At 31.5% G+C, this 60,948-nt stretch overlaps 6 protein-coding genes and 1 long non-coding RNA gene across 8 annotated transcripts; all 7 read left to right on the top strand.

The window, feature by feature from the left end:
• The first annotated feature begins 334 nt into the window (after window positions 1-334).
• On the top strand, window positions 335-13,063 carry LOC132719287 (putative ammonium transporter 1). The gene is made up of 11 exons (XM_060703042.1): window positions 335-563; window positions 3,213-3,302; window positions 3,746-3,973; window positions 4,546-4,652; window positions 6,798-6,935; window positions 8,128-8,361; window positions 8,674-8,827; window positions 9,268-9,347; window positions 11,265-11,391; window positions 11,878-12,015; window positions 12,439-13,063. Exons 1-11 carry the CDS (start codon window positions 434-436, stop codon window positions 12,555-12,557), a joined length of 1,545 nt encoding a protein of 514 aa, XP_060559025.1. The 5' UTR covers window positions 335-433; the 3' UTR covers window positions 12,558-13,063.
• Window positions 13,064-15,725: 2,662 nt separating this feature from the next.
• LOC132719286 (protein THEM6-like) lies at window positions 15,726-17,015 on the top strand. Its single transcript, XM_060703041.1, has 3 exons — window positions 15,726-15,762; window positions 16,146-16,357; window positions 16,776-17,015. The coding sequence occupies exons 1-3, from the start codon at window positions 15,726-15,728 to the stop codon at window positions 17,013-17,015; spliced, it is 489 nt and encodes a 162-aa protein (XP_060559024.1).
• A 1,410-nt stretch (window positions 17,016-18,425) lies between these two features.
• On the top strand, window positions 18,426-20,912 carry LOC132719283 (protein THEM6-like). Its single transcript, XM_060703039.1, has 3 exons — window positions 18,426-18,699; window positions 19,466-19,677; window positions 20,154-20,912. The coding sequence occupies exons 1-3, from the start codon at window positions 18,492-18,494 to the stop codon at window positions 20,376-20,378; spliced, it is 645 nt and encodes a 214-aa protein (XP_060559022.1). The 5' UTR covers window positions 18,426-18,491; the 3' UTR covers window positions 20,379-20,912.
• A 4,760-nt stretch (window positions 20,913-25,672) lies between these two features.
• LOC132719282 (protein THEM6-like) lies at window positions 25,673-27,109 on the top strand. The gene is made up of 3 exons (XM_060703038.1): window positions 25,673-25,893; window positions 26,217-26,428; window positions 26,854-27,109. The coding sequence occupies exons 1-3, from the start codon at window positions 25,686-25,688 to the stop codon at window positions 27,091-27,093; spliced, it is 660 nt and encodes a 219-aa protein (XP_060559021.1). The 5' UTR covers window positions 25,673-25,685; the 3' UTR covers window positions 27,094-27,109.
• A 736-nt stretch (window positions 27,110-27,845) lies between these two features.
• Window positions 27,846-29,106, top strand: LOC132719281 (uncharacterized). The gene is made up of 2 exons (XM_060703037.1): window positions 27,846-28,118; window positions 28,889-29,106. Exons 1-2 carry the CDS (start codon window positions 27,911-27,913, stop codon window positions 29,104-29,106), a joined length of 426 nt encoding a protein of 141 aa, XP_060559020.1. The 5' UTR covers window positions 27,846-27,910.
• Window positions 29,107-31,417: 2,311 nt separating this feature from the next.
• On the top strand, window positions 31,418-41,138 carry LOC132719289 (uncharacterized). 2 transcript variants are annotated; one of them, XR_009624198.1, is made up of 4 exons: window positions 31,418-32,200; window positions 32,726-32,911; window positions 39,645-39,774; window positions 41,086-41,138. It is a non-coding gene; the product is annotated as an uncharacterized LOC132719289 (long non-coding RNA). The 2 variants fall into 2 exon arrangements; XR_009624197.1 differs by lacking the exons at window positions 31,418-32,200; window positions 32,726-32,911 and adding an exon at window positions 34,455-35,119.
• A 954-nt stretch (window positions 41,139-42,092) lies between these two features.
• On the top strand, window positions 42,093-57,381 carry LOC132719288 (beta-hexosaminidase-like). Its single transcript, XM_060703044.1, has 10 exons — window positions 42,093-42,805; window positions 44,412-44,723; window positions 45,350-45,495; window positions 46,368-46,863; window positions 47,485-47,644; window positions 49,001-49,085; window positions 49,909-50,125; window positions 50,437-50,686; window positions 53,390-53,524; window positions 56,404-57,381. The coding sequence occupies exons 1-10, from the start codon at window positions 42,190-42,192 to the stop codon at window positions 56,579-56,581; spliced, it is 2,595 nt and encodes an 864-aa protein (XP_060559027.1). The 5' UTR covers window positions 42,093-42,189; the 3' UTR covers window positions 56,582-57,381.
• Window positions 57,382-60,948: the final 3,567 nt, after the last annotated feature.

The following is a 60,948-nucleotide window of genomic DNA, read 5'->3' as shown; positions in this document are numbered from 1 at the left end:
TAGACGTTTACTGTACAAGGAGGACAAGCCCTGTGATCGCTTACTTTTTTACGTTCATCTAGATATAGCAGTCAGTAAAATTTGTTTTGTGTTCGGATGGACAATTGATAGTGTGCAAATAAATCGATACGCAAATAATTAGGAAATTAATTCATTCTGCTGCTTTTCGTGATTAAAATAATTAAAATTTTCTTGGCTTGTAAATAAAAGGTTGCCCATATTTAATTTTACTTCATTCGGGTAGGTATCACAATGAGAATAAGACAAACAAATAATAATTCTGAATGAACATGAATTAAACCTGATAAACCATCTTGTGAATCAATAACTGAATGTATCTTTTATTAGATATTTGTATTCTCTTTTTCTAAGCTACCGACAAAGATCTGATCCTGAAACACAGAATTGTTTATTACTTTTGATACAAAGAAAAATGGAAAGCAATATGTCTGACACGTTGTTAAGACTAAACGAAAGCCTCGTACAAATGGAGAAAAGACGAGCTGTGGACGGTGAAAACATGGATCAATTCTTTCTGATTGTCATGGGATTTATAATTTACCGTAAGTTTACATTCTTTGCATTTTTGTTACAATTACCTCACCCTTGCCTTGTATATTCACGATTCTTCATAGAAATACTATACCTATGTCAAACTCAAGTTCATTTCTCTGTAATGATTATAGAGAGTTTCAACTCTAATTTTTTACATACATGTATCAGGAATACAAACTCTGTATTGTTTAAAAAGAATGCAATTTGTACTGTTTGAGATGAATACAATTTGTACTGTTTATGAATAATACAGTTTGTTTTGTTCATGAAGAATACAATATGTAGTGTTTATGAATAATACAATTTGTACTGTTCATAAGAATACACTTTATACTGTTTATGAAGAATACCAATTTGTACTGTTTATGAAGAATACAATTTCTACTGTTCATGAATTACTGGAAAAACAACTGTATATCTATATTTAAATTTGAATTCGTAGAGGAAGTCCACCAAGATGGCTAATTTCATGTTGATACTGAGTAGAAATAATGGCGACAATATTTATGAACGGCGGTATTGTTAAACTATGACCCAGTCGCAGTTACACGCAATCACTCTCATCTATACAATAATGTTGTTATTTATTGTTGTCTCTATTTAAATAATACAATATGTCACAGCTATTATACATGAATATTTATTCCTCTGAGCATCATTTTATTTTATGAGATATTTATTGAAACAATCGTTCATTTATATTATATCATTACATTGCAAGAACGCTATAGAGATGTGATTTGTTTTTCAGTATGTAGTGCTATATGTTCATGTGTGGTTGTGTTGAACTATTAATGAGGCTGTATATTAATGTATTTGATATATTGTAGAGATTTGTGTCGAGTTATTCTCTAGAGATGATTGCCTTCAAAATAAAAGATAGTTCCTTTAATGTGGAACTAATTAACTCATGAAGCTTATCATTGCGTGATACGTCGGCTTACTGTCATTTTTATATTTGAAAGACATGATTGAATTTATCAGGACATGTTAAAATCCGGAGCAATCTGTTTATGGAATTAATTTGCTTCACATTTTTTTCAGGATGGCATTTATCTAAGGAATAGTTTCTTTTAAAATATCAATTTTTCAAAACAAAAAGTCGTTTGGATTAGTAATTATGATAACAATATTTGATGTTAATAAAATGCTTGAGTGAATTTATTGCAGGAATATATTTGGTTATCTAAAATGCTACTATGTGTATCAAGAACAAATTCGAATGTGAATTTTGAAAATAATTGAAAATAATTTATTTACGTTTTGAGAAATGAATGTGACAAACATTTCGAAATTACTGGTTGTATTACAACAATTAGAAGTACAACAGGATATATTAGAGGGCAACATAGATACCCTGTTTCTTGTCGTCATGGGTGTAATCATTTACTGTACGTACCCGCCTTTTACTGAAAATAAATTGTTTTGATGTTTCATTCAGAAAGTCTTTTCACCATAAACAAAATTGTTTTTATTATAATTATGTAAATATCATTTGGAGCGATTGTCATTTTCCCCTCCGAATTGGCTGTCGATGTACTTGAATGTACTTCCATGACTCCTCCGCACCATATTTTTTCTTCTCGCGGCTGTTGTTTTATACCTCGCCAAAGACATTGAAATATTTTCTCCAGTCAGCTTACAAAAGGTCAATGGTTCAACTGACTAGAATATTTGCTCGAAGACATTAGATGTCTGTCTTCACCAGTAACTTTGGAAAAAAAACCAAACATATATTACCGATATGACTTTAAAACCTACCGAAAATTTGTATGTAGATTTAATTATAACCTGTTTCATGTTACATAAAACACTTCTTTTGCATCTGTGCTAAGCCACCCAGCTAGTTTGAGGAGGTGTTCATTACAAATAGTTGTCTTAATGTAAATGTTGATATAAAAAATAAACTAGCTTAAATTTACATTGAAAGTCTTTCAAAATTATATATTTTGACATACTGAGCTTAACAAATATTACACATGAATAGCTAGCTATTTGAAAGTTTTATATGATTATTTTTATGACCGCTCGTTCTGTCATTAATTAAAAACATCCGACTTATAAAAACTTGTTTGAGCAGGTATGAGGTATTATTTACAGTAAATAAATGCAGGAATCTTAATATTATGAATAGTGAATTTGTTGATAATGTATTAAAAGAATATATTAACACATATATAAAGATAACATCAACAACTGTACATTTAATGGTATATCAAAACGATATACACCTTACCATACAAATGATGGTTTACTAATTAAACTTACACAGATTTATTAGTGATATATTTGTTCTATTAAAACGAAATAAAAGCACGTTCTGAACTGCGTTAAATCAAGTAATAAATCATTAATAGCTGCTTTGTGATTTATTTGAGTTCATTAAGAACTTTGGAAACAATTTTGTTACTTTTTATTTTCATTCTCTTTTTACAGTAACAGAAATTATTTCATCAAAATTATTTCGCTCACGAATTACTATTTCAGTAGTTCTATCGCCCATGTTATATAGGTTATGACATATTTGTTACAGTTGTATTTTTCTAAAGCCTAGTCATTTATGTTACAGACACAATATTCTTTTGTAACATATACATTGTCCATATAACAATTATTACGTTATTGATATTACCGTAATTGCGTTATTCTCATTACAGTAATGCAGGCTGGGTTTGCGTTTTTAGAGGCAGGAGCAGTGAGGAGCAAGAATACGGTTAATATACTTATCAAGAATGCTCTCGACTCTTGTAAGTATACAATGTGTACGTCTACATCATATTGTACTCTTGGGTGTTAGTCTCATATAATGTGTACATATAACTTTGGCTTACCCCGATTGATTTAAAACATCGGCTGTGTGAATAATTGTGACAACATAAAATATTCCCGCTAGACTTCTTGAAATAAACGCACTTTAAGTAGGATTTGATGAAACAGCGCTCTTTAAGTCTTTAAGTACTGTATGAACGAAACGACGTCCTATAGCACCTGTGTGGATGATAAAGCGCTTTTTATGTTGTGTGTGGGTGAAAGGACGCCGGGGATAAAATCTATCTATCCTCATTTCTGACATTTCTTGTACATAGTAATGTGTATCATATGTTAAAATCATTATATGTTATTAGCTTCAACATAATTGTAGCACATAGTTTCATTTTTAAGTATTTTTTCATGTCATTTATGTTGGCAGTTTTTGGAGGAGTGTCATACTGGCTGATTGGCTACGCTCTTGCGTTTGGGAAGGGCAACTCGTTCCTAGGATACACCTACTTTGCTCATAGTGGCCTACCAGACAATATGTATGCTCATTGGTTCTTCCAGTTTGTATTTGCCGCCACGGCGGCTACCATTGTGTCAGGAGCTGTCGCAGAAAGATGTGATTTCACCGCCTACCTTATTTACAGTACCTTAGTTACCGGTAAATATTTCACAATGTTGATATAAAATATAGTGTAATGGTGCATTTATGCATGCATGTGTACCCCTTGTGGCTGACGGGTTGTCTTTAAGGGCTAAGGCATCAGAATTGCAGCCACCGTTTTCCCTGTGTGACCGTAAGAGGCGACTAAATGTGTTCGAATAACAGGAGTCAATGCCTCTTTTAGCTCAAGCTGGTGAGATTGTTTTGACCCTTGGTGTTGCTTTAAGTTTGTAACACCCGAGGGTAGCCAAAATTATTTTTCCTGTTTCTGCGCCATATGATACAAGTGTGTTGTTACGCCGTAAAACTAAACAAAACAAACTCACAAACAAACAAACTGCATGTTTTTCTTTTACGTAGACATTCTCAGTATCTGAATAACCTGTTACGAAATTTATAAAATCATCACTTCTTTTCAAAAGACAGAGATGTTGGTAAAGTGATTCTTATATAAAAGGTCATAACAAAGTTACACTTAGCAACAGGTATGAAATGTGTGAACTTGTCACCTTACAATATATTAAAAATAAATAAAAGCCAGAAATATACTAGATTTATTTTCTCTGCAGGTTTTATTTACCCAGTAGTAACACACTGGGCTTGGTCTGATGAGGGATGGCTTGTAAATGGAGACACATATGAGATAGACGGGGAAATTGTTACTATTGGATACAACGTAAGTATATAGTATATAAGAGATAGATAAATATATAACCATTATATAATATATATGTTATTATAAAATTTGGAATGAAGAAAGGTTTTGCATGAATGTCCAATTCCTCTATATATTTCAAGTATTTGAACTCAATACAGATGTTTAAAAAGTGCGTAAAAACTGTTGACTTCGTAAATTAAAATTTCTACAACGTGTTACAAATTATATTGTTAAACATTTCCGTCACATTCACGATATAAAACACGGTTGTTCTTATATGTTTCAATAATTCTCAACATGTGATGAAAATCATTGATTTGACACATAAAAAAATGATGTAACAAAATTATTAAGCACAGAGTTTTACAGTTCTGCTAAAAACCGGCACATACAATTACATTTGATAGCTATAAAAGTTGTATTTAATGTAACGTTTTAATGAAGAAGCTAACATGAACTTCTGCTGTTCTACTTGTATCATCTTTCCCAAGGGAAACATTTTTTTCAACATGTTTCTATCTTTTATTTTATCATGCTACCCTTTATCCTTACCTGAATCAATATTAATAATTCAGCCTCTAATGTATCTATGTTTTATTAATGTTGTACTATCTAGTCATGAGAAGATTATTTAACTAGAACATGTTGGTTATACAACTCTTAATATGCATGACTTGTTTATTGATTAAGCATTAAATGAGGAAAGTACTACATGTACATATGTATTCAAAGAATAGTGGAATAAAGAAATGTGGAATAAAGGCGCTATTCTACTCATTTCATCAAGGCGTCGGTGTCGGCGTATTGTTACACTTTGGTTAAAGAAGTTTGCTTGTAACTTCAAACCTGTCTGAAATTTTAATAGATCACTGTCAATCTTCAAAACTACGGTGTATTCGTTTGAAACTTTATGCATATCTTCGGGGCCATAATTGAAGAATACTACCAAAGCCACATGACCTTTGAGAACTTAGAAAATTCCTTGGTATTCTTTGAATAAAGCATCGATTTTTAAAAATCCTGATGGTATTTACTGGACACGCGATTCATGTCTTCGCTATTTCATAACTGAAGGTCACTGTCCTAGGTCAACAGCTCTTGCATGTTTTTTAAATGAATTACGGTCCTTTTAGACTTACGAAATTTTTGTCCATATTCAAGACTCATATAACTATGCACATGTAATGTATCTCGGATGAAATCTTCCTCATTTACCCAGGCTCTAGTTTTACTATCAAGCACTAAGAATAGTCGAGCTCGTTGTTCTACGGCAGCTCTTGTTATTGTATACAATTACCAATGAAATTATAAGAAATACTCTTAAGAAATATACATCAACACCAAATTCACTTTGTCAACTTCTAAGTTCAAAGGAAAAACATGTATCCTTCAATTGTACTCACATTATAGTGTTCATCTTAAATATAGTCAGCTATAAATAGGTTATGACAAAATACAATCAGCATTTTACGAAGGATAGCTTTGAGAATTTAAGGTATAAATTTTGCAGCTTGTGTGTTGACATTGATTTAGTCGGGATAGTGCTATCAGCATGTCCCATATGGTTATACCCATGGTGAATAATTCATCAGACTGTAAAAGGTTTTTGTATTAGACAGACCTTGTGTACTGGTGTAATGACCGTCGGAAACTAACATTTCATTGTGTGTATTTTTTTCGACGAGCCATCCGAGTATTTACGTTTAAAGTATTATGTTTTTGCTCGTTCGTGTTGGAAGCTAAATGCCTAATGAAACACTCTCGAATCCCACCCTCGGACAAACCAGTACTAAGCAATGAGTGTAAGGTTATTGCTCATAGAAACAACGACATGCCCTTACGGGGTTTGAACTCACGCGTCCAGTATAGTCCGACGGTATCCACAAATATGTGTACTTATAATTTGACGTGATTTAAAATTTGACGTTAGTATCAGGTTTACATTTTATATCTTAATATATATACGATCATATAGTCATAGAGCTTAACAATAAGCTGAAATTAACTGAAGAAACTTGTAAACAGGTCGTGGGGAAAGAACTTGAAAAGAGCTTGAAAGTTATGCTTTTGTTATATAAGTAACATGATATTGTCATGCTTACATGTACTAAAATGTTTAATACCTTAGGACAAGTGATTTCAATAAGACTTTGTATACTTCAGGATTTTGCAGGAAGCGGGGTTGTGCACATGGTAGGTGGTATTGTTGCATTTGTCGGGGCTTGGGCTCTTGGTCCACGTATAGGAAGGTTTGATAACCGTACTGGAGAACCCCTTGAAATCAGAGGACACTCAATTCCGGTAAACAGTGACAATTTTTACACCACTTAAACTTCCTCTGAATTTCCAAGAACCTGTTCTTAAATATCATTATACCGGAATGACAATTTTATGCATTATAAAATTGCAAGATAATTGTTTCCAAAAAAAAAAGAAGCACAACCCACTATCTACAATAATTCAAAGTGTTCTAAAGTGTTTCTTACAATAATTTTTGCATTTTTTTTCTTGTACATGTAGCATGGCGTTTTTGTGTTCATCTCTTTAACTTGACTCAGAACTGCGAACGGTCTACTTTTCAATGTTTTGTATTCTTCCGCAGTCAACCCACAAACGATCTACTTTTCACGCTTAATTATTCTTCGTTCATAATCAATCTCTGCAACATATCACAATGTTTCTGTGAAGCACACATCGTGATCTTGTAATTACAATTGAAATCAGGGCAGTAGATATATGTCTGATAATTTAACTCAAATCAATAGAATATTAACGAGTTTGATTTAACCTGCTTATTGAATATAGAACCATTCAAAATGGATACAAGTCAGTCATTGACACTGCTTATATTTGAAACTGTGAAATGTTGTGGTAATAGTTTACGTAATATTAATCAATTGTGGTCCATGGGGAAATTTAAATGCTTGTGAAATACAGAATAAGTTGTAATTGAGAATTCAATATGTTACATTTTCATATTGTTGTATCATAGTTTGGGGACCTTTCTGTTGAAAATGTGTCGGAGTTCAATCGTATACATATACATGCACAGTGCCTTAACTGGAGTGTAGGTATTAGTTACCCGCACTCCAGAGCATGCCCAATGATTGGTTCATTTTTGCTGGGGTTTACTTACTGTGATGGCAGAAAAAAGGAAAGCGACAGAAATATCATATTCAGATGCTCGTTTCTTGGTTCCTTTTTTCTGGGGTTTCATACTGTGACAGCAGGGAACGTGTTTTTATGTTTGACTATTATACAAAAGAGAAAGAACATCAAAACACTCGGCAATCTGATTAATACTCCCTCGTACAAATCAGATGGCCTCGTGTTTCGATGCTCTTTCTATTACTTGTATGTATGAAAACATTTAAAATGGCGACATATAATCGCCTCACATGTATTTCCCTCGTCCATATTCATTTCAATAAATTTCTTCTTTTTTCAAAGTAAATAAAGTATTGATGTTGTTATTATTATTTTATAATTTCAGTTTGCTTCTCTTGGTGGTTTTATCCTTGTATTTGGGTTCTTTGCTTTTAACGGATCTTCCCAGGGTTCAATCTCAGCGGAAGGAGATGGCGCTGCAATCGCCGTTGCTGTCGTGAACACAGTATTGGCAGCAAGTGGCGGTGCTTTTACAACATTGATTATGAATAAGATTAAATACTTCGGTGACAAGAAATGGAGTTTTCTGACAACGTTAAACGGTTGCCTTACTGGAATGGTATTCTGTCTAATTTTTTCACTGTTTCTTTACACATTTTATCAACAAATATCTTTCGTCATAGATATGTTGTTACAGATATTAACTCGATTTAGTTTAGTCGTTATTTATTGACTGCTTCAATTAAGTAATAATTTGGACGGCATTCGTTTATAAGATTATAAGAGAGAATATTACATAGCTTTATTATAAGACTTATCACCACTAGAACATTAAGAATAGACGAGTGCTTTCGTTTCCACACGTTAGATACTCAAAAAACATATATTTCACATAAACGTTACATCACATATTTAAGATTAATATTGGCAGGTAGCAATATGTGCAGGCTGTAACCAGTTTCAATCCTACATGGGTTTTGTTATTGGTATATTTGGCGGTGTTTCATACATGATATTTACATGGCTCGTTGTAAAACTGAAAGTTGATGATCCCCTTGATGCCACTGCCGGTAACTACATGTATCATTTATATTCTTAATAGAATTTGTTATGTAATTCACGTGTTATTTTTATCTCAACAAATGTGCTTGAATAGTCCATAAAATAGTGAAAATAGTGCAACACTTAAACTGTATAATTCTCAAAAATCAACAGCAATAAAATATGGTTCATATAAATGGTATTTGAGTAACGTTTTTTGAAACTATAAAGGAAACCAAAATTAAAAGCTTTTGAGAAATAAATATAAAAGCATTTTAAAGCTTAATTGACGTTTAAGACCCATTACATATTGTGCAATTTGCTGTTCTTCACCTTTTCTTTTTCAATTTTTTCAAAAAATAGTCCTGTCTTTTTTTCTCACATTTTTTCCCAAAACATAAATGTTTAAAATATATGTGAATATAAATTTTAAATGTTTTAAGATGAAACAAATTTTTTTTTTAAAAATTTCATTTTTTTGGAGGGGACTTTTTGGTGGTGTTGATGTCCATTTTTTCCAATGATTTGGGAAATTTTATACAAATGGGCCTGCGGTCTGCTTACGTAAGAAAAAAAATTTAAATTTTAGAACGGCAAAAACAATGTTTTTTGTAAAAAAAATATAACATATACACATATTGGGTACTTCTGCTTGTAAACTCCTTTTAAGCGTATCTTTTAAAAAATGATGTTACTGGTGATACAATGTTAAAGGCTCATATAAATAGCTCTGTTTTGCTGTAGAAACCTTCTAATAGAATTTATAATTCTGCACGTTTGTAACGTCGCTTTTCATTGGATAATCGCGCTGCTGTCAATTTATGATGAAGTCTCATTTTTTATTTGTTTGGGTCGTCAGACCAAACAAATAATGGTAGCAAAATTTCAGACTCTGATGCTGTTAATTGCAAATGCCGAAAGTAGTCCGCTTTTTTGAAGCGGTTACTTCCCTTTATATGTACACTAACGCCGAAAAATTCAGGGGAGATCACTGCGTAAAGATGGTCAAATGACAGGCGCATTAATTTTCAAGCAAAATAGTTCCCGAATGGTCGAAGATTTCTAATATTGTTTTATTCTTTATAGATATACATGCTTATAGTAAGCTCCATGATTATTTACATCTGTGTTAAACAACAGTTAGTTAATATGATTTTCTTCAGGACGTTAACATATAACTTCACAGTGGCCGAGGGGTTTGCGCGCTCGCTTAGGAAGCGAGAGATCTAGAGTTCAAATCCCAGCTAAGGCAACTTTTTTCAAATTGTTTAAGTCAAATAAACATTGAATTGAATATCAGTGTTGCAATTAGTCTTATAGCCAATTTACTACAATTAAAACGCTGAAAACCATTGGTGGCACTATACAAAAACAAATTGGTTTATATTATCTCACAACCTTCATACCTTTCTGACATTCTGAGACCCAAACAAATTCAGCGCCTTCCGTGCTTTAATTTTCTCTATGCTTGCTGTATAATAAATTTGTTATAAATATTTGTAATAGGATATATGGCCGTATATAAGCGGCTATTTGAAGTAAAACCCTCGCCTAGCGACGACTATTACTATTACAATGTAATTTGTTTTAATCTACAATGTTATACATGTATGTTGATAAGACAATTTATAAAGATGATACAATAGTAATTTATCATTATAATCATTGAGGTAAGATAATGTAAATGGAATTGATAAACACCAAAGTTTTTCTGTCATGTTAAGCTATAGCAACATGTAATGAACCAATGAATCATGTTTCAATATGGTATTAGAATATGAGATTTACCAGTTATCAGATAATTATTTTGTACTTTAATCTATTTTTATATCAATTAACGAAACATCATTCATTGCTGCAACTCGTTGATTCTGAATGCAAAAGCCTTAAATTATCAGAAAATTGTTTATTAATTATATTGAATCTGAGACTTTTTCTGTATTATAAGAAAGAAAATTGTGATAAATTCGTTGAAATAATCGCTGAAATATAATTCAGATATTTATTTCACAACTTATCAAACATACTTAATGACCTCCAGGCATTTGCGCGTCGTGATGTTCCAATATATAAAAAAATCTGGTTTAAGTTTTGTCTTTAAAATCTTCAAAACAACTGTTACTCATTCACTTGAATGTTAATAAATAACTAAGGATCATAATTGAATCTGACAAGTTATCATAAGAACTCCATCCTTCGTGTAACAGTTCCTCTTCCGTGATTATTCATGCTTTTTATTTTATTATTGAAGGTATCTTCCCAAATCCCATTACTCTGACATGGATTTCGACTGAATAATGATAAACTTAAAAAATTCCTTGTGCACTATCCAAAACTCTTAATGAATGTTCTCTGTTATTTCCTACAATATGCAGTGTCTTGTTTTTCGACATGTATCAATATTGACAGTAGTCGAGCGCGTTGACCAACCTACAACTCTTGTTTTATCATTATATTACACTTTCAATCGTTACTTTACAGCATTTAGGATGGCAGCTAGCCGGTCTTTGTGCGATATTTGTGTGGTCAGCCATTCTCAGTATCATCTTATTCTTCACTCTCAAGAAAACAAAAATGCTCCGTGTTTCTTTTGAATATGAGATGAAAGGTGTGTATTATGTTTTATAATTTGATGATGTTTGTAACATCGATTTGTTTTATGTTATTTATGTACCCCGCTGCTGCAAATATGTCTTTAATTTTCTTTTTAAGCCACCTGCAAAACAAACATGCTCCGTCCAACCAAATCTTGGCAAGTTACATAACTGTGGCTTCTATTTTCCACAGTTATTTTCCCATTTAGCTCTTAGTTATGCTACTACGGCAAATTGGACATATCTTAAGTTATAACTGTACTTTGTTGCTATTGCTGTTGGGTTTTAAGTAACACCGACACTGTAATGGTCATATGGCGAGGTTCCAGGCTTAATAGTGGCGGAAGACCTCATGTGCCTATCCGTACATTATTCCAGGCACGAACTTGCACCTAAGTAGAACCACTGACGTTTCGTAAGACAACATTCAGAGAATGTGTTATGTTATTATGTTTGATAGAAATTATGCGGGCAATCATAAGTATTGATTTGTGTATTAGGTTTGGACATACCAAAACACGGAGAAACCGCGTATCCAGCGGAGGCGTACGGTCATGGTTGGGGAGAAAAGGGCGACACTTTAGCTGGTCTGGCGAAAACAGCAATCGCATCTAGTACAGTAACAGCCATCAATGAAGGTTAGACTTTCATTTTCTGAAAATCATTGTATAATAATTCTGAAAAAAAATATTGGTTGTTATAATCTGTATTTAATACATGAAAGACATTCATAAGTATTCAAAGCCAAAAAAATCTAACTTAGACTTAAAACAAATCAAACAGTAAATTCGATCCTGGTTGACCTTAAAACAACAAACGAGCTCTTTAGAGAAATTATATATTCTGTGAAACCTTTAACACCTTTGAATGTTTTCGTAAATATTGTTTAATATAACATAGATTTGTTTCTTGTTCAACTAGGAAACATTGATTTTCGTTATTCTTAAAGAGCTCCACGAGTGTCACGTTGTAACAAGCAATTAAATGTCCATTAGATAGGTGTGGTGAATTACGTCTTTCCTGTCAATAAATCAAAAATAACATTTTGTTATAATATTTAGATGTTTCGATGAGATTACCACAAAAAGCAAGCCCTGGAGAGAGTCCTGAAGTTGATGCCATGAATAACAAAAATGGTCACGTGAACAAGTCATTTACTGGATCATCAACACAATTATAAATTGAAAATTCAGAAGTTGTATATATGTACATGAGTATTTCAAATACGAAGTAAATGACAAAAAGCCTTTAAATTCCTTATGGATGCCATTAAATAATCTTACAAATATTTTACTTACATTGTACACATGTATATTGAATATTGTTTTTATATAATATTTTTATCTTCAGTTATATTTTAATATTTGTTATATCACATTTTGATATCTTATACTTGAAGCTGATATTTTATATATGTTTTATAGATAGATTTTCAGCGTTTACTGTCATTCGAAAGCACATTTCTTTTCATCTGTTCAATATCTTTAAGTGATTGTCAAATATATACGCCACTAATCTGATACTGTCCTCATCTTTACTAAGTAACCCTTCACTTGCTTTTACTAAATTTGTCGATTATAAACATTGAAAGGGTCAATATTTTGTACAATGTATCATATATTTTAAAGAAAACATTCCTTGTATATCATATAATGTTTTCTCTCATTTTAGTCATATTTTGTGTATTTGGATAATTTTTTACACTAATAAAATTATTTATATAAATGTTTGCTTAGTTTTCTGTGTTACTCTGTATCGTGACAGTATAGCCATATTCTCTTGACTCTGGATAAAAATTGCAGAACTATATAAACAGTAAAAGTTTAGCACCTAACTTTGAATTCAATTGTATTAAACCATATCTTCTATCTTAAACTAACGTAAGGATGGTCTAACTAGCTGTTTCGGGACGCTTAAATAAACTCCAGTATTACACAGTACTCAGTATAGTGTACCGTTTTTTATTGACCAACACAGTTTAGGTCATATGGCGACTTTCCAACTTTACTAGTGGAAGAAGACCTCTGTATTTCAGGCACAAACGGGCACCTGAGTAAGCTAGCTGGAATGCATACTCATATGAAAAATACGAAGACGACTCGAACCTACAGCTTTGAGATGCAGGTGTTTTGAAGTCAAATACCTTAACCAATCTCTCACGGACACACCTTTTAATATAGTAAAAAATAAGCAGCTGTGATTAGTCTTGCCTCCCTTATAACAAAACAAATGGAAGTAACAACACACAATTATCTGGTATAGTGAAAAGTCCGAAACGTTCCGCGCTAGCCTGATGAATTATCATGAACAGACGACCGATAACTTTACTCATTGTTTGGAAACGTCCAAGATACAAATGTAAGTAGAAATGAGTCGGATAAAAAAGTAACCACTAAATGCTTTGATAATATTTGATACAATAAACTGATATATGCCGATGATACTGTACTTGTAAAAGCAGAAAATGAAAATTATCTTCAAAGTACATGTATGTTACATATTCTTAATAACTTGTGTGTTACTAGTTATAAAATCCAACATTCTACGCTTTCTAAACTATTTATTGTCTAGATTATGTGATTGTAGATGTACTATTACAAAATACATTTGCTAATCTTTTAAATATCATTTTATTAAATGTAACTTTTTATATTATTTTCTTTAATTTCTCGAGACAAGTCAAGTCAAGTATGGTTTACAGTTAACAAAACTGCTAAAAAACTTTAAGGATGCTTTTAATTTACTTAGCAAAGGCTGTTCACAAGTCTGTGATATTTTAAATTTACATACGTAAATAGTATTACATTTTTTGTCTCTTATCAACTTACGGATTGGCAGTGTACATATGTTATTGTATTGTATATGTAAACGCAAAGGCCGAACGTTAACAGTTGATGACTTCAATGACCATTTTAAAAATCGGTTTTGATTAAAAATATTAATTTTTAACTCGGTTGCGAATCAATTCTTGCAAATTATATCAATTACTCTCAGCTTCCTGGTACTAGCCAGAATCCGAGTAGCTCGGTCTATCCGAGCCTGCAACATTTTCAATTATTCTTACTATAGGGATTCCGTTTTTATCTATTTCATTTAATGAGCCATAACTATATTCGAAGAATATTTCATTTTCAAACTGAGAAGAAATATAAAATAGCTATGTCACGGTTTTGAACATCTTCAAATAACATTTACATATAATCTGGGAGACAAAATGATATTGCACGAGAACAGAGACTCCTGTCCATAAGTATTTCCATTTTATCCTGATTTTAGAAATCAATTTTAAACAATATTATTGTTGCTGGCCAGATATAAGTTAATTAGAAAAATTGTATATCGGTTCTACTGAGTTAAGTAGTTTCTTTTTATTTTGCAGTGAAAAAACTCGCATCTTATAAATAACAACCTTTGTCAGAAACATTATTCTAACATATCCAACTTTTATTCATTGTTGTATATTTGTAGAAAGGATATGTACTTTATTTACGTTGTTTAATTGTGACAATTGTTAAAGTAATTTGACTAACTTTCTCCAGACAATATTTCATTCGGCATTTCTGTCAATTATCATCTTTGTATTGGGCATAAATGTGTATGTTTAATGCTGAATAAAATTGTGTGTTGTATAAACATATATTATTGTATTAACATACAATGTTATTCTATAAACATATAATATTATTGTATAAACATATAATATCATTGTATGCTTAATGCAATAAAATAATTGAGTATTGTAAAGGAGTAGTGTAAATATCCAATACCTAAATTTAAACTTTCAGGTTTAAAATGTCATATAGATTTGTAAAATATATTTATAGACAATAGGGTACACAATTGATCAATTATATATGCTTTAATAAAAACGAATGTTATGTTTTGTGATTTAATAAATGCGTTTAAACATGGGAGCTACACTTTTATTTGTAATTTTCTGTGTAATCTTTGGTGTATTTTGGAGTTTTGAATCACTAATATGTTCATTGATTGCACTATTTCTGTGCATACTTTATGATATGTATCATTTAGTTAAAACTTTTATTTTCTCTTGCTTTTACAAAATAACGAGACGATTTAATTCAAGAAAGTTAATGGAAACGAACAGTTTTAAAGGTATTTAACCGTTTATGGTACATTTTATTACTCGAAAAACTAAATTTGTTATTCAAGAATTTATTTATTTTGTGCTTAATATTTAAAATATGTGTATCATTCATGAGTAATAATACAAAAATATTCAAAACATTTCCAGGCCAGTCTGTGTAGATGATTTCAAACTATTATAAGGCTTTCCTCGTGATTAACAATAGCTTATAATGGACAACTAACCACTTTTAAATAGAAGATGCATGGTTTTAGTGTTGGTGGGGAGCGAGAGGGATGTTACACTTTTTTTATTATCCCTCATGTACAGACTCATTCAAGCTGAGACTTCAGTTTTCATTATTATTATTACTAACAAGGGATCATCCTTTTTCCAGATTTTATAAATCCTGCTAACTGCAAAGATACCGTTGAACTCGACAACAAAAATTGAAAAGATACCATTTACCTTTTGTATTTATAATGCACAAGTCTGTATGAATATTTAAAATATAGATGAAACAACGTGGTAATTTGGTATCATCATTATCAATCGTCTCAGTATTGTAAGTTATTTTTTCATACTAAAATCCAAAATGGACTGATTCAAATCACAGATTCAGCATAGTTATTGTTAAAGTTGGTTGCCTTTTAAATGTCTTATAATCTTTTTTTATTGCAGTTTTGTGTCTCCCAACAGACACAGACTTTAATTTGCTTCTGACAGAAAGATGTCTGTTGAGAGAATGCGACTTTGCTCTGCTAAAGTTTTGGACAGAAAACTATGTGTATGATGCTTTAAGCTCACGAAAGGCGGAGCTACTTCAATCAGGGCGATATACATGCTTCAAATATCCAATCAGGGTGTTTGAAGGCTTTGATATTGTTACTAAAGTAAGTGTAATCACTACATGAATATAAGTTATAATATAAGAAGTGTAAGTTTGACGAAGAATACGTGAATTGCAAAATTAATACAAAAAATATTGATAAGAGTATGTGTTATCATAATGTCACAAGCGATACTTTTATTGAAACCATTAAATGAACAGTTTACCATAGCAAGTTGCTGTCAATCTCATTTATTTATTAAACACAATTATATGAATGAAAAAAGGGGTAAATTCCAATTAGCCACTAAAAGTATAAGAATAAACTTTATGTGATGTTAAATATTTCGGATGCTTGATGGTCTAATGGAGCAAAATTCGTTTGAAGTAATCATGAATACTGGTAAAGATCAAGACATTGTCGATTTATTCATTTATACATGTGATGTATTATGTCATTTACTGTGTTCTGTATATTTCAGATATCATTCATTGATGAAAAATCGTTTTATGTAACACAATCTATTCTAAGGAACGCCGATAAATGTCTGTGTGCCACCGTGTTATCTGTTCATCAAATTGTCGGGACAAAGATGTCTACATTATTGGGGAGCAAAAGTACCACCTTGAATAAATCCGAGTTTGAAAATGTAGTAATAACGTTCCAAGAATTCCATTCGGATTATTTCAAACAAGTGAAAGATTCCTGGAAAGGTGTTTGATGGTAGAAAATAATATATGAAACAAGTAGTGTCGTCTAATAAATTAATATAAAAATAATTTGTGTTTGAGTTTACCTTGTGGTTGCTTAATTGAGATTCATATACTTCTTTATGATCGGGACACAAATACTTTTTGCCCATATTCCAAGGAAACACTTGAAATAAATGTTTTTATGACAAGTTATGTACACAACATGTAATGTTTAAATGTTTCACTAATATAAGCGCCACTTTCTTTTTCATTGACACAGAATTGACATTGAAATAATAATCATGATATCAATAATAATAATAATAATAATAATAATAATAATAATAATAATAATAATAATAATAATAATAATGATGATGATGATGATGATGATGATGATGATGATGATGAAGATGATGATGATGATGAAGATTATTTAAAATATTTAAAGAGTTTATCGAAGTTGAAGAAAATTTACTGAAAGTGAGCACAATTTTGCGACAATTGGTTTCGTTTCCTCACAAATTGGAAAATTGTTCCTTCTTTATTCCTACTTAGTGACATTTATAAAGCTAACTTGTTGATACTAACCTTTATGCTTTTTAAGCAAAATATTATTTAAAATATCAGTTGTCATTAATGTTAGGCTTAAAATTCTCTGTATATATATGTATGTTCATGACATGGTCAATTAAATTTACAGAATTTGTAATTTCCGAAACGGTGGGTTTTTTTAAAAGGTGTTTACATGTTTAAAGTTATCAATGTAGGTCATTTATACTACATTAATACACTTGTTACTAAATATAGTAACAAAATTGCCTATGATTTCAACTGATTATGAGTGTCACGTGACCTATTATGAGTTTGCGGCCCGGGGCCGAGAACTAGTTATCAGCCCGCAGAACATGTGCACGTGCACAAACTGAAACAATGACGTCATATTTTACGTCATCAAACAGTTAACTGTAAAAGTGAAAGTAGGTTATCAGCACGAATCGCTTTATTTTATTATGAGAGCTTAAGCGTATTTCGTACAAACACATTTTTGTTACTATTGAAATTTGAAGAAATAATACGACAAATTCATTCCGAAAAAAAAAATGAAAATAAAACTTGCTTCTAGATTCTACTGCTTTGAACACACAAACAGTAAACATCTCTGTACAGAACAGTAGAAGTGTAGACAAGAATTTCAACGAAAGAACTTCAAAGTATTTGTTTTTTTTTTTAAACAAATGCTACTATTAGATCTACCAAGTGTATTAAAGACATTAATACACGGCAGAGTAGGGCCGGAAGGTGATAATCGGCCCTGAAATGAATAATGCCCTCGGGCTGAAGCCCTCGGGGCCATTATTCATTTTGCGGGCCGATTATCACCTTCCGGCCCTACTCTGCTGTGTATTAATCTCTTACTATTTATATATATAGTTTTTTAAAGTGACTGATTTTAAACGGGGAGTAGTTTACTTTTTTCATGATTAATATACAAGGACAGCAAAATGAATTATACAAATATATTTCTGGTATTAGTTTTAACATTTTGTGTGTTATGGATGTTCAGTTCATCCCTGTGTCTAGTGTTTGGATTATTTGTAAGTTTAAGTGTTGATATACATGCAATATGGAGAAATGTACTGGTCCTTTACTTCTGTAAGATGAGACGGAGATATCATCCGAAGAAAATAACTGATTCCAATATATTAAAAGGTAAACATTATTGTCTTTTTGACATGATATGAACGGTCAAAGCAGATTGGCAATGTTTTAATTATATTTATAAAAGCTACAGCTTGGAAATACGTGGTGTTGAAGTGAGTTTGTGTGTATACCCAAAATACTCAAAAATGTGATTATGAAATTAAATATATACAATATCATACACAGAATAACCATCTCTTCATGATCTTGAATTAATAGAATGTTTGTTTTTCGAAAGGCAATGTGATTACAAACAAAATATAATAGATATATAACAAAATCAGTTCCAATTTTCAGTGTAAAGTCAAAATAAAGATATATACCTCTAAACCGGAAGTTTTATTAAAATTGGTTTTGCATTGCATAAAATACTTATATCATAGATTTGCGCTCATCAGCATACAATACCATTATATAATTACTAGCTCTTGACGTTATTTTTCTACATTAGTTAGTCTATCCTTTATTGAGACTTACGCCCCCATGATTGTATTATGCACTTGGTTAAGTAGAACTCATTTTTGACTTTATGTAAATGAAGAAACTAATGAAATCAAAGGTACGACTTACTTGAATGATACTATTATCACTCATCTTTGTCGGTTGTGGATGTACTTATACCTTGTACCTATCAAGATACATGTAAATTGCATATTATACCACGTCTTTATACTATTAAAACTTATCACAAATAAATATACTTACATTTATATTTGTCAAGAATAACTTTCCTCTTGAATAACAGATATAAATATTGCGTTTTCTTTCAATACAGTAATATGTTTACCAACCGATGTAGACACCGACCTACAACTTACGAGTGGACGTCTTCTGAGAGAATGTGGATTTGGTCAAAGAGAATTCTGGGTAGAGAATTTCGTTGAAGATGCCGTGGAACGTTTAAATGGGAAGATGAAAGTTGAAGCATATCATCTGTCATATGATACTCCTATTGAAATGTTTGAAACATTCAAAATAATAGCTGTGGTATAAATGTTTATATCAACTCAAATATACTACTGGTAATATAGCACGTAATACATAGCATGCATTATCGTGTATCAAAGTTTCATTTAAGATATTTATATATCGCAAAAGCAGGTATCAAATGCTATGTGGCAGCCGTAAAATGTTACTCCGTACTTCACTTCAGTGTTGATAATTTTTCTGGTCCTTCGGGATCATTGACTCCACAAATCACTTTTTTTTCAGATATTAAAATTTGGAAATACTAGCTTCGTTACAGGTTTATCAATAAAACTTCAACTAGCTTATATTTGTACCAATTTACAAAGTTTCATGACCATTCTATTTGAAACTTGAATACTGTTTGTTTCCTTTGTATTTCATATTGTGCCGGTATTAAGCAGGTGATATGTTACAAGAAATTACATAATGCCAGTATATTATTTGATTGCAACGTCATTTTACACGAGACTTTTTTTTTAAAAATTATATTTCAGGTAATATACTGGGATGACGCAGCGTTCTATATGAAGCAGACGATAGTAAGAAACAGAGACAAGAAGCAATGTGCGACCATTTTATCCCGCCACAAACTCACAAACGTTACGACGAAACAAATTCTTAATTCATTAGATAAATGTGATATAGAAAGTAAACCGGTTCCACCAGACCTGTTACAGAAACTACACACGCTAAGTGGGAACTTTTCTAAGAAACAATAGCTTTTTACTACTTAGTATCTATACCTTTGTTAAGTATACTTTCTTACGTAATACTTAAATTGCACTAATGTATACATTCACAATAAAATAAATGTACTTATATAAGTGTTGAAGAACATTATTAGAGGCATTACTGAATGTTGTTATCTGATTACACTCCCGTGGTGTGCGCTTAGGGGCGCTTTAACATGAAGATGCGTCTACACTAAAAACAGTGTTTTGATATTTAATATACTGATAAAAAATAATAAAGATGTTGCGTCATATTTAAACGGCAAGTGTTTTTAAGAGACTAACTTTAGAGCGAGCTGGTGACCGAAAAAGATCTAATAAATGAAATAGATGAAAAGAAAATACTACTCTCAACTCAATTGGAACACTTTGACGATTACTCACGATCATCTCGGACTTAACACGAATTAAGAATAGTTTTACAAAGTGACAGATTTTAACAATTCTTTGTTTAAAATGAATGTCATAGAACGAAAAATATTCTTGATGTAATATTCTATTATCTGCACTTTAAATTTTGTCATAGCATATGTACTACGTTTATTTTTATATTTTGTAAATATTTGTTATAAATAAATATCTTAGATATTTACAGGTATTGCGTCCTCTGTCCTATATACATGAAAAACCATATACTGAGCTACGTCGACAAATATCAATATGACTTAGTATATAAACAATGAACAATGCACTGTTTAATGTCAGATCTATAAATTTACTTAATTCAACTATTAAACTCAGTCAACTACAACCAGTATTTACTTACTATTCGTTTATTTACATTATTAGTTTATTTAGCGCATGTTACACCGAAGTACAGCATCTGTGTTCAAAGTCCTTAACCGAGGCAGGAAAGTTGCTATTGCTCCTGCTCTGTGTTCCAATCGTAAAACATCATATCTAGGATAAGTAGCTATTGCAAGACATAATAGCCTGATGATTTGATACAACCGGAACACCTCGACGAAAATTCCTTATGAAAGGGAATAAAATTTGCGATTAGATTTGTTATGGTGAAACTTAAAGCAAAAACACGACAATTAAGTTTTCTACTGATATACAAACACCACCCTGTTTGTATAAAATCCTTTAGGAATTTAATGAATGCAAATCATTCACAAAATTATCCCTGTCAGAGCATGAGTAATGAGTGGTGGTGACCTGTACAGGATTCGTTATCCACCTCAGTCCTGTCTTTGCTGTATTGTTATTAGCTAAATGAATTCTTATAAGAATGGTCAAAACTTAAGGTCCGATGGTTTTGTCTTATATTCTTTAATTGTTATACATCTCTACTCAACCCAAATAATATGTATATCTGTATATAATGTATGTAACAATATATGAGTAGACTGTAAATAGGTGGAGCTTGCTTATAATAAATGTAATCACTACACACAATTAAGCACTAGAGGACCCTTCATTAAAAGTCCGAGCGATGCATGGTCTAGTAGTGATAATCAGGACTAAAATCCAGTAGTTGTGAGGTCGATATCCCCGTACTCCAACTAAATTTACTAACATTACTGAGGTTCTGTGTAATGATATTTTACAGCTTGTAAAAAAATAACTGTTTTCCTCGATTTGAAGTTACTCTATATAGGATGCACTATGCTCCCAATATACACACCGTATTACCGACACCAGTAATGACAGATTTCCTGGAATGAAAGCAGAAATCTAAAATTTACTACAGGTAAGTTATAAACATGGTTGGAATATTTATATTACGCAAAGAAGGTCAACTTCATTGCTATAGACTTATTGTCTAGGTTTTTTCCCCCAGGATTTTTGGGAACATGACCCATACCCATGAAATTGGGAATTTCAGCGGTGTTTTGTTAAAAATTGGGAAAAATGCATGACTAAAGTTTACAGTGATTAAATGGATGCAAAGAATTACTGTCTAGGATGGCATCATCAAACATTTAAGCACTATTACAACGAAAAAGCCCTTATTTTTAAAGATTTTAGAATTTTTATTCAACATTTTTATTTTGTAAATTTCAATTGGGAATTTTTTCTGTAGATTGGGAAAATAATATACTATTTTCAATTGGGACGGCAATAAAATACGCCAAAAAAACCCTGTTGTCCATTGACTTTAGATACTATACGGTAATTTTGGACTCCAATTCTTTGAGCGAGTTAAAATAACATGAAAATGTTACATACTCAAAATATGCATATTGGCAGATTGAAAACTGTAAAATAAAATTTATTTAAACTTTGAATAAGCTTAGATTATGGAAATAGATAAATAATGGGCGGAACTAAACACAATGGAATATGGAAAGGAGATCAGAGGTATATGAAACCTGCATATCACGGATATGACGTCAAGAAGGAAAATTTAAAAGAGCAGGCCACATATCCTAAAAGTGATTATTATACTATTACAGTATTGACCATGGGTAATGCATTACCTTCACTTTGAAGAGTATTCAAATAGGCTAGAATCACTTGCCAACTGCATTGAAATTGAGGGGCGTGGGTTCAAACCCAAGAAGTGGCAACTTTTTTTTCTTTTTCTTTTTTTTCTTTTTAACATTATTTATGTATCTCTCTGGTCCTTTATGGAAGAAAAAAGGGTTAGATTTAAATTATATAATTTTTGTAGGTATTTATTTGCTAAATAATGCCAAAATTTACAGCAAATATGATACCAGATATTTTCAAAGTTTAATAAAATAAAAACTACACTGTAAAGGTATTTTATATTTCGCATGATCAACCAATATACTGTTAAGAAAATTTAGGCAAACTTTGAAAACAGCCCCTCATTATGGTAAGTTTAAGGGATATTTTGAATAAGGCATTTAAGATGGGAAATGGTAAAATTAGTGTTTAAAGTGGGTGGGGTAGGGTAACATTTTTATACATATTAAGAACATTTTGTTCATAAACAAACATTTTGCTTGTGTTATTTGTTACCTGAATGTTATTATTTGTTTCTTAAAAATGAGCAATAGAAAAACATTTTTTATAATGATGATATTATGTACAGATTATTAAAAGTTTCATCTCATTTATGAAAATAAGCCCTTCAAATGGCAAAGTCTTGGTTCAGAAATATATCCATAACAGAAATATATCCATAACTCATAAACCACACGGTAAATTTTATTTCAATTTTGCATACATGTGACCTTGAAGACATATAACTGTCCTATGTTGTCAATTTTACAGTTCCTTATGGTGCCCATTACCCATGGTCTACCTTAAGGAGTACTGGAACCACCCAAGTAGAAAAATCCAAATATAAGAAAGAAAAAATACCATAAAGATGTACACACTACAATAATATCGTACTGAACGATCTTCAAAGATCGAAAGTACTTGTACAACGTACGGGGCGATTTTACGGCCTCTATATGACACAAATAACACTGTTAACGTTGTGACAATAAAATAGAGAAAAACAGAATTCCTAAAGAAAGCCCATCATGTCAAAATTGAAAATGTTGCAGGCTCGGTTTGATTGAGCCTGTTCATGGACTGTAGTGGTAATTGCAAGCTACCGTCCACGCCCCCTACCACCGGCTTAACCAGAATACAACATTTAAACACGAATATATATAGTGATTGATAGTTTGAATTTATAAAGATCTGCAGATGTGTTCATACGGCGGTTACCATAAACCGCAAGTGAGCACTAACTTACTCTCAAATAAAAGTTGCTAAATCCCGTGTACATGTCTTTAACCAAAATGGGACGAGGTTATCAATCAGGCAAGGGGGCAAGGCTCTTCTCCAACCTGTAGATTTCTGAGAGGGCTTCCGTCCTAGTTGTAAATTTCCTGGGAGGTCTTTTGTTCGCTTTGTTATGTTTAGATGGGCTGGGACGTCTTTCTTTCCATACTCCTCGCACTCTAGGTCAGGGTATCGTATTGTAACACGGCCAGTGATTGGCTGAAAAAAAGTGCAGGGAAAACCGTATGATTCAGTTTATACATGAGGCGATTGGATGAAAGTGGGGTGTTTTTAAGTATAAAAACTAATTTAAAAAGTAACACTACAATGTTTTCTGAAGAAAATGAAATATTTCATGAGTCTCTGTGATAATTTTGACTTGGATATTTGCATTTATAAAAAGTGTATGTCAGTCCTGTGATCAGCAGAAAATTTCAATGAAATGGGGGGTAATCCTCTTTGAAGTCAATTTGCAAAAAATTTGGTCGGCTACCCCTATATAACAGAAACATTTTTATGTGTCAGGCATTTCATTCTGCTAGAAAAAAATACCTCTTTAGCATGAAAACTGAATTTTAAGGTAGGATAAGGGACCATTTCTTATAATGTAAGTCTATGGAAATATCAATGTGAGTGTCTGACCTAAAGAGAAAGAAATTGGAACTGTCATAATTCACAGTAGAACTTTGTCTTCATTGATTACACCATGAAAAACTGATATTTTGGAAGAATGGATGTATACAGCCTGTCTAGGTATGATATTTCATTATTTCAGTGCAACTGTTGGTGTTTACAGCAGATAATGTGTCAAAGGGGTCAATCTACAAGCATTGTTTACATATGAACAAGAGTATTAGTGTTACATAAGAGTTAATAATGGTTTAATTTTTCTTTGAACAGTGAATTTGAGTGATAATCAATTGGTGATATGTTGATGATGAATAATGTAGACCTTGGTCATTAAAAATATTTTTCAGATTTCAAAGAAATGCTGTACATTGGCTATACACATGCCAGGTTTGAAGACTTCATGTATAACTTGACAGGACCTGATGTAAGCACATTGGCCACTTTTGATGGGTGTTGCAGGTATATCATTACAAATGCACATTGTCAGGTTCAAAACTGATATATAATAATTAAAAAGTTTAGGGTGCTGTTTCGATTAACTTTTCGACTTTATTTAGGGGCGGAAATTTCTTCGCTCGGCACTAATTTTTACCATTTTGCTCAAATATTTAAATAGAATGTCACAAATAAATTGCTTCTTTGTCTGTTTCCTATATAAGAATGTTTTGTGTTTCATTTCCAGGCATAGATAGCATTAAAGCTTCAAATAAATATCATTTTAAGGCTTCTGTCTTAAAATTTACTTGGTTTCAGGGCATGAATATTAACACATACTTAGAAATTCAAATCCATTGAAAAATGTAGCATAATTCAGTTAGGTTGCCTCTGAATAGCCTCTTATTATGTGGTTAAGATGCAAAATAGTGATAAGAATTCATTGTTTTCTATTTGGTAATACATATTTACACACTCGCAAATGTTATGTTTTGTGATTTAATAAATGCGTTTAAAGTGTTAAACATTGCGTTAAACATGGGAGCTACACTTTTATTTGTAATTTTCTGTGTAATTTTTGGTATATTTTGGAGTTTTGAATCACTAATATGTTCACTGATTGCACTTTTTATGTGCATACTTTATGATATGTATCATGTTGTTAAAACATTTATTTTCTCTTGTTTTTACAAAATAACAAGACGATTTAATTCAAGAAAGTTAATGGAAACGAACAGTTTTAAAGGTATTTAACCGTTATGGTACATTTTATAACTGGAGAAACTAAGTTTGTCATTAAAGAATTTATTTATTTTGTGCTTAAAATATAAACTATGTGTATCATTCATGAGTTATAATATATTCAAAGCAGTACCAGTCCAGCACAAGTATGTATGAATATTTAAAATATAGGTGAAACAACGTGGTAATTTGGTATCACCATTACCAATCGTCTCAGGATTGTAAGTCATTTTTTCATACTAAAATCCAAAATGGACTGATTCAAATCATAGCATTGTAATTGTTAAAGTTGGTTACCTTTTAAATGTCTTATAATTTTTATTGCAGTTTTGTGTCTACCTACAGACACAGACTTTAATTTGCTTCTGACAGAAAGATGTCTGCTGAGAGAATGCGACTTTGCTCTGCTCAAATTTTGGACAGAAAACTATGTGTACGATGCTTTAAGCTCACGACATGCAGAGCTCCTTCCATCAGGGCGGTATACATGCTTCAAATATCCCATCAGGGTGTTTGAAAGCTTTGATATTGTAACTAAAGTAAGTGTAATCACTACATGAATATAAGTTATAATATAAGAAGTGTAAGTTGACGAAGAATACGTGAATTTCAGAATTAATACAAAAAATATTGATAAGGTTATGTGTTATTATAATGTCACAAGCGATACTTTTATTGAAACCATTAAATGAACAATTTACTATAGCAAGTTGCCGTCAATCTCATTTATTTATTTAACACAATTATGTTAAAAAAGGGTTAATTTCAATTAGACACTAAAAGTATAAAAGTAATCCTTGTGTGATGTTCAATATTTCGGATACTTGATGGTCTTCTGGAGCAAAATTCGCATAAAGTAATCATTAATACTCGTATAGATCAAGACATTGTGGATTTATTCATTCATACCTGTGATGTATTATGTCATTTACTGTTTTCAAATATTATTTTCTGTATATTTCAGATATCATTCATTGATGAAAAAGCATTTTATGTAACACAATCTATTCTCAGGAACGCCGATAAATGTCTGTGTGCCACCGTGTTATCTGTTCATCAAATTGTCGGGACCAAGATGTCTACATTATTGGGGAGCAAAAGTACCACCTTGAATAAATCCAAGTTTGAAAATGTAGTTATAACGTTCCAAGAATTTCATTCGGATTATTTCAAACAAGTTAAAGATTCTTGGAAAGGTGTTTGATGGTAGAAAATAATATATGAAACAAGTAGTGTCGTCTAATAAATTAATATAAAAATAATTTGTGTTTGAGTTTACCTCTTTATAGCTTAATTGAGATTCAAATACTCATATATGATCGGGACACAAATACTTTTTGCCCAAATTGCAAAATCAATTGAAATAAATGTTTTTATGACAAGCTATGCATACAACATGTAATGTTTAAATGTTTCATTGTCAAAAGCGTCACTTACATTTTCATTGACACGGACTTGACATTATATTAATGATTATAATAATTATTAAATAATAATAATAATAATAATAATAATAATAATAAAAATAATGATAAAGACTTTATCGAAGTTGATGCTCATTTGCTGAAAGTGAGTACAATAATGCGACCATTGGTTTCGTTTCCTCACACATTGAAAAATTGTTCATTTTTTTATTCGTACTTAGTGACATTTATCAAGGCTAACTTGTTGATCCTGATCTTTATGTTTTTAAGCAAATAGAATTTAAAATTTCAGTTGTCGTTAATGAAAGGCTTTATAATTCTCTCTATGAATAATACATACAAGTACAGATTCCAGCCTATAACACTCGTAAGACAGGTTGGCAGTATCCAGAGATAGATAGACATGGTCAGTTAAATTTACAGAATTTGTAAGTTCCTAAACGGTGCGTTTTTAAAAGGTGTTTAAACATGTTATATAGTTATCAATGTAGGTCATTTATACTACAGTGTTTATGTAATCAGCCATAGCATTTAAAGTGACCGATTTTAAACGGGAATTTGTTTTCTTTTTCATGTTTATTATACAAGGACAGCAAAATGAATTATACAAATATGTTTCTGGTATTAGTTTTAACATTTTGTGTGTTATGGATGTTCAGTTCATCCCTGTGTCTAGTGTTTGGATTATTTGTAAGTTTAAGTGTTGATATACATGCAATATGGAGAAATGTATTGGTCCTTTATTTCTGTAAGATGAGACGGAGATATCATCCGAAGAAAATAACTGATCTCAATATATTCAAAGGTAAACATTATTGTCTTTTTGACATGATATGAACGGTCAAAGCAGATTGGCAATGTTTTAATTATATTTATAAAAGCTACAGCTTGGAAACACGTTTTGTTGTATACCTAAAATATTCAACAATGTGATTATGAAATTATATACAATATCATACACAGAATAACCGTCTCTTCATGATCTTGAATTAATAGAATGTTTTTTTTTCGAAAGGCAATTTGATTGCAGACAAAATATTATAGATATATAACAAAATCAGTTCCAATTTTCAGTGTAAAGTCAAAATAAAGATAATTATATACCTCTAAACTGGAAGTTTTATTAAAACTGGTTTTGCATTGCATAAAATACTTATATCATAGATTTACGCTCATCAGCTGTTAAGTTTAATATACAATACCATTCTATAATTTCTAGCTCTTGATGTTATTTTTCTACATTAGTTAGGCTATCCTTAATTGAGACTAGCGCCCCCATGATTGTATTATGCACAAACATAATGCACTTGGTTAAGTAGTACTTATTTTTGACTTTATGTAAATGAAGAAACTAATGAAATCAAAGGTACAACTTACTTGAATGATACTATTATCACTCATCTTTCTCGGTTATGGATGTACTTATACCTTGTACCTATCAAGATAAATTGCATATTATACCACCTCTTTATACTATTAGAAATTATCACAAATAATTATACATACACTGATATGTGTTAAGAAGAATTCCTCTTGAAGGACACGATATGATAATTGCACTTTCTTTCCATACAGTAATATGTTTACCAACCGATGTAGACACCGACCTACAACTTACGAGTGGACGTCTTCTCAGAGAATGTGGATTTGGTCAAAGAGAATTCTGGGTAGAGAATTTCGTTGAAGATGTCGTGGAACGTTTAAATGGGAAGATGAAAGTTGAAGCATATCATCTGTCATATGATACTCCTATTGAAATGTTTGAAACATTCAAAATAATAGCTGTGGTATAAATGTTTATATCAACTCAAATATACTACTGGTAATATAGCACGTAATTCATAGCATGCATTATCGTGTACTAAAGTTTCATTTAAGATATTTATATAATATCGCAAAAGCAGGTATCAAATGCTATGTGGCAGCCGTAAAATGTTACTCCGTACTTCACTTCAGTGAAGTGCATTATCGCACTTATCAAAACTTTCACACAATTAAAGACACACGTTATCTAAATTGATATACATGTATATACAATCAAGTATAATTAATATTTCAGATACCGTCCATTGTTTTGGGATAATATTATCAAGTAGAAATGAAATTACTCTTTATGATTTAAGTATATTTACCAGCATTATTATGTCTAAACCGCCCTATTGAAGAGTGTGTCTACCATGTATAGACCCATACTAGGAAGAAGAGAGGCAGAAGAAGACGACGAGTGAATTGGTGTTTGTACGTGACGAACATTATAGAACTAAACATTGAACATTGTAGAACTATGCATTGAACATTGTATAACTATGCATTGGACATTGTAAAAACAGTAAATTATGCATGTGTTGCTTGTTTGTTAATATTGAAAGATTTTATATAAAATATATAATAAAAGACATCATCGTTAAACTTTTGTTGTTGTTTTTTTTGTTAATTTTTATTTCATTTCTTGATAAGTGTTGACATTTTAAAGCAAATAAATAATAAAAAAAAAAGGGGCCGGGTTGACCAAAAATAACATTGGTTTGGGGCCGGGTTGACCAATTTGGGGCCGGGCTGACTTGAGGCCGGGTTGACTTGGGGCCGGGTTGACTTGTACCGCCTATGAAAGTTAAATGCAAAATGAACATGCTAATTAATACAAACTAAAATTAGTATTGTCACCTTACATAGGAGATAGATCTCTGTCCATTTAAATATCACCACTGCCATGACGTTATCCAACTAGGTAGCAATATGGCTGTGCAATATTCACCAAGGATACCAGTATCCAAATGCGACATGGTCGCACTTGATTAGTAAAATCATGAAGTTTAAACGGATTTTTTACTAGTTTTATTTTGATTAATGATACTCGTTTATTTTGTTCTTTTATTCTATCAATGCTGAATAAAAATCATTCTTTTAATCTAAAATCCTAATGCAATTATGCAACTTATTAACATAAATTTTGTATTAGGTGTAAATGTATATTTATAACATAGGGAAAAAACATTTTGTCAACTGTTGATGCATAAATTGTATTCCCCCAACATGTATAGTTGCAATATAGCTGACAATAGATGGAAACATCAGTGATGAAATTTTAAATCAGTGTTCCAACCAATAAAGAAGTGATTTTGAAACTGTCAGTTTGTTGATGAAATAAAAGTATATTTTTCATTGCATTGCACATATTTTGACATGAAATTCTTTACTTTTATAAATTTGATTTATGCTACGTCTTCTTGATACAATCAGTTTAGACATCGAAAAAAGCCTCAATAATTTCAAATGTAAAATGTCACAATGATAAATATAAAATGTTAAATAACTTTTTTCACGGCTAATTATTTGGACTAGTGTCACAGGGTGAGAAAAATGTGCAGCCTGACCGGGACTCGAACCCGTGACCCTCGGAATACCGTTCCGCGGCTCTACCGACTGAGCTATCCGGCCGCTTACACATCTTCTCCCCTAAATAGTGAAAAGGTCTGAACCGTGACATACTTCACCACAATATAATATTGAAGTTCGTCCTCGAATTTCACAAAGCTACAGAGCAATGCTAATTGAACTCTGAGCTACAGGCAGTCACAGGTCCCATGTTGGGCGCCAAATGTCACAGGGTGAGAAAAATGTGCAACCTGACCGGGACTCGAACCCGGGACCCTCGGAATACCATTCTGCGGCTCTACCGACTGAGCTATTCGGCCGCTTACACATCTTCTCCCCTAAATAGTGCAAAGTTCTGAACCGTGACACTAGTATTTCATAAGAGTAGATCTTCGTGTAAATTAATATAGATAGCACTTTATAGTTTTTAAATGAAGATGTCGTCTTGAAGAGATTTGTGATATTTTATCTTGTCATATATTGATTACTATAACACAACATTTTACATCACCACTCAGAGTAGAAGTCGTGGGACGAATTTAGTATAGTCATCTAACTAGCTTACAGTAGATCTAGTAAATAGTACCTAATATAAGTCATTCAAAAGTTGAATTTGTATCAGTATGTTGCGACGACAATTTGTTATTTTGTTAAATATTATTTAGTAATAGATTTACTGCTTATTATAGATTTTATGGCATGATTAATTTTTTTATATTTCAGGTAAAAAGTTTTAATCTGTTCAGACTATGAGTTTTTAATGTAAAGCATGAAATTGTGAAGTTTGGTGTCATTCATTGACCAACAACTGCTGAAATATGCATCGATGTACTGTTCAAGCTGGTGCAGAGGTGTCTGCTTGTAATAAAGAGTAGAATTTAAGAGAACTTAATGCAGGATGAGTAGAAAAATGTTGCCTGCAAATTGGATTTAGAAGCAACTTGTCCTGTAGGACGAGTGACTCTTAAAATATTTTTAGATTTCTGTGGTGTTTAGATCTATCATCATGAAGGAATTAACATACATGTAAACTTTTTTGGATGATCAAGTCGAAGATTTTTCTTCAAAAAGAGGGAGATATTAGAATGTGCAATAAACAAAGAAGAAAGTTCTGACATCAAAAAGAGGGAGATTTCTTTAATTTGTAAAAATGCACCTTATTTTAAGAAAAATCTTTGAAAATATGGCTGCAGAAAGTGGGAGTCTCCTGCTAAAAGTGGGAGTGTTCACATGTATGAATTAATAAATCAAATTACATCACAGCATGGATTTATTTGTTACGTGAAGTGTTCATTTTGACATGCACTGTTTGTACATATGTCAGTTGTTGTTTGTTTTCATGACATCTGTTATCCTCTGTACAAGCTGGCATTTAGATCTATCATCATGAAGGAATTAATGAAAGTGCTGATGGAAATAAGGAATAGTTGGTTTTTCAACAAAATGGCATTCTCAGATGATAAGCTGATAACATTTTTTCAATACAAATACTGGACAACTTGTCACTTATCAGTAAGTAACATGAACATGATTTAAATTGAATAATGTATATATGAAATATGGAAGTTAAGATATTTTATCGTAACAGGTACTTTTTGTATAAAAACAATTAATGAAATTGACTGAAAATCAACATATAAAACCACTCAAGGGTTATAATTTGGTTAAATAAGTGCTTTGAAAAGTGTTTAAGTCAGATACTATAATATCTGTGGAGGGTTTGTCTAGAAGTGATGAGTAGGATCTAAGTGACATAATTATGTGCATCCCAAAGCCACAGTCTAAATCTTTAAATGAAACACTAAAATTTGACTCAAATGTGTTGATAACAATACCTACTGATACAAACGTAGAAATTTGATATTGTTTATGAATGGGTTTTTGCTTTTGTGTTATCCATATTGTTGCCCAAAATATATCATATTAGCCAAATTATGTGTAAATATGATTAAAAAAAAACTGTTGTATGTGTTGTCATTTGTTTCAATCAGTAGTGTATTTGTATCACATACATATATTGATATTATTGTTTTTCAGTTATTTATCATCATGAAAGCTGTGGGACATGAGAAAAGATTAAATGTCATGGTCAAATTATAGATTGATGCTCTTGCTATTGAGCCACGTGGGAGGGTTGTATTCTGACTGAAATATGGTCCTATGTCAGCTTAGATAATTCCTGATTAAATTTTTGTGTGCAGCAGTAATCTTCAAAACAACAAGGTAATCACTTTACACTTTATACAAGTTGTTAGAGATCAATATCCAAGATTGATAACTCTGATATGGAATTTCACTAATTTATTGGGCTTTGTAAGGTTTCAAATTTATCGTTTAAATTTCAAGTGCAACATCAATCTATAAAATTGGTGATATTCATTTAATATTTGACATGTCATAGGAATTATCACTTTATCAGTGAAGGTAACTTTTAAAGAGCAGGAATTCAGGTTTGTAATGATGTAATTGGCCTTTGTGAACTTGCAATATTGTTAGATTACTATGCAAGACTTATAACTTTTTGACATTTTTTAGCTAACCTAAGCACAAAGTGCTCAGAGGTGAGTTTTTGTGATGGCAGTGTGTCCACTGTTTGTTGTTTGTCATTGTCTACAATTTCTTTAAAACCAGTTGATAGATTTTGGCCAAACTTTATAGGAATGATCCTTAGTGGTTCTCTGCAAAAGTTATATTAATGGTTCAAGTCTGGTGCATAAATAGGTCAAAGGAGTTAAAAATAGGCTTAAAAATAAGATTTTTAAAAATTTTCTTCTCAGTAACTGTTAACCCCTTTCTAACATGAATCTCAGGTGAGCGATCTAGGGTCATCATGGTCCTCTTGTTAAAATAAAATCTTCCTCCTTTTTTATTCCATCATTAATATTTACTTTTAAGCTTTTTAATGATATTTGACCATTACATAAGGACATGTTAATCACTCATTGCACAATTTTATATAAATGATCAGTGAAATATTCAGATAATGACTACATGTAGGATTATATATGTAATACATTTAGAAATATATTTTTTCTATAATTTGAAAAAAAAACCAAAGAACAAAAGAAGCTACAACCCTAAAGTTTTATAATTGTTCATAAATCCACTAATGATTTAAATACTTAACGGAAATGTAATGAGTGAAAAAAATTATGAATTTTGTATAAACAAAACATTTGTTTTGAATGTGCAACTTTGATAAGATCAGACTGCTGTATTAACCTCAAGGCCACTGTTAATCAGCCTCAGGTCAATATTGTAAAACAATTTATACATAATGTCATAGTGAAATATGTAACAGATGTCTATACTGACTCTGAATGAAACAATCATTTCCAATTGTTAACAGGTATTCTAAAGTTCTTTTATTTATATAAATAATTTTATATATGTACATACATGTGTTTCATAAGTTTAGTTAGATAACTGTACATAAGCTATAATTTTACCAAGAATACTTTTAAGATCAATACTATTACATGTTACAAAAGAGGCTGCCAGTAACCAAAGTCTTTATTTCCTCTCTAATAATTTCTCATTAAGATTATTGTACAGATAACACTAAGGGCAAGCTAGGTTGAACACTGAGTGCAAGCTAGGTAACACTGAGGGCAAGCTAGGTAACACTGAGGGCAAGCTAGGTAACACTGAGGGCAAGCTACATGTAGGTAACACTGAGGGCAAGCTAGGTAATACTGAGGGCAAGCTAGGTAACACTGAGGGCAAGCTAGGTAACACTGAGGGCAAGCTAGGTAACACTGAAGGAGTGTCAAAGGTCAACATTGTCAGATGGAGGCTATATTTTGTGTTCTGTCAATAATTTATTCACCCTTCAAGGGATTTTGTAATAACTTGGCACAAATTTTCAACATAATAAGATGATGTGTAATTTTCCAACACTTAGGTCCCTACATCCAAGGTCAAGGTCACATTTTTAATATGGTCTTATAATTATAGGACCTGTTTTGTGCCTGGTCCACAACTTTTTATTCATGAAATGATTCTGAAATGAGTTTGCACAAATATTCACCATAATAAGATAATTATCTCCCTTTATGTACTTTTTTTAGTAATGAAAAATGCTCAGATATATTTCTATTGATATATTCATTTTTGTAATGAATTTATTGTTGCATGTTTATCAAGCTTTTGCACTGAAAGTCCACATCCATACCTAAAACTTTTGAAATAATATTATTGTGTGCTTCATATAAAAAACTTCCTTTAGGCATGAATCATTTTTAACCTGGCCACTATAAATTCCTGTTTAACATTTGATCCATTGTAAAAACAGTAATTTACTATTGTTGGAACGACCCTCAAGCACAATATTGTCATTTTAAAGGTTGAGTGTATGTAGAGATGTATCCACCTTTCATAATGAACAACCTTGAATGGATATTATTTTATATAGTTAAACACTGGTTATAGGTAATTCTTTATGACATATTTTTATTGTAACTTGCTGTAATATGAAATAGAATAATCAGTAGTCAGGTAATGTAAGATCAGACAGTAATTGACAGCATAAATGAGGAATATACTTAATTATAGGATAACAATACAGTGTGAATTTAAGATTGTTTAACTATAACAAATGTAATCTTTGTTATATTGCATGTATATATGTAGGACATCTTTATTATGATAATCATGTCATCCATATGTTAGCATATAACATAACCTCATGTGAAGTTCATCTGTATATGTGTCGCGTACATTAAATTTGTGTTAGATTTATGATACTGGAAATTAAAGATTCATGAGTGCATGTTTATTAGGCTTCCTGTTCATAGATTTAGTCTGCTGTTATAGAAGTGAAAGTATATCTTACTTAATGTAATTGTGGAAGCATTCACTTTTTGAATATATTTTTATATATATGTGTGTTTATGACAGGTAATTGAAGGTTTTATTTCTTTTTAACAGTTCAGCTAAGTTTATTGAAGTTTTACAATACTTGTCTATATTGTATTTCTTCTAGTCTTTTACCTGGTAGTGTATATTTTCATATGAATCCAGGTCTTGTCAAGTACATGTATATAGATCTATATGAACATAAGGCTTGTTTAATTGTTGTAACAGTGTATGACTGACAGCTGGCATACTGTAATTTAATATTGCCTTATCAAAGGTTTAAAATACTGTCAATATTAACATGTTTGTCACCTGTAATATGATATCTCATCAAGTGTTGTTAACCTTACAGTGTACACATTGTACTCTCTTATAGTTATTTTATTACCTTTGATGTATAGTTTATGAGTTGCTTTAAGCACTGTCTTTACACACTTCATGTAATAATATATTTGTCTTGGTGTACAATATTGGCCTTGGTAAAACAATTGTGTTCACTGAAGCATTTCAACAATAACAACAACTTCGGAGGGTTGTTCAAAAAGTTTCAATTTGCAAAATGAGCTGAATTGCTTATCTTGCTACAGGTATGTCTATCTTGTCATGGAAATAAGTAAAGTCTGTGATGTGGGATAATGAAATACATGTTGTACCCGTTCAGCAAGAGTGGGTGTCTGTTGCCAAGTCGTTCAGGTCAGTGATTCAATGAATAACTTGCCCATAGCTGACTTGGGATCTCATTTTGACAGGGACATGTTAGGAGCAAGCTCGGTAGGTGATAACAAGTTGTTGTCTGAGATACTACATAAAGGTTTTCCTTCACCAGCAATTTCCTTCACCAGCAATTTCCTTCACCAGCAATTTCCTTCACCAGCAATTTCCTTCACCAGTTATTTCCTTCACCAGTTATTTCCTTTCACCAGTAAATTTCTTTATCAGTATTTTCCTTCATCCTTCATCAGTATTTTCCTTTATGTTTAAACATATTTTTTATTGCATTAAATACATGTTTACAAACATATTATACAAATAAAGAGTATATATCAAAATGCAAATGGGTCGGGCAACAAGTTCTTACAACATTAGATTAAGCCCTTCCCAGTATTTTCCTTCATCCTTCATCAGTATTTTCCTTCATCAGTATTTTCCTTCATCAGTAATTTCCCTTCACCAATAATTTTCTTCAACAAAATAATCATATAGGATTAAGGGTTAGAATTACTAAAGGGGTAAGCAGGAAAATTTCTGCACAGTTTAAAAGTTTAATGTCTTAACTACACGTGTTTCTTGAAATGATATAAGATGATGAAATTTAAAAAAACACAAAACAAAACTTCATTAACTGTTGATCCAGACATCATACTAGAACAGATATTAACTATCAAATTTTGTATTATAAAGATTGTTATTCCGGAATTATATACTTTTATGAAGACTGCTTGTTGAAACTAAATGATGTGTATTATTTTTGTCTGGTTTATGATGTTAGTCAGTTATGATGACATATAGAACTTTCATGGGGACTTATATACAGATGTGTTATGCTAGCATACAGGGATGGTACCCTCATGACATATATTAAAGTTTTACAGATTAAAGTTGTAGTTACAGAAATACTAAACAATTCATGACATTTTATAAAAATAATATAAGATGGCATGTCTGTGACCACCTTCCTCTACCCTTATGAACTCTGCACAAGTTTTAATATTCTGTTTTATGAAGCGTTCTCTAACTCATTCATGAGACTTCGGGCAATGAGATAATATTTGTGGTCAACTTAGCAAAAACAGAATGGCCTGTTATCTGTCAAGCTTTTTCCTGCAGTGTTTTTCATTATTTATAACTTCTTTAAAACAGAATCTCACAAACTACTCTGTAAACTTTGACATAACTTCACAGGAATGTTTAGGTACATGTAGTCTTTTGTAAAAGGTTTATAGATTGATTCTGTCCAATGCATTAGCATTAAGGTAGCCAATAGATAGAAAATGAAATCTTAAATTGCTGTGATATTACATGGTATAATATTGCCTTATAGTGTGGTATACATAGAAGTTATATGAATTATGCCTTTTGAGGGCAACAATACAGGAGTTGTGTGGGGGAGAGGGGGTCACCTTTGTCTTCTCAGATGTAGTAAGAAGCTTTAACTGTAACCACACCTGTTAACTAGTTGTAAGTAGAACAGCTGATTGTGAGTAGAAAATATGTCCGTTTCTTTTAACCCACATTTTGACGGGATTATTTTGTACTTGTATCGGGGTAAATTTTCTTTTTTATTGCTGATAACATAGAAAGTTATGTCTCGTTATGTCTCTAGAAGGTCACATCAATGAAATACATGTCTTGTAATAAGGGTTTGAAAATGAAATAAGTATTAAGTGTAAGTTGTTTAGAGTGATTTAAATGTGTACTGTTTGGGTACAAACATGAAAACATTTGATTTATATAATGCAATTTATGTAATGCATTAATTATTTTCAGTCTATGAAGGTTGCACAAAATATAACCCTTTGCTGAAGAATGACCTCATCTCCTTCAGTGTAGACCAAATTTATTTAAAGATAAGTTTCACACTATAGAGATAAAAATAATGTTATTTATGGTCACTGGACATACAAGCAATGATAAGAATATAAAAGACTAAACTTTAGCCTTATACAAGATACTGATCATACTCTTATACAATTTTATCTTCCCTTTGTGATTAAGCAAACTTAATGGACATTTTTGCTTTTAGAATGCTTGATATCACATTTCAAATGTGAACTTGTTATTTTTTCTTCCATTAATAATAATGCTATTACCCTTCGTTTTCTTTGTGAACTTTATATTAATGGTTGTATAAACAGTGTCACACTTTAATTCTTTATATAGACCATGTATGTTACCAATATTGTGTTTGTATTTTAGATTTGTTAGCATTGAAGGCGGATAGGCAAGGGGACTTCATTAAAAATTCAAATTCTAAATATATTGTAGTGATCATAATTTGAACATTTAAATGGCAACTGTGTATGGACTTAATATTTAAATTAAACTTCAATTATTGGGATAATTAATTTTATAGCTTCACACCTATTCTGAATTAGAAGTTTATATGATGCTATATTTGTATGTATTTACAATTATTCCATTTCTAAAATTTATAAATGAATGAAAGTAAATGTAGAATTGTGTATTTTCTGATGATGAGTTTTGATTTATATTTAGGAAATAGATATCAATTCTGAGTGCATTGTTGTAGAATAATGCACGGTTTGAGTTCAAATGCGTAGTAATATAATCACGAAGGCCGATAGGCCTGAGTGATTAATTACAAAGCATTTGAACGAAAAACGTGCATTATTATACAATAATGCACGAAGAATTTATATCTATTTCCATTCTAACACGTCAAGAAATAGTATAATTATTATTATAAAGTTGGACTTTATGTCTGGTGGTTAAATTTGTTTTCGCCTCCGAGTTTCCAATAGAAACGTTCTTTATAGGCTGTTCCAGTGGGTTGAAAAAAAACTGTCGTTAAATCTACTGTGTGTAGAAACATTTTGAGAATAACGAATTTTGAAAACGTTGATAAAACTTTGTTTGTTCATTTTATTTCACTCTATAATTTTTCAAGCGAAATACAAATTATTAAAAACGAAATAAATGTTAAACCTAATTCGTCTGCGATATTAAAATAACGTACTTGATTTGATTGTTTTGCACGTGCTGTTTGGCGCTACATTGTGACGTCACGTAAACAACACTTTAAACGCCTGTACAGCGTTAACGACTGAATTAAAGATATTGGTGTTCGGATTAATTTTCTTAGTTAGACCATTTTCTATCATTCTAGATAGTTTTTACAACAAAATTCGACAAAAAATTGTTTTTATTTATCAGATTTTTAAGCAAAATGGCGCCCTCAATGTGAAAATATACAGGGAGATAATAAGAGCGGCGAGTGCATTGTTGTAGAATAATGCACGCTTCGGGCCTTCTTTGTCTATATAGGAAAATTTCTGATAGTGTTAGAATGTTGTTTATATTTTATGTTAATATTGATGATCAAACGCAGTGTTACTGCTCTCTTTGTCATGTTATACAGTTTGATACAAGATAAAGATGGTAGTCAGTAGAAGATGTATCATGAACCAGTTGTGTTACCGTGTATCAAGAAGCAAGGTTCACATATTGTTATTACTTACATCTGCATGTCTTCTACTCCTGTATAAAAGGTATGTATACTTTTCATTAATGTTTACTATAATTATATACTTTAACAGTGCTGTCCCTTGTACAAGTACATGCCTTCAGATGAGCCTTCAAGAAAATCAACATTGAGAAAAATGTACCAAGGTTTTAAGAAAAGTAAAATATATTCACTATTCAAGAAATAATTAACATGCTTTATGTAATTAATGTATGATTTTGAAGTATTTATAATGATATTTCTACTGCCTGACTAATGCAGTTATGGATATTTCTGCATATTCTAACCTATTTTAGTTTAATTTCCATAGATTTAAATGCTGTGTGCAAAGTGTAAATTACTTCTTTGTTCACTTGGCAATATTTTACTTTTAGTACATTGTAAAAATGTTCGTAAAATTAAGCATGAATCTGCAGTGTAAGCTTTTCATTCAGTACATATTTTTTCTAAAAATGATGAATGGTTTTGTCCGGATTGAAAGATTGCCAAGTTAAGATGTTTATAATAAAACAGCATGGTAATTAAGTGTTTAGAAAAAGTGGAGCTATATTATTCTACATTATAGTTATATGATTTGCTGTTGCATAGCTTTTGGTTAAAGTTTTGCTGGTAATTTCATTTATTATAAAACTATTCAAGGTCATCACTTAAAACTTTGTCTTGACAATCATTAAGGTAGGTCACAGATTTAAAGACTCATAACTCAAGCATTAGTCTTTACAGAGTTATTTCTCTTTGTGAACCTAGAAATTATAATTTTTGACCAGTGGCTCTCAGTGTATACAAAAGTTTTCTGACGAAATCTGTAACATTGTCCAGGAATTCAGTGACAGTTATCAGAAGAACTCCTGACAAGTTATCATAAGAACTCCATCCTCCATGTAACAGTTCCTCCCCCATGTTGTCAAGTTGCTCATACATTATCCAGGGTCTTGTTTTACTATCAAGCACCAAGAATAGTTGAGCATGCTGTCCTACCAACAGCTCTTGTTTTCAATGTATATTATTCATCACTATTCAGCAGTTCCATCATTTGTATACTTAAGCTTATGTAGAGTTGTACATGTTAATTGTGCAATTATGCAGGTCAATTGTTAGGTTTTGAAATCAATCTTAGTACAGTAATGATATTTTTATCTCCATCAATGAATGTGTTAAAGTCTCTGAATGACAAAATAGATTCTGATACTGTTTCATATTTTATTGTATGTATTAAGTTGAAGTTGTAGTTGACTTTTGATAAAATTTTCTCCCTTGTAACTGCAATTGTTTTAGGAGGCTTACTGTGTTACTGATTTATATGTATAACTTTTTGTATGCTTTATCTTGTTTTCAGTTCATTTGATGCGACAAACACTGGTTCAAAATATATCTTTTCAATATTTAAAGGTAAGTGTCACTTATCTATACTTTTAATTTTTTGTTTGTTAGTTTGTTTCATTTTAAGCCTTTTCCCAACAGTATTTCAGTTATATAGGCAGGTAGTTTCCCAACCATCGTTCCTGGAGAGTTACACCAGTACTAGACTACCTTCCTCTGTGCTAAACTACCACAGCATCTCCCGGGGATCAAACCCACGCCAGAGAGGTAACTGGATTTGAAATCATCGACTCTGACCCATCTAAATGTATTTTTAAGATATGAGTACAAAAATATTGCCGCTTCATATCGCACAAGTCTGTTTACTTTTTAGTAAGTTACAATGACACTTTAAAGGTCATATATATTAAAGTTTCAGCTTTTTTTGTAGATGTCATATATTTTACTTCAATTCTTAAAATTTATTTGAACCACTTATTTAAATACTGATGATATAGGAAGAAACATGGTTGTGAACCCCCTATAGGGCTCAACTACAGATATATATATATATATACAATATATATTTAGCTCCATGGCTCAACCAACTATCCTTGAGTTTAAAGGCATACAGCTTAACCACTACAGCCCATCTCCCCTATTCAGAGGCCTACATGTGGCCAAAATAATACAACTGAGGTCTTGTTTAGTAAAACTGGCACGTCTTTATACCAAACAAACTTTCTACTAGCTAGGTTGATTGCTGCCTCACATAAAAGAATTTAATATCCTAGGTGGGATTTGAACCTACAGAATTGAAGGTCAGGTGATTTGAAATGAGCCACTTTCATTACTTAGCAAGAAAGACCCATATTTGATTGTGGGAACTTGCTATGCTGTAAAGAAAATGACTGATTTCTCACAGTCAGCTGCTGATTATTCGTACAGTTTCAAAAATATTTTTTTATAGCAAACATAAAAACCAGAACAAAAATTAACAAACAAAATATTGATCAGATTTATTTTTTGTTTTCTTTCAGAGGAACAACTTCCAGAACCAACACAAGAAGATATAGACTATTTTTCAAGATTTGTTAATGTTAGTTTTGCCGTGGAGGATAATTTCATCAGTGGGGAGTTAATGGGTGGAAGGGGATATTTCCTATGTAGCGTAACATTGACTAACACAGGTGTACAAACTGTAAAGGCAAAACGCTGGCATCTTTACGGTTATTTCATGAGACTTATGGAGATAGATAACTATCCTTATCAATTAGGATATCATATTAAGTCATGTGGTTTGAAATTATTTCATGTTGGTGGCAGCTTGTACAGATTTGAACCTGACGGGAACGTTTTCGTTGATCTCAAACCGTCCGAAATGGTAACATGTAGATTTAAGGGGCAAGCATTCCAGATAACTCGTTCTGATTCTATGCCAAGATGGTACGTCACCAGCAGTTTGTCTATGCCAAAAATCATCGCTAACACAGATGATGAATCTCTGAATTATGTAAAAGATTTTACAGACAAAAAACAATACCAGCGTAGAATTGATGATAAGTCACATCCATTAACTCCACAACAAAGATACCAGATGTTTAAAATGGACAAAAAAGAATCAGATACAAGATTTAAAATCATTCCAACACCATTATTTGTTCAAGTGAAAGAGAAAGTAGAAATGGAATTTAATACAAAGCAATGGGTTATTATTAAGTCTGATCCATTTTTACAGGAGATTAAACATTTTTCAGGTAGGCATGTCTGATTCTAAGTAAGGAACATAATTATTAGTTTATAAAGAAAACTTGAAAATTTTAAAATTAATTTTAAGGTAGACCATGGGTAATGGGCACTTTAAGGAACTGTAAAATTGACAACATATGACAGTTATATACCTTAAATGTCACCTGTATGCAAAATTTGAATGAAATTTACCGTGTGGTTTATGAGTTATGGATATATTTCTGAACTAAAACTTTGCTATTAGAAGGGCTTTTTTCAGAAATGAGGAAACTTTAAATAATCTACAATATCATCATTATGAAAAATGTTTTCCTGTTGCTCTTTGTAAAGAAACAAATAATGACATTCAGGTAACAAATTACACAAGCAAAATGATTGTTTCTAAACAAAATGTTTTTCATATGTATAAAAATGTTGCCCTACCCCATCCACTTTAAACACTTATTTGACCATTTCCCTTTATAAAAGCCTTATTCAAAATATCCCTAAAATTTACCAAAATGAGGGACTGTTTTCAAAGTTTGCCTAAATTTTCTTAAATGTATATTGGTTGATCATGCGAAATATAAAATACTTTTACCGTGTAGTTTTTATTTTATTAAACTTTGAAAATATCTGGTATCATATTTGCTATAAAATTTGGCATTATTCAGCAAATAAATACCTACAATAATTATATAATTCAAATGAAACACTTTTTTCTTCCATAAGGGATCTGAGAGATACATAAAAAATGTGAAAAAGAAAAAAAAGAAAGAAAAAAAAAGTTGCCCCTTCTGGGGTTTGAACCCACGCCCCTCAATTTCATTGTAGTTGACAAGTGATTTTAGTCTTTTTGAATACTCTTCAAAGTGGAGGTAATGCATTACCCATGGTCTACCTTAAACATTTCATTGACATAATATTTTTATCAAACACAAGATGGATTATTATATGTTAAACTGGACAAATGAGGCCCATCATTAATTCTAGATATGGTAATGCGTCAGTAAAGGTATTATAACTGTTACTCAAGGGAGACATGGTAATGTTTAAATTAAGATATGGTAGTGCTTTAGTAAAAATACCAGTATGCTTCAATTAAGACACAATATTGCTTCATTGAATATAATGGTAGCTCTAAAATCAATTGAGATAGTGCAGTACAAATTGCACTTCAAGGATGGTATAGTTATGCTTCAATTAAGATATGATAATGTTTCAGTTTAAATATGAAATGCTTCAGTTAAGATATGATAATGCTTCAGTTAAGATGTGATTATGCTTCAATTAAGATATGGTGATGCTTCAGTTAAAATATTGTAATTGTTCATTTAAGATATAGTAATGTTTCAATTAAAGATATAGTAATGCTTCAATTACAATACATGTATTGTCATGGTTCAAATAAGATATGATAATGTTTCAGTCAAGATATGGTAAAGGTTCAATAAAGATATCATTATGGTTCAATAATGCTTTAATTAAGATATTGTAATGCATCAATTAAGATATGGTAATACTTCAGTTGAGAAAAGTAATTCTAAAGTCAATTATGGTGTGATAATGCTTGACTGAAGATTGGGATTATTTTTATATTTATAAATTTACCATCAATCTTGTTCTTTATTTCAGATGAGCTGTCAATGAAAATTGTAAAGTCTAAACCAATGAGGAAGTATATAGAGATAAGGGAAGGTCCTGTTATAGTGGACATGGATGGAGTATCTAAAGAACACAAGGATGGTTACATGATTGAAGCTTTTTCATCTAGAGAATGTATTATTGTTACCGTAGCAACAAATGAAGCTTTGTTTTATGCATTTCAAACTTTGAGTAGTATTTTCTTTACACCGGAAGCTCGTACAAGTGTTGGTATTCCTATAATGTTACCAGAGTTTACTATCAAAGATGCACCAAGATTCTCTTATAGAGGTCTGCATATAGGTAGGTTAGATATATAAATATCTGTATAGACAAGAGAATTATTCAAACGATATTAGATAGACTATGTACACCACTGCTGGCAATTTATGAAGTAATAAATAAAGGAAGTTAAATTTTCTGTATTATAAGTTTGTTATAAAGGTTTAGGTAAGGTTATATAACCATGACTGTATTGTTGTTTTCAATATAACCATTGTCTAGCAGCTCTGGATATATATGTAAACAACCATTTTCATTAGCCTGTAAAATATCTTCATAACTAATGAAATATGCATGATTTGGCCTATACAATAACATGTGATATGGTGCCTTAAGAAAATATTCAAATGAAAAATAAATTGTGTGACATTTAAAGCTACATACCTCTAAACAAAGAAAAAGGCTTTTAAAAATACTTCAGAAAAATGTACTTTAAAAGAATAAGAAATATAGAAATATTTACAATACAACATGTTTCATGCATGATTACGTTAGTCTGAGTATTTTGTCATATTTCTAGCAAGAGCCTTGTTACTTAAAGAGTAATAGCTATTTTTGAAAATTTTAACTCATTTTATGTTATTCATATGAATAACTTGTATGCAAAAAAATTGCTTTTCATGGATTTTTTTTGACATTATTTTCAGATGTATCTCGTAACTTTATAAAAGTTGAAGAAATTTTAAAGATCATTAATATAATGTCAATGTACAAGATGAATAAACTACATCTACATTTGTCAGATGATGAAGGCTGGAGACTTGAAATACCTGGAATACCAGAATTAACACAGGTAATCTTATAATAAATGTCTAGTTATAAGATGACATGTCTTCTTAACCAATTAGTTTTGGTCCATCATCATTACATGACAATCTTTCACTATTGATCAAACTTTTACTTTAGGTTTTGATTTTTATTAACATCAAAAAAGAATGAAAAGTAACGTTACAGAAGAATCTGTTTATGTCAAAGTTCCATATGGTTAGCATGATGTCAGACTTCATAGTTATTTCCCAGACATCGGTCTACTAATATCCATTGTATATCTCTCCCTGTGTAGTCATTCATTCTATTTCTAATGCAACTGGCTTTCAGTGGCAGAATTTCATCTCTCAATCATACAAACTTGTTAACAACTGTGTGGTGTGAATCAATTAAGGGAGATGTTTGATTCGAGGAAATAGACAATGTTATTGATGTGACTTACACTCTTTATCTCTTGATCATCCACAAGTACAATTGGACCACTGCTCCTAAAAAAACTTCTCTTGGCTTATTCATGGGAATGGAGTGTCCTCCATTTACAGCCATATACTTTCACAAAAATATAAACTCACCATATTTTGCATATAATTGACCTTGGTCATAATGATAAACCTGTAATAGTTACATCTTTTTAAGGGCATGTGTGACCAGGTGAACAAATAAATAATATATGTTTGGTATGCTAAGCCTTTGTGCGTATTTATTACAAAATTATATTACTGATACAATGTATATCAAGATAACTGCTTGATAACTTTTACAATTTTTTACATAATATAGTTAAATAATATATATTGTAAAAATTTGTGCATAAATTGTATCCTTTATTGTATGAATGATGTATTGAATATAATATACATATAACTAAACTTTTGGTTTGTTTACATATTTTTAAAGGTAGGATCTTCACGTTGTCATGATCTCAAAGAAGAGCAGTGTATTTTACCTATGCTTGGATCAGGGCCATACTCGAATACATCGGGATCTGGATATTTTAGTGTCGGGGACTACAGAGAAATTCTTCTTAATGCAAAAGAACGTCATATAGAAGTTATACCCGAATTTGATATGCCTGGACACAGTAGGGCAGCTATAAAGTCTATACATTCCAAATCACAACGATTGATACGTAAAGATATGAAAGCAAACCTGTATACCATTATAGACAGTGAAGATGTATCTTACTTTAAATCAGGTCAACATTTCACTGATGATGTCATGAACCCGTGCATGGATTCCACGTATGATTTTGTCAAGAAGATCATTATGGAAGTAAAGAAGATGCATCAAGATATACAGCCTCTAAAGTTTTACCACTTCGGGGGTGATGAGGTCGCTCAGGGAGCATGGGATGGTTCTCCTGAATGCAGGAAACTCAAAAAGCCAACAGGAGGTCAGATATTGATCATATTTATACATGTATATAAATAACAAAGTATCTTTGCAGATGAAAATTCTCAACAGGTAGTTTACTAAATTAGTCCATGAGTATTGATTTAAATTGTTTTCATGTTATGCTATCCCTAGATACTGTGTTACTAGAGCAAGGAAATAATGTTGATAAAATTATATGCTAAGACCCCTAGGTTGTATTTTGTTTGTATCATGTATCATGTAAATACAATTTGAAATATAACAGAGATCTATGTCTCTGAATATAAAAATAACTCCTTATTTTGATAAAGGGAGACAACTATAAGCTTTATAAGGCAAACAATTTTTCTCAGTAATTGCCCTTAGATTATCGAGAACAGTTAAAAATATATACAAAATTATAAGTGTTTTACAACTCCTCACTTTAATTTAGGTAGATTATATAATTTCATATCATTATGGAAATGTCTTTTATAACTTATTGTCGAATATTTACCATACAATTTGTAAATATTGTTGTCTATAATGTCTTGCATATTCCACACTTTAGTAACAGAGTTTTAGTAACCATATGAATATAATTATTGATGTATATTTAACCTTAAAACCCTACCTCTATATAGAATCTTTTCATTTTCAGAAAACATGGGTCAGTATGATTTAATGAAATATTTCATCAACAATCTGACACGTATTGCCTCGGAAGAATCTATGTCTGTTGGGGCTTGGGAAGATGGCATGATATCACATGACATTGAAAACGTAGGATTACCTTTCCCACGTGATGCATTTAAAAACAAGTAAGTTTTGATTATGTTGCTTAGTTTTTGAAAATAACAATATTGTGTATACTGGAAAGTATTTGTTTTGATTGAGTTTTACACCGCCACAGTGTAGGTCGTATGGCGATGTTTCAAGCTTTACTGGTGGAGGAAGACCCCAGGTGCCCTTCCATGCATTAATTCAGGTATGAACGGGCACTTGAGTAGAACCGCTGATGTTCCGTAAGCTAGCTAGATAGCTTCCTCACATGAAAGAATCAAAGTCTATATGTGGATTCGAACCCACAGTTAAGCTCAGTTGATAAAAAGAGTGGGACAGTCTTATATTTATGGCAGTTTTTATATTTCATCCTTAACATTTCTAATGGTCACATATTAGTCAATCACTATTTAAATTGTCCACCTTTTGAATATATTTCAAATTGAACACAAACAGTAAAAATGAGCTAACGTCACTTTAAAGAGAATCATGATAGAAACAAATTGAAGAAAACATCTTGAGTTATCTGCCTCTTATATATTTATGAGAACAAGGTGAGTCTTCAATGCAATCATAATCCACAAGTGTGTTGTTAGGACCCTTTGTTATCTTAGGACAAGCAATTTGTAAAGTAAAATATCTGTGTACAGAATTACCTCCCTTTTATATCTTAAAGATCCACCATTTTACTACATTTTGAATTAAAAAGATCTCTTTCAAAATGTATGTACATGTTTAAAATAGTATAGTTGAACTGTAATGTTTCAGGATCTTTATAAAGTAATTTGATAAATAGACCTTTAAATTTATAATAATAAATCATGGGTATCACCATTTCATTTATTCTTTGTCTAATTGGATTCATTAATTTTGATTATTTAAATTTGAACATAAATTTCCATATTTCATTTTACATGAATCATTAAAATGATTAATTGAATGTTATATTAACTTACTTTAAAGAAATAACTAAATGACATTACATAATGTCATAATAATAGTTTAATATCATTATATTTGGTCATCAGTTTTGGATGTCCTTTACTATAAAGGCTATTTTGTTTAACATTGCTCAGTTAATTTACTTGCTATATTTGAGCCGCGTCACGACAAAACCAACATAGTGCGTTTGCGACCAGCATGGATCCAGACCAGCCTGCGCATCCGCACAGTCTGATCAGGATCCATGCTGCTCGCTTACCAACTCTTTTACAAGTAGAGAAACTGATAGCGAACAGCATGGATCCTGATCAGACTGCGCGGATGCGCAGGCTGGTCTGGATTCATGCTGGTCGCAGACCCACTATGTTGGTTTTGTTGTGATGCGGCTCATTTCATGTTTGTTTCACGGGTATTACCAGTGAAACCAATATATAATTATACTCTACTTTCAGAGATATATATGTGTATGTATGGAAGAGACCTTCAGAGTCACGAACCCCACACAGAGCTAAACTGTTTGCAAATAAAGGCTATAAGGTATTAAAATAAGATTAATCTCCTTCAGTATTATGTATATTATTAGAATATTTCACCAAAGATTACAGAAAGTCTGATACATATTTAATGATATATAATTGATATGTATGAACCTCATTTACCTTTTTATCAATTAACTCTACTTAAATCTTACACCACAGTGATTGTTTGCAAACAGAAACATGCAATTTAGTAGAACTAATTGCTACAACATTTTACAAGTATTGTCACTATAGTTGATTAGATCAAAGCACTTGTCCCTCATTGCCATAGGTAAAAGTCATGTTAGGTATTTTAAATTATTACATATGTCTGAATGTATAGATGTCATCTGAAACTCGGCAAATGATGCTTTTCCCATCTTATCTCGGGCGCAAACAAACTTTTTACTGTTGTTGCTTCACAATGCACTACCATTCACAATACATTTAGTAAGTCATTAGTCTTATTATTGATATATTTATCAAGTTGTACATGTAATTTAATAATTTTTTGTACCCTGGGGTTAGATAGGAGTAACCAACATTTGCTGAGTTCATGAGTATCTATAGTTAGCAAGCTTACAAAAGCTATAGAAGCTAGATAATTACCATATGATCTTACGGTTTTCATTATTTACAGATTGGCGATCAATTTCATTGGTTGAAATGCGGTCACAGTCGGTTGTATTTTCATTTTGTGAATAAAAATAACACCCTTAGCCAAATTGGTTGTTTTCATTGGCACATCTGCTGCCTCAGATAAAATGAAAACCCTGGATCTTACTCAGTGTTGATATCACTTAATACCCAGCTGTATCATAAAAAATTCTTGTTACTTCCAGGTTATATTAGCGTATGGTACATATCTGTATTTTGATCACCCATATGAGCCCGACCCAGAGGAGAGAGGGTTGTACTGGGCAACTAGGAAAATCTCTACAAGAGATGCCTGGGGATTTACACCATCTATTATGTTTAACGATAACCATTTGGAGTGTCCCGAACAAATTACAAACAAAAAAGAATGCTATGAACTCATTAAACCAGAAAACGTCATGGGTATGTTATTTCTGTGTTTATTTGCTTTAAGTTTAAGTTTATGACTAATGGAATTAACTTTGAAGTACATGTGTTTTTTTCCAAAGCTATACCATGCTAAATTGTTTTGCTAAGACAGATACTAGCGGTCCTAATATTAGAAATATGCAGTTGTCTGTGGAACTGCAGCTTTGATTGAATTGAAATTGTTTAACTTTTAAGTTCAGAATGCTATCTGATTGTAATATTTTGTGTTACCCAAACACCTTTGATACTCTGCTTTATTTTATTGAAATACAAATAACAAGTGTACCATACTATTGCTATTACAGGAATACAAGCAGAGTTGTGGACAGAAACTGTCCGAACTGATGAACAAGCTGAATTTATGCTGTTTCCGAGACTTCTGTCAGTAGCAGAGAGGGGTTGGCATAAGTCATCATTTGAAGATTTGAAGGGAAATGCAGCAGAAAAAATGAAAGCAAAGGAATGGCAAGCATTCTCAGAATGTATTGGTTATCATGAGTTACCTAGACTTGATAGAAAGGATGTTAGATATAGAGTTCCTCCCCCTGGTGCCATGTAAGTACATTTCCTGTAAGATAAAGTTTTCAAGGACTTTATAGTTATAAGTCCCCCTACTTTAGGTTTGCCCTCAATCAGTCTGTCCATCTATCTTTCTGTCTGGGCATCCATCTATCTGTAAGTCAGTCTGCACTAACTAAAATAAAATGGGGACCATTTAACTGGAAAAAGAACAAGAGAACAATGGAATTCATTTCATAACAATAGAATTAGGAGTCAGTAGCCTTCTATTAAACAAAAGAAATCAACAAAAGAAATGGCCCCTTATTTCATTTATATTGCAGGTCTGTCCCTCTGTCCATACAAACCTGATCCAGTGAAAACTCTAAAAGTAACCAAAACATTTTTATGAAGCTTAAAATATGAATAAATGGCAGTATGAAAATTAAGCATGTTTTTTATACCCCCCCCAAAAAAAAACAACAACAAAGTAAGCTGTATGGGGGTACATTCTGTCCTTAATGTTTGACTGTCTGTTTGTGCTTCTTTTAAACTGCTTAAAAGTTTTAATGAAACTTGACGGGTGTAATTATCATAATTTATACGTGTGCATACATTGACCAGTAAATGACCTTGACCAAGATTGTTTAAATTTTGTCAAATCAAACTTGACCTTGACCTTTAGTTGACCTTCACCTCTATTGTAAAATCATTAATTTATTTCTTAAATCAACTTTTCTCTTAATTTATGGACAGATTTGGTTGGTCAAACAAAAACTCACCATACAATTGTCAGTGTGTCAAATTTGCTAAAATTGCTATAATTGTGTATTTATAGACTGATTTAAACACAACATCAAGGTCATGTTTCATGTTTTGTTAAAGGTCAAGAAGTACACATTGGAAGGGGATTTAGCTGTCCTTCAGGCTGCCTTGTTAAACTTCAAATATGAATACATGGCATACACCATTTTTTGTCTTCCTATGTTGAAAAATCTGATTGTTATGACAACAAAAACACTTCAGATAATGCAAAAAAAACACATTATATTTGGACCCATTTAGAACTTAAAACATATTGTTTAATGAAACTTGAAACATGAATGTATAAAAAAATCATACTTTGGAGAACAAGTTAAATCTGTGGACACCTTAGGTTTGCCTTCTGTCTGTTCACCTGTCCACATGTACTGGAGCCTGTGATAACATTAAAAGTACTGAAAACATTTTCAAAAACTTAATATATGGATGGATGACAGTATGTAGATTATGCACACTATTTTATCTTCTGATGCAAATAGACTTAAGATATTGCAAAAATACCATAACCACATATTTTATTTTAAATGGTAATCTTTCAATACTGTGATTACATTAAGTGTATCAGATACTTGAAGTAAGGTTAGATAGCAATATGGAGATGCTGTTTATATTGTCATTGTAGTCCATGTGTCTAAACGTATGCCAATTGCTTGGCAGTCCCTCTGTCTGTTTATTCTTAAAATCTGTATCCAATCACTATTAAAGTATATGTACTTGAATCTTAGTTTTAAATACTGTAGAGCAAAGTTGAAACATTAGTTATCCTCAGGAAATTTGATCTCTTGGTAATCTGTTGTATAAACATAATTTCCTTTTTGAGACACGCTGATATACACATTAAACATAAAATACAGATAAAATTCTATAAAATTTGATGTGGAAATAAATACCTTTTAGTCTGACAGGAATTAATGGAAAACCAAGACAAATGTGAATAATGCCTGAAGTCTTCTAACTTTGATGTTACATTACAAAAAATATAACATTGTCTAGTTTGATATGACATAAGATAGAGATAGAGCTTATGTACTGTAATCTGTACTATGGAGAATGTATAATCCATTTCTTGGATTATAAAATGATTTTTGTTTTTCATTTGTGTTTGCTTATATAAAATAATAAAAAAAATATATAAAAAATGGCAAAAATAAAAAAAAGACTGAATCACACTTAGAGAGTTAAAGGTGTCCTTCACTTTATTCAGAATTTGGTTGTTCACTGCTTAGCACATGAGTGGGGAGCGGCGTTGTTCGTGGCCGAGTTGTTAAAGTCATTGACTTTAAACCACTTGCTTTGGATTCTTTCATGTGAGGAAGCTATCCAGCTAGCTTACAGAACGTCGGTGGTTCTACAGTGCCTGTTCGTGCCTGAAATAATTCCCCGAAGGGCACCTGAGGTATTCCTCCACCAGTAAAGCTGGAACGTCGCCATATGACCTGTACTGTTGCCATATGACCTGTGACATAAAACACAATTAAACATAAACATAAAACAAGAGTGGGATGGGGAATGGGGTGAAGGTAGGGAACATTTGATTTGTAATCCCAACCTTTTGGAATTCCTTCAGACTGTCTTTTGTTGTGTAATTTTTATAAGCACCTGTTATTTGATTGATAATTTTCCTGATTCTTTTCTAGTTCCAGTTGCCATTACAACATTGTTTACTCTTACCTAATATCACTAAGAAAATTAGTCTCAGAAAGGGAGGGATGGCCTTATGGTTTAGTGTTTGCCTGTCAACCCTACGAGCTAATCCGGCAGTACTGATTAATTTAAGGAAGTAGACTAGATAGTGATTGAAATAATTTGCATTATTACTTTATTATAAGGTATAAAGAATTACAAGAATAAAAATTGTTACCAATAAATTTGACACAGTTATAATTTTTAGCTTATACAAAATGCAGTCACTTTAGTATTTAAATTTTTCAATTTCAGTGTAATATCTGGAAAAGCTAGTTTTAATACAGAGTTCCCTGGTTTAGATGTGGAATATTTCTCAACGGATACTAATACCTGGAAACTTGTATCACATGGAATGCTGGTTGAATATCCAATTAGACTTAGAACAAGGTTTGTTATATACAGTGCAATATTTTTTTTATCATTATCCAGGTAACATTAGTCATGATAGAATTAGTCATTTTAATGTCTTGATAGTGCTAAACACTGTATTCTAACACACTTCATATTATTCCCCTATAAAACAGATAGGATTGTCGAATGCAGTATAAAAACACTGCATATTCACCACTTAAAAAAGAATGCATACACATCATATGACATCAGATATGATGTCAATAAAAAAACTAAATGACTTCACAGAATTTGGTTTCACATATTATAACCTATTCCCTTTTAATAAGCTTGTTAGAATTGAAACTGATATATAAAATTTGTGGGTTGTAGTATGATTATGCATTGTTATCGGTCAAATGCTTTGAAATCATCAGCCTTCTTGATTATATATTCCTGCACATTATGATTATTTTACATTCTAATATGCATCAAACTATTCCCCTATCAAAAAGATAGGGCACTTAACTACATTATAACATGATATATGCACAGCATAAAAAGGAATATTATATTAATATATGATGTCAGATATGACGTCAATAAACCAAATGACATCAGTAAGATGACTTTTAGTTCAGTGCAGTTCAACAAACTTTTACCAATTCTCTTTTTTATTAGCACGTTAGAATGAAAATTAATATTAATTTTTCTTGCATTACAGTATAATTATTCATGGTTTATCTTTAAAATGCTTTTGAATTACTCACAGAGGCTTTTGTGATTATGTTTAGGAATACGTGTTTGAACTTGAATTTCTACAACAATGCATTAAAATTGATATATATTTTCTAAATAACAAGCTCAAAATTGATATCTATTATAAATCACTATTTATAATCAGGCTGAATAAAATTGAGTATATTTGAGATAAAAAAGCTGCATCTCATGTTGCTTAAAGGTTAGTGTTTGAAATTATTTTTAGTCCAATAAGATTGCAGTGTTTCAAATGAATAACACATTTACTTTGGTACTGAATAAAATATATTCCCTTTTTTAGCTCGACTATTCGATAAGAATAAGTAGAGCTATTGCAGTCACCCGAGCGTCGGCGTCGGCGTAACCACTTATGTTAAAGTTTTTGTAATAGTTCAAATATTTTCAAAGTCCATAGACATATGGCTTTGAAACTTTGCACACTTGTTCACCATCATGACCCCAACCTGTAGACAGGAGGAGGTAACTCTTTCAAGCATTTTGACAGAATTATGTCCCTTTTTCAACTTAGAATTTACGTTAAAGTTTTTGTAATAGTTCAAATATTTTCAAAGTCCATTGACATATGGCTTTGAAACTTTGCACACTTGTTCACTATCATGACCCCAACCTGTAAACAGGAGGAGGTAACTCTATCAAGCATTTTGACAGAATTATGCCCCTTTTTCGACTTAGAATTTACGTTAAAGTTTTTGTAATAGTTCAAATATTTTCAAAGTCCATTGACATATGGCTTTGAAACTTTGCACACTTGTTCACCATCATGACCCCAACCTGTAAACAGGAGGAGGTAACTCTATCAAGCATTTTTTTTACTATCAAGCACTAAGAATAGTCGAGCGTTGCTGTCCTACCGACAGCTCTTGTTTTAAGCATGTCAGAATGAAAATTAATAAAAAAAATATTGCATTGAACTATTATAATGCATGGCTTAAATTTTAAATAATAATCATTCAAATGCTATGTCATTACTCCCACAGGCCTATTGGCTTTTGTGATTATATTCCAACGCACTTGAACTTGAAACATGCATTATTCTACAACAATGCTTTCAAAATGAATATATATTCCCTAAACAACACACTGAATATAAAGAGGCTGAATAAAATTGAATATCTTTGAGATAAACGTTGCATTTCGTGTTACTTACATAGGCTAGTGGAATAAATATTGCAGAATTATTTCACAGAGGCGCATTAACCATCTCTGAAAGTAGTATGTCATTTCAGCTTAAATTTCCATCTGCTCGTCAATGTATTGATCATTTTTAGCTCGACTATTCGATAAGAATAAGTAGAGCTACGAGCTATTCGATAAGAATAAGTAGAGCTATTGTAGTCACCCGAGCGTCGGCATCGGCGTCAGTGTCGGCGTCTGCGTCGGCGTAACCACTTATGTTAAAGTTTTTGTAATAGTTCAAATATTTTCAAAGTCCATTGACATATGGCTTTGAAACTTTGCACACTTGTTCACCATCATGACCCCAACCTGTAGACAGGAGGAGGTAACTCTATCAAGCATTTTAACAGAATTATGCCCCTTTTTCGACTTAGAATTTACGTTAAAGTTTTTGTAATAGTTCAAATATTTTCAAAGTCCATTGACATATGGCTTTGAAACTTTGCACACTTGTTCACCATCATGACCCCAACCTGTAGACAGGAGGAGGTAACTCTATCAAGCATTTGACAGAATTATGCCCCTTTTTTTACTTAGAATTTACGTTAAAGTTTTTGTAATAGTTCAAATATTTTCAAAGTCCATTGACATATGGCTTTGAAATTTTGCACACTTGTTCACCATCATAACCCCAACCTGTAGACAGGAGGAGGTAACTCTATCAATCATTTTGACAAAATTATGCCCCTTTTTCGACTTAGAATTTACGTTAAAGTTTTTGTAATAGTTCAAATATTTTCAAAGTCCATTGACATATGGCTTTGAAACTTTGCACACTTGTTCACCATCATGACCCCAACCTGTAAACAGGAGGAGGTAACTGTATCAAGCATTTTTTTTAATATCAAGCACTAAGAATAGTCGAGCTTTGCTGTCCTACTGACAGCTCTTGTTATTGTATATATGTAAAAAAATATATTTTCACAGCTAATCTTTTGGAACCATATCCTTAAATATTCATTGTATATTTTGTTATGTAGGTCCACCGATGGAAAGCGATACAGTAGAGAAGTCTGGCTTAACCCAGCACTTGCAAATAGGGCTGTTTCCTTTTTATACAGTGCATACAATGCACACACTTTGATATACAATGCCATTTCTTTATTAATATATTCATATCTTATAAATATTGTAATAAAATCACAGGTAAAAACCTGATATTATAATTGTTTTGTATGTCTCTTTTAATTGTTTTGTATATTGCACGGAAATAATATTATTGTAATATTTATTGGTTAATATCTTTTATGATATCTTTTACTGTACATGCAAGAAATGTTAATCTAGTCTTATCATTTTGAATGTGTGTTCATAGTGTTACTTAGAATTGATATGTGATTTTTAAAAATATTTTTTATAACTTTTTTTTAAATTTTATTACAGTATATTCTACAGCATTTTTGTGCCATATATACAAACAAAAATGTTGTTCTCAACATTGTTTTATATTAGTCTCACATAAACAAGAAAAGTGTAAAAAAGCCCTTTCTTTGATGATTTTTTTTCAAAGATTTCTAATTTTATGTAGTTCATTGATAGTGTCTCTGATTTTTAGAGGTCAATTGATATTTTCAGTGTGTTCATAATTGAAAGATAAAATCTAGGTAATGATTTCAATTACTAGAATTGAACAGGTAAAGAGTCTATTTTACTAACTGGCTGTGCTGGTTTTATATATGTAAAACACTATAAGCAAACTTATACAATATCAGAATATAAAGAGGGGGCTATTGAAATTTATTTGGGGATATAACGTTACTGTTGCTAATTATAACTCTTTTTTAAAGTATGTTTTAATTATTGGAAATTGTTGATGATTGTATATTGTTATATTTTTGTTATGTATACATTTTGTGTTTCCTGTATAAACATGACAAGACTTGTAACTGGGTAAAATGATATTTTTAAGGCTTTTGTAGCTTTTACAAATGAATCACAAATAAAGATTTAAAACATTATGTTCGGGTTTGTTGTAAATTTAATGTCACATAATTGATATCTGTCTTATTTGTCTATAAAATAATGATATCAGATCATGATTTCCTGTTCACAGTCGTCGGTTTTGCAAACAAAATAATCTAACATTCTAAGATCTTAAGCATTTATACTCTATATAATTAAGTTGAAAAAATATCATATTTCCAGACAAAGCTTTTAACATGGACACTTAAATAGAAAACATTTGCGCCCTTGCTTGTCTAGAGCGGAAGAAAGAAAAGACGAGCATGACATGTTTAAGTTTATTAGTTAGCGATTAAACGTGTTGAACATTTATCCATATCAAATTGCATTTAAAATGTGCAATTAAATTCTACGGAATAGCAACTGTAAGTGGTAATTTCCGAACGGTGAAGGATACTTTCCTTATTATTGATCATGAATTTCTCTACGGTCATCCACACTGTTTTGACATGTACAGAAGATATCAGTGTCTTGAAGTGAAGTGACGGCAACCGCTTGACAGCCTGTCTTGGAACGATGCGAAGGCTGAAGTGTGTTGTGATCAGTTCAATGTGGCTAACTGTCGAGATACGGACGATAAACTACACGAACCATCATCACCACCTATGTATTTTCACAACGCCTTTGCTACTGCACTTGGATGTTTGCAATAATGTATTCACTTTTTAAATTTATCTACACCAAGTTTATCATACCCTACCCCACTAAAAATAAAACGTTGGACACATATATGTAACTAATACATTTGTATTAACAAGATAATTATTAAAATTCTTATGAAGATTCTGTCATTAAACACATTACATTCAACACATTCACGAACATGCACTTCTTCAAATGTTCCGTTATAAATTTATTTCTGAGAATTTTATAGCTCTAATCTAAGTTCTTCTCTTAACGCAATGTTGGTTTTATTTCATATTCCGATCATATTTACACTTGTTATTTCACAATCTGCATCAACATAGCTAGTCGCAATAATTATCTCCTGGTTTATTTGTTTATTCTTTAACGTTAACTCGATAATTGAAGACAAAATTCTCTATATCGAAACATGTTTATATTTTTCGAAGCATAACATTATTAAGCTTTTGATTTTGTTCGTTTGGTTAAAGTACGTTTTTAATTTCAATTTTATTGAACTGAAACATTGGAAGCTCTTAATGTATTATTAATCAAATGAAGCCATTATAAACTGGAACCTTAATTGATAATTACGATAAAATGTAATGCATCTGTTGATGGAGGGATAACACTTTATGCACTATATTTCAGTAATGTAAAACTTGGTTTCAATTTACAGACAATGATATTCTTAATGCTGTTTATAAAAGGACTTTTAATGTTTGTATTTGTAATAATGATAAAACAAATACAGTAACTTAGGTATAACATTTGTAAAATGAGAATAGCTGAATTATCGGTGTATCAGAAATAAAGCCGACTGGTTAAGTCAGTGCTTTGGGCATGACAGGTGTAGCACTTATTATTATCTCTTATAATCAGATTCAGTCAAAACGAGTTAACATTTTGGACACTTGATTTTTATCGCTCATTACATGAGGATTTTTTCTTTTTCTAAATTGTTTTTGCCTGGAAATGAACGATATTGCATTTTACGGCTTTATTGAGTCTGTTCATGACAGATGCTGAAAGGAGCACCATCTCTTAAACACCCAAGATCTGGAAGGTGATGGGGGAATGGAAAAACACCAACAAGAACAACAACAAAACACACACGCACGTACGTATGCACGCACAAAAACAACAAAAACTGGGGAACGGCACGATACTTACCGTAGACGACAAAAACAAGAAGGGACACAAAAAGTGACACCATCATTTTCATGTAGCAAAAGTCCAGACATACACATGAGAAACGGGGAAGGGGGTGCAGCATAAGCAATTCTGGGAAGTTTAAACCATTTAATGTTGCACCAACCTGCATGTTCATATTAAACGACATTGTCCAAGCCATGCGAATATTTACTTTGTTATGAAAGTGATTTGTAAATGAAACGCCTTATCGTTGTAACACATTTCTGTAGCTTTCTTTAAACGTATTTTATTCTCATACTGTGTAAAACATTACTTTGACCTTTATCAGACAGAAGCTGTACAAAATATAGCAAAACTTGTTTTGCCATTTACGATAAAAATACCAATAATAAGGCAGGATAAAACGGGAGAAAGATTTATAAACCAGTACGTTCCTCTTGTAGAAGACAGACAAATAGTAGCCAGATTTTTTATTAAAATTTGCTGAAGAAGTGGAATTGTACAACAAAACAGTAATTTCCTTCGTAACAAGCTAAAAGATATACATTGCTAGACAACATAAAAGAGAAAATAGATTTATATACTGTCATATTTCTCTCTTACACGCTTACAGACCAGACACTTTGTGTAAAGTTATAAAACAAGTTGGTTTAATCATGGCTACCATTTTAATAATAATACAATATATATCATTATTTCTCGTTTGTCCTGACAAGGGAAATAATTGCAAATTGCGCAATCTTAAACGTCGATTATGCCATGATTATATAAACAAATATATATTCATAAGAATACAAAAAAGTAATACAAAAAAGTAATACTTTAGTCATTTGTGCCTTTATGAAATCTTAAAACGTGGCGCAAATATAGACCTTTCAATAAACTGATGTATACATTTATAAAGAACTACGTAATGTTTGGTCTTCAAAGATAAAAACTGTTTTTGTTTACAATACGTCACACAAGTTTTAGTCAACTTAAAAGAATCAGAGCATGTATTTGTATCACATTGTAAATGTATGCTATGAATTATACCATAGGTACAATTACACGAGCAATTAATGTAATGTGCACCTCTTTTTGGATTAGGAAATATTTAATAAAAGGCGTGTGGTTGGCTAATATGAATGTTGCATTTTTAGCTCGTGAGAGTATATTTATTGCTTATAGCCTTATACATTAGAAAAGCTTATTGAAATCTTTCTTGCTCGTTAAAGTCGCCCCGTACTTTCAATCAGAGATGTTATAATTTAGATTCCCGAATATCGTTCAATACGACATTCTTGTTGTATTTGCTGGGTGGTTTCAGCATTTTTATTTGAATACTGTTCAATCACTTTTTAGGATATGTTGTCTGTGTTTTAAATTTGTCATTTTGACATAAAGATTTAGTCTTTTGTGATATGCAGTCTTCATAACGTCTGATCCCCTTTTAAAATTCCATTTTATTTGGTGTTGCCCATTGTTTTCTCGTTTACGGCACTAGCATTCATGTACTCGGGGACCATTCACCGCCTTTCATTAATGCATTTACGTGTCACATTGGATGTTCCAAGGTAATAACCGTACAAACATATCTGTAGATGTTTATAAATTGATAATTTTATCATTTCAGGTTAAATGTTGCACTTTAGTCAGTGCTAAGGGACATGGACGGTAACTTGTACTTTCCATGTCACGTCCATGAACAGTCTCAGTCAAACCGAGCCTGCAACATTTTCAAACGTTCTTTAGGCATTCCCTTTTTTTAGCTATTTCATATTGATTCAACATTTAACTTTATA

This window comes from Ruditapes philippinarum, unplaced genomic scaffold, assembly GCF_026571515.1.
Source record: "Ruditapes philippinarum isolate M1 unplaced genomic scaffold, ASM2657151v2 ctg1306_1_1_1_1, whole genome shotgun sequence".
Taxonomy (NCBI): domain Eukaryota; kingdom Metazoa; phylum Mollusca; class Bivalvia; order Venerida; family Veneridae; genus Ruditapes; species Ruditapes philippinarum.
The sequence above is the reverse complement of the archived record's forward strand: the minus strand, read 5'-3'. Positions and strand labels throughout refer to the sequence as shown.

What these genes read in the sequence shown, in the direction of transcription:
- LOC132719286 (XM_060703041.1), top strand. Translation starts at nt 15,726, where the DNA reads ATGCATGGTTTTAGTGTTGGTGGGGAGCGAGAGGGAT. An exon ending in TGGTGGGGAGCGAGAGGGAT is followed by an intron (nt 15,763 to 16,145) that starts GTTACACTTTTT and finishes TTTTTATTGCAG; the next exon opens with TTTTGTGTCTCCCAACAGAC. An exon ending in GCTTTGATATTGTTACTAAA is followed by an intron (nt 16,358 to 16,775) that starts GTAAGTGTAATC and finishes TGTATATTTCAG; the next exon opens with ATATCATTCATTGATGAAAA.
- LOC132719283 (XM_060703039.1), top strand. Translation starts at nt 18,492, where the DNA reads ATGAATTATACAAATATATTTCTGGTATTAGTTTTAACATTTTGTGTG. An exon ending in TGATTCCAATATATTAAAAG is followed by an intron (nt 18,700 to 19,465) that starts GTAAACATTATT and finishes CTTTCAATACAG; the next exon opens with TAATATGTTTACCAACCGAT. An exon ending in CATTCAAAATAATAGCTGTG is followed by an intron (nt 19,678 to 20,153) that starts GTATAAATGTTT and finishes ATTATATTTCAG; the next exon opens with GTAATATACTGGGATGACGC.
- LOC132719287 (XM_060703042.1), top strand. Translation starts at nt 434, where the DNA reads ATGGAAAGCAATATGTCTGACACGTTGTTAAGACTAAACGAAAGCCTC. An exon ending in CATGGGATTTATAATTTACC is followed by an intron (nt 564 to 3,212) that starts GTAAGTTTACAT and finishes TTCTCATTACAG; the next exon opens with TAATGCAGGCTGGGTTTGCG. An exon ending in CAAGAATGCTCTCGACTCTT is followed by an intron (nt 3,303 to 3,745) that starts GTAAGTATACAA and finishes TTATGTTGGCAG; the next exon opens with TTTTTGGAGGAGTGTCATAC.
- LOC132719288 (XM_060703044.1), top strand. Translation starts at nt 42,190, where the DNA reads ATGGGTGGAAGGGGATATTTCCTATGTAGCGTAACATTGACTAACACA. An exon ending in GTTCCTCCCCCTGGTGCCAT is followed by an intron (nt 50,687 to 53,389) that starts GTAAGTACATTT and finishes TTTCAATTTCAG; the next exon opens with TGTAATATCTGGAAAAGCTA. An exon ending in CCAATTAGACTTAGAACAAG is followed by an intron (nt 53,525 to 56,403) that starts GTTTGTTATATA and finishes TTTGTTATGTAG; the next exon opens with GTCCACCGATGGAAAGCGAT.
- LOC132719282 (XM_060703038.1), top strand. Translation starts at nt 25,686, where the DNA reads ATGGGAGCTACACTTTTATTTGTAATTTTCTGTGTAATTTTTGGTATA. An exon ending in GGAAACGAACAGTTTTAAAG is followed by an intron (nt 25,894 to 26,216) that starts GTATTTAACCGT and finishes TTTTTATTGCAG; the next exon opens with TTTTGTGTCTACCTACAGAC. An exon ending in GCTTTGATATTGTAACTAAA is followed by an intron (nt 26,429 to 26,853) that starts GTAAGTGTAATC and finishes TGTATATTTCAG; the next exon opens with ATATCATTCATTGATGAAAA.
- LOC132719281 (XM_060703037.1), top strand. Translation starts at nt 27,911, where the DNA reads ATGAATTATACAAATATGTTTCTGGTATTAGTTTTAACATTTTGTGTG. An exon ending in TGATCTCAATATATTCAAAG is followed by an intron (nt 28,119 to 28,888) that starts GTAAACATTATT and finishes CTTTCCATACAG; the next exon opens with TAATATGTTTACCAACCGAT.